This window comes from Lactuca saligna, chromosome 9 (assembly GCF_052625555.1).
Source record: "Lactuca saligna cultivar CGN05327 chromosome 9, ASM5262555v1, whole genome shotgun sequence".
In the NCBI taxonomy this organism is placed as follows: Eukaryota; Viridiplantae; Streptophyta; class Magnoliopsida; order Asterales; family Asteraceae; genus Lactuca; species Lactuca saligna.
The window spans coordinates 96,120,443-96,192,531 of record NC_136425.1 but is presented as its reverse complement, the minus strand read 5'-3'; positions in this window follow the sequence as shown (position 1 = coordinate 96,192,531).

The following is a 72,089-nucleotide window of genomic DNA, read 5'->3' as shown; positions in this document are numbered from 1 at the left end:
TCGGCCACACACAAGCTCACACACACTAGTTCACTAGTTACATTTAGGCTCCATTTTATGCTCCATAAGCATGCTTATATAGTGTGCATGGTTAGGGTGAAACCCTAATAACCCATGACCTTTCCTTTCCAAGGATCCATGGGTTAAAAGCTCCATGGATCATCCATGGACTTCCATACAAGCCTAACCCATTAACAAATGAGTACTAGCCCACACTATATAAAACCAATAGCCCATAATCTAATTAGTCTTCCTTTTAATCTCTAAATTAATTCATAATTAATTTAAGACTAAAACTAATTAAATAACATAATCTCATATTAATATATTATACCTTATAATATATTAATAATCATATGTGTATAACTCTCATAAAATTATCCATATATAGTTTGGATGAGATGCAACCCAAATGGACCATGTTGGGTCGGGTCAAGTATATACCAAATAAGTTATGGACATAGACACCTTATCCAACACTGCCACCATCAGAGCTACCGAGAGTAGGCCAGTGAAGGCCGAGGCATCGAGAGCACGAGGGAGAGCCTTTCAGTTGACTGCGGGGGAGGTCCGCACAGTGCCCGATGTCTTGGCTGGTATGTATTCTTTCGTGCATTTATTTTGATGATTGAGATATTATGCGTATATTATGTTATGCGTAGATACTTTTCTTGTGAATTCTGTACCTGCCTTGGTGTTATTTGACTCGGGTGCGAGTCAGTCTTTTGTATCTTTGGCTTTTAGTCAGCATATTAGTGTAACTTTGGCTTTTAGTCAGCATATTTGTATCTTTGGCTGAGTCGGCCTCTGAGAGTTTCCAAAGCTGACGAGAGGGTGATATATGCCACAGAGGTGATTCGCGGGTTCATACTCGAGATTTTCGGTGTTGAGTTCCCGATTCATTTGGTTCCTATTGCGATGGGTGATGTCTGTGTCATTGTGGGCATGGACTAGTTGAGCAGATTCGATGTGGTTATCGACTGCGAGCGACAGCTGGTGACCATACGAGACCCTAGTGGGGGAGTTCTTATGGTGTACGGAGAGGGTACCCGTTCTGAATCGGCGTTTTGTTCGGCAACTAGGGTGAGGTAGTGTTTACAGCAGCGTTGTAAGGGTTTTGTGGCGTACGTAATGGATACGCGGGTTGATTCCGAGAAGCCAAGGTCAGTGGAGGAGGTTCCGATAGTGCTTGAGTTCCTAGATTTCTTTCCTGAGGAGTTATCGGGTGTGCCTCCCGAGAAGCAAGTGGAGTTCAGTATCGATTTGGTTCCGGGAGCCGCGCCTATTGCCAAGGTGCCTTATCGCCTTTCACCTTCAGAGATGCAAGAGTTGTCCTCACAGCTTCAGGAGCTTTTGGGAAAGGGGTTTATTCGGCCGAGTAGCTCGCCGTGGGGAGCACATATCCTTTTTGTCAAGAAAAAGGATGTTTCACACCGGATGTGCATTGATTACCGGGAGTCTAACAAGCTGACGGTCAAGAATCGTTATCCGTTGCCGAGGATTGACGATTTGTTCGGTCAGTTACAGGGAGCATCTTGGTTCTCCAAAATCGATATGAGGTTTGGATACCATCAGGTGAGGGTGCGAGATGAGGACATCCAGAAGACAGCATTCAGGACACGTTATGGGCAATACAAGTTTGTAGTGATGCCTTTCGGGTTCACAAATGCCCCGATAGTGTTCATGGATCTCATGAACCGAGTGAGCAGGCCGATGCAGGATCGGTCAGTGATTGTATTCATTGATGACATCTTGGTATAATCGAGATCTAGGGAGCAGCATGAGGAGCATTTGAGGGAGATCCTCAGAGTTCTGAGATCGGAGAGGCTTTATGCTAAATTCTCCAAGTGTGATTTTTGGTTGCGAGAGGTCCAGTTCCTGGGACATCTCGTTAACCAGAAAGGGATATTGGTTGCGAGAGGTCCAGTTCCTGGGACATCTTGGTATAATCGAGATCTAGGGAGCAGCATGAGGAGCATGTGAGGGAGATCCTCGGAGTTCTGAGATCGGAGCGGCTTTATGCTAAATTCTCCAGCTGAAGCCGCATGAGACGAGGTATCCCAACCATGACCTAGAGTTGGGGGCAGTGGTGTTTGCTCTCAAGATTTGGCATCACTATCTGTATTGGGTTTGATGTACAATACACACGGACCATAAGAGCCTGAAGTATTTGATGGATCAGCCCAACCTAAATATGCAGCAGAGGAGGTGGTTGGATGTGGTTAAGGTTTATGATTGTGAGATCCTGTACCATCCAGGCAAGGCTAATGTGGTAGTCGACGCCCTGAGTTGCAGGGCCGAGACCACCCCGTTGTGAGGTATCTATTTGTGTTTGACCGTTATCGCTCCGGTGTTGGACACCATTCGTGGAGCATAGGCTAAGGCAGCGAGATCAAAGAACCAGAAGAAAGAGCGAGTTGTAGGATTAGTATCGGAGTTTGTTACCGATGGTCGGGGACTTATGACATTTCTGGGGCGGATTTGGGTACCGTTAGTGGGAGGGACGCGTACCATCTTGATAGAAGAGGCTCATCGGTCGATATTCTCGATCCATCCTGGGGCCACTAAGATGTATTTGGATCTGAGGAAGGAGTATTGGTGGCCCTGTATGAAGAGGGATGTTGTGTGGTTTATTGAAAGGTGCTTAACCTGTCGTAGGGTTAAGGCTGAGCACTAGAGACCGCATGGTAGGTTGCAGCTGTTGGAAGTTCCCTAATGGAAGTGGGAATAGATTGCCATGAATTTTATCACCACGTTGCCAAGGACTGCGAGGGGAGTCGATGCAATCTGGGTGATTGTGGACAGATTGATGAAGAGCGCTCACTTCCTTGCTATTAGTGAGAGCTCCTACGCAGAGAAGTTAGCAGAGATGTATGTGAGGGAAGTGGTATCTCGGCATGGGGTTCCGATCTCGATTATCTCAGACCGGGATGTACGTTTCACTTCTAGATTCTGGAAGAAGTTTCACGAGGATCTGGGTACTAGGTTGCATTTTAGTACCACATATCACCACAGACAGACGGACAGAGTGAGCGGATGATTCAGACACTCGAGGACATGCTCTAGGCATGTGTATTGAATTTCGAGGGAAGTTGGGATACGTACTTGCCCTTGGAAGAGTTTTCTTACAACAACAACCATCATTAGAGCATTGGTATGCCACCCTTTGAGCTATTGTATGGGAGGAGGTGTCGGACCCCCATTTGCTGGGGAGAAGTCGAACAACGTGTTATGGGCAACACTAAGATTGTACTTCAGATGACAGAGCAGATCCAGCAGGTCAGACAGAGGTTATTGACCGCTCAGAGTCGACAGAAGAGCTATGTGGACAGATGCCAGTCCGAGCTTGAGTTTCATCTCGGCGACTTTGTGCTCCTGAAGGTCTCTCCTTGGAAAGGAGTGATTCGATTCAGGAAGAGGGGCAAGTTGGGGCCCCGATATATTGGTCCATTTCAGGTGATCGCGAGGATAGGCAGGGTATCCTATCAATTGGAATTCCCAGTAGAGTTGGGGCAGATTCACGACACTTTCCATGTGTCGCAATTGCGGAACTGTATAGCCGATGAGTTGGCACTGGTTCCATTAGAGACCAAGAGGTACCCTGGCAATTAGAGATCAGAAAATCAAGGCTCTGAGGAACAAGGAGGTACCCTTGGTTTTGGTTCAGTGGTAGCATCGGAAGGGATCCGGTATGACTTGGGAGCCCGAGCATGAGATGCGTGAGCAGGATCCGGAGCTATTTGCAAAGCGAGACTTCGAGGGAGAAGTCTAGTTCTAGTAGGAGAGAATTGTAACAGCCCGAATTCCCAGGTATTATTCATTCTTATATTTTTTTGTATTTTGTGAGGAGGCTCGGTGAGTTGGATCTCAAACTCGCCGAGTAGGATCGTGATTTGGGCAAGGATTCGCATCTGGACTCGGCGAGTCCAAGGAGTGGACTCAACGAGTCCACGCTGTTTAATGAAACCCTAATTCCCCGGGTTTGGAGCCTATTTAAAGGCACTTATTGCCTCCCATTTGCGGCTACTAGTCCTTTGAGAGAACCCTAGGAGAGCTAATTCATTTTGGGAGAGAGGAAGTCACTTTTGGGCCTTTGTATTCCTTGTTTAGAAAGAGGAAGGTGGCAAGAGCAAGGAGGAGGTGAGATTACAGTTGATCCACAATCTAGAGGCTTCATTTTGAGGTAAGGGTTCGAATCTCCTTCAGTTATATGGATGATCTTTAAAGTTAAAGTTTCATACCCCTTTTGGAGAGTGATTATGTGAAGCCAATAGTCCCTCTTCGAGTTTGTGCCTTGGATCTGGACTCAAAGAGGTCCATAGACATTAACCATTGGAGCTTTTTCGCTGATTATGGAGTCTTTGGACCTAGGTGGTTATTTTTGGTACAAAATATACTTTTGATGCCTTGTGGGGGTTAAACAAGCATCAAGCTTCGAACTTTACGTGACATTCATGCTTGGGAAGGATAGATCTAGGGTTTGGGAAAGCAGATCTGACCTCAGAAGGTCAATAAAAGTGTGTGCATGGCTTGAACTCGCCGAGTTGTTCTTGGGAGTCGGCGAGTAGGGTTGGGGTTTCACGTAATATGTTCAGTGAGTGGACTCGCCGGGTTGGGGGATAACCCAATGAGTCAGGAAGAGTTAATATGGGGTTGAATCAAGCCAGAACTTGCCAAGTTGTTCTTGAGACTTGGCGAGTTGAGTCGTGGTTGCCTTGCGATTCAAGCCAAGTGGAAACTCGTCGAGTTAGGGGAGTGCTTGACGTGCCAAGAAAGATCTGAGGGAGTCAGTGAACACGTTAGACTCGTCGAGTTGCTTTGGTGCACTCGCCGAGTCCGGTCAAATTTAACCGTTGACCAGAGTTGACCAATGTTGACTTGATAGGACTAGTCAACCTTTTGTTGTAAAAGTGTTAATTAGAGATATATTTTATTATAGGAAGATTATAGTGCGGAGGATCGAGCACGAGTGATTCCATGGATTTGCGAGTTATCGAGATACACGAGGTGAGTCTTCTCACTATACTTTACCTTGAGTAGGTAACTAGAGTTATGTGATATAGTGCTTGTATAATATATATGTGTTATGTGTTGCGCTGCATTATTCTATGTGATTTATGCTGTGCATGTTTACAGAGTTAGAACCTGAGGGTTCACAGAGTTTTGGTGCACGGACCCATAGAGTTATAGCCTCGAGTGGCTAATATGTGTTATATGTGGTATTTTACGGAACTCACTAAGCTTTGTGCTTACAGTGTTTGGTGTTATTTGTTTCAGGTACTAGTGACGACCGTGGGAAGACACCGACTAGATCAGTACACACACACACACGGGATTTTATGTTATGAGATCTTGGGATTTTTGTATGACATGAATTGTATTTCAAACATGGGTGTTTTTATGAATATTAAATGAATTATGTTTTTATAAAAATTCGAATTTTTTTTTTGAAATTTACGGTGTTAGAAGTTGGTATCAGAGCCTTGGTTTGAGGGATTCAGGTACACCTTCGGGGGTATTTGAACTCAAACTGAGAATTTGGAAAATATTTTCAAAAGAGAACCAAATTTTCTAAAAGAAGTAAAAGATTTTAGAGAAACCCATAGTAGAAACGTGTGTACGATCAGTCAGCGCCCGAATGGTGAATTCCCAAAATACCCTTATATTATATGTTTATGAGATTGATATGATGTATTCTCTTACTAGGTAAGGGTAGGTATTCCTATTATGACTAGAGTGCCCTGATTTGTGATGCCTTAGCCTAGGGAGTGGTGAGCTGCTATGAGATGCTTGAGAGTGAATAGGTAGCAGCGAGGAGCTTATGAGAGATTTGTTAGAGAGTCATAGAGTACTTGGAATTTGGGATCCGAAGAGGAGGATTTGGGTGTATACTGAAACGGTGTGGATAATAGTATTGGGCCCGTACTACTGAAAGCACCGGGGCGGTGTACAGTTCAAGTAAGAACCTTCAGAATGCCAAGGGTCAAGGAGGGAAGAGTTATCGAGTGTGAGTATGCTCGAATGGATTCTAATTTATCGTATGTTGTATTTCAGAGGTAGATCATAGTGAGGACACGTCTTATGCAGAGAGCAGTGGGGCTAGTGATGAGGAGATCCGCCGGATCATCCACGAGGAGGTGGCTGCGGCCATCAGGGCAGAGATACTAGAGATGTTCGGGTCTATTAAGACCACGCTGATTGAGACTTTCGACGAGCGTTATGCTGCTCTTTCTGAGGTTGTTGTTGCGGCGACCACTGCAGCTGCTGCTGCTACGAGGCCACAGGGTGGTGATGCGTTGCTATTCCGGGAGTTTAGCTACACGAAACTGCCAGAGTTTGATGGGACCCAGGACCCGGTGGCGGCTATGAGGTGGATTTCAGACGTGGAGGGGTGTTTCTTCACTTGCTCGTCTCATGAGCATTTGAGAGTTCGGTTCGCGCTGAACCAGCTTAGCTTGGAGCGAAGGACTGGTGGAAGTTTGTGACAACGCACTTTTCACCTGCTGAGCTTGCGGCAGTGACCTGGTAGAGGTTCACTGCCATGTTCCGAGATGAGTACGTTCCCTAGGTGGAGAGGGAGCGTTTAGCCTAGAAGTTTCTGACCCTCAAGCAAGGTACTGAGTCTATTACAGTGATTACCAGGATGTTCCACGAGAGGGCGATGTTCTGCCCTGAGCACGTGTCCACTGAGAAGGCATGCATGAGCCGATATTTGAGTATTTTGAGGCGAGACATTCGGGAGTTCATGGCGAACTCCTTGTACCGGAAATTTGCCGATGTGACATCCCCAAAATCACGGCCAGAAAAGACGGATTTTTTTTATACTTTATTTCAAAATCAGAGTTATCTTTTAATAAAAGGGTTGCGGAATTTGTCCCAAAACAATAATATGATAATGATTTATCAAAATCATTTCCATAGAAATGTATTTCATTAAAAGACTTGGGATGTCATGTTCGTACAGATCAAAAGCATAAACAGTACAATATAAGCCTTACTACATTATTTCATATCTACAGGCCAATATCCGTAATCCCTCAACCAAAACATCACACCTATGCTCATGCGCCACTACCTGTAATACATAAAACTGAGTGGGTCAGGCTTAGGAGCTTGGTGACCACATAGGGTTGTCAACCCACAATAAATAAGTTTATTAATTTCATCAATCAGCAATAACCCGATTACCCATTCCCGTTATCCTCACATTACGTCCCCAAACACCTATTATAAGGGACCTATCGTAAGGATCATCATCGGGATGGACACTATTGCTAAGGGGGTTCCTCAGCAATAAATGTCCTAATGGCAACCACGTAGGGGATGGAGTACACCAGTGAACACATCGTTCACAACACCTACAGGTTGCGAGCCTGCTAGTGATCCACTGGACTGTCTGGAAGAGTCTGTGGTCGTCATCTATACTCCGCTAGATGACTGGATCAACAACAACAACATTGAGGACTCTCATCATTTTATCGCACGTCATGTTATTACATCTACCCATGTTTTACCCCAACATTTTTGTAGATATAAAATACATATATACAGTTTAAATCATTTAAAACTTGTATAAAAACATTCATCCAACATAGATAACAAGTATACAGATCATATGCACACATAGCACGTAATATATAAAATACTTCATATCTATGTGTCAGATGAAAGTAACTATGCACTCACCTGAAAGGTGGTGACTCAGCACTCGGACAGCGCTTCAATACTCTCACAATGATTTTCCTTCGATAAAACCTAGTATCGATGCCAATAGGGTTTAGTCTAATGATAACCGCAATAAATTAATTGTCTGACTATTATTATTATTATATAAGCATTAATAACACTCAATATAACTGATAATAATAGCCCAAATAATTGTTTTAAGGACCTAAAAACATTCCTATATTAAAACATAAGCTAAACTAAAGATAGGTCAGGCGTAGCTCACCTACAGCGGGTTTTCTCGAAAACCGAGCTTCGCTGGAGCAGCGTTCCCGAGCCAAAACTCTTTTCTCCGGACTCCGGGAGCCTCGGGGCTTCCTTCAGGTGCTAGGGGGTTTACCAAGGCTTTTAGGGGGATTAGGGAGCTTAGAGAGAGAGAGAGAGTTTAGAGAGAGAAAGAAGAGGGTTGAGGGGTGAGGAAATGAGGGAAACCGACACCTCTATTTATAGGGGAGAAACCTGATGGACTCGCTGAGTCTGAGTCATGGCTCGCTGAGTTGGTTCATGTGGCAACCTTCTAGTGGTGCCACGTGTCCAATTTTGGTGGTGCCATGTCACCCCCTATCGCGTATCAGCCTTCAAACTTAGAAAACTCATAACTTTCGCATACGAGCTCCGTTTTCGATGTTCTTTATATCCACACGTAGGTAAAATCAAGATCTACAACTTTCATTTAGACTCCGTCGGCTAATTCTTGACTGATCTCAAATTTAACACTAGGAGGCGTTTAGACTGTTAAATGACCGCGAAGAATTCATAACTCCTTCATACGGACTCCGTTTTCGTCTGTCTTGTTATCGTTGAGTTCCTATTAATGAGATCTTCAACTGTCATTTAGGTCGCGTAAGCCAAAAACCTCTCGAACTAAAATTCGAGTTTCGGGTCGTGCACTGCTAAGCCGAATCTTAGAAAAATCATAACTTCCTCATACGAAGTCAGATTTGGGCGTTCTTTTTATGGATTTTTTCGGTTTCCATCGGACTAGCACCAAGTTGACCATCTTGCGTCATAACTTCTTCATCTTAAGGTCAACAATTGCCTCGTGCTCTTGGATTAGCCTCTTATTCTCATCCATTCTTAACTCTGAGATTGGAATTATGTCAGGAACTTCTCCCGTGAACTTCCTTAAATAACGCACATGGAAGGTGTTGTGAATACCATCGAGTTCTTCGGCAATTCCAGCTTGTAAGCTTGGTTCCCAATCTTCTGAAGAACTTTGAACGGTCCAATAAACCTTGGACTCAATTTTTCTCGTTTCCCAAATAGTATAAGTCCCTTCCACGATGAGACTTTAAGCAAAACGGAATCCCCAACTTCGAAGGTTATCGGTCGTCTTTTCTTGTCAGCATAGCTCTTCTGACGATCCTGAGTTGCTAACATTCTTTCTCTAATGCCCTTTAATTTCTCAGCAGTCTCATGGACTATATCGGGGCCCATAAACTGCATCTCTCCGGCTTCAAGCCAACAAGACGGCGTACGACACTTCTGTCCTTACAAGGCTTGATAAGGTGCCATCTTGATGCTCGAGTGAAAACTATTGTTGTAGGAAAATTATACTAGAGGTAAGTGCTCGTCCCAATTCCCTTGGAATTCGAGGGTACATGCTCTCAGCATATCTTCCAACGTCTGAATCGTTCTTTCGCTCTGACGATCAGTTTGTAGATGGTAAGCAGTACTGAAACACAACTTTGTACCCAACTCCTCTTGTAGACTCCTCCAAAACCTCGACGTGAAACGACTATCACGATCTGACATAATCATAAGAGGGACACCGTGAAGTCTTACAATTTCCTTCACGTAAGCATTTGCGAGCTTATCCATAGACCACTTCTCGTTGGCTGCTATGAAGTGTGCACTCTTGGTGAAATAATCCACGACTACTCAAATAATGTCCTGTCCGTTCTTCGTTCTGGGCAGTTTAGTCACAAAATCCATCGTGATGTCTTCCCATTTACCCATGGGTACAGGTAAAGGTTCTAAACTCCCATATGGTTTCTGATGTTGTGCCTTCACCCTCGCACATGTTACGCACTCGGCCACGTACTTCGCAACATCGAGCTTCACCATCGGCCACCAGTAGTAGTGTTTTAGGTCGCTATACATTTTAGTGTTATAGGGATGAATTGAGTACATGGTCTTATGTGATTCTTCCATTAGAAGATCTCTTATTCCTCCCATTTTAGGTACCCAAATTCGATCTTGGAATACCTTCAATCCTCGACTGTTTGTACCGAACACTAACATTTTTCCCAAACGCTCTTCCTTTCGGTCATTCTTCTCTAAGGCTTCTTCTTGAGCTTTCCTGATACTTTCCACAATCGACGAGACGAATTCAATTCTTAATGCTTTCGGCCTTTTCCTTTCAAGATTGACTTTCCGACTGAGAGCATCAGCAACAATATTTGCTTTACCTGGGTGATAAAGTAGCTCATAGTCGTATTCCTTGAAGAGTTCTAGCCAGCGTCGTTGCCTCATGTTCAACTCCTTCTGATTAAAGAGGTACTGGAGACTCTTATGATCAGTGAAGAGCTTGCACTTCGTGCCGTAGAGGTAATGCCTCCATATTTTTAAGGCAAATACTACCGCTGCCAACTCCAGATCATGAGTGGGGTAGTTCTTTTCATGCTCTTTCAATTGTCGAGATGCGTATTCTATCACCTTTTCTCTTTGGGTCAGAACACAACCCAACCCGACTCCAGATGCATCACTATAAACCGAGAAATCTTCGACTCCATCGGGTAGAGAAAGTATTGGTGCTTCACATAACTTCTTCTTCAGCTTCTTGAATGCCTCATTGTGTTTCTCACTCCATGTATACGTAGCTCCTTTATGGGTCAAAGTTGTTAATGGAGCAGCTATCGAAGAAAAGCCTTGGATAAATCGTCGGTAATATCCAGCTAATCGTAGAAAGCTTCGAATCTCCATGGGACACTTTGGACGTTCCCACTTCATTACAGCCTCGATCTTGGTGGGGTCAACCATTATTCCCTCTTGGTTAACAACATGACCCAATAATTGGACTTCCCGTATCCAAAAGTCGCATTTGGAGAACTTTGCAAAAAGCTTCTCCTTCTTTAACACCTCCAACACTTGTCGTAGATGCTTGCCATGCTCCTCCTGGCTTTTCGAGTAGATGAGAATGTCGTCGATGAACACTATCACAGATTTATCGAGGAATGGTTTACAAACCCTATTCATCAAATCCATGAATGTTGCGGGAGCATTGGTTAGTCCGAATGACATAACCAAGAACTCGTAGTGTCCATATCTTGTTCTGAATGTAGTCTTCTCAATATCCTGCTCTCTCAACTTCAGCTGATGATATCCTGACCTAAGATCGATCTTTGAGAAGTAGCTCGAACCTTGCAACTGATCGAATAGGTCATCAATCCTCGGAAATGGATACTTGTTCTTCACCGTTGCCTTATTCAGCACTCGGTAGTCTATGCACATCCTCATGCTTCCATCCTTCTTCTTCACAGATAACACTGGAGCTCCCCAGGGTGATGAACTAGGTCGAATGAATCCGCTGTCCAACAGCTCCTGAAGTTGCGTCATGAGCTCCTTCATCTCCATCGGTGCTAATCGGTAAGGTGCCTTTGCTATCGGTGTTGTTCCTGGTAACAAGTCTATACGAAACTCCACTTGCGTGTCAGGTGGTAATCCGGGAAGATCTTTAGGAAAGACATCCGGATAATCAAACACAACCGGTATATTCTGCACCTCTTTCTTCTCCTTCTTAGCATCAATTATGAATGCCAAGTATGATGCACATCCTTTAGTCAAACATTTCATGGCTTTCATCAGGGAGATGATTCCAGAATTCACTATGCGTTTGTTCCCGTACACCATAAATGATTCCTTTCCGGGTGAGTTTATCCTAACTATCTTCTTTCGGCATAATATCTCGGCGTTGTTGGTGCTAAGCGAATCCATACCCAAAACAATGTCGAAACCGTTTAACTCTATGGGTAATAGTTATTCATGGAATTTGTTTCCGTTTAGGTCAATGACGATGTTCCTAATACGATTACTAACAGGTACGAATTTGCCACTGGCAACTTCTACAATCAGGGCATTATTCTAGTTTTTCTACAGGCAATGCTAATTTCCCACCAAATTTATGCGACACAAAGGAGTAGTTGGCTCCGGAATCAAATAGTATATTTGCAGGCAAACCATTTACAAGAAAGGTACCTGAAGCGACATCTGCTGCCTCCTTTGCAGCCTCGAGCGTCATCTGGAAGGCTCTCGCCTTCGGCTTTGGTGGTATGTTGGGTCTTCCTGCCTCCTTCTTCTTCGGACAGTCCTTCAAAATGTGCCCTTCTTCATTACACCCATAACAGGCCTTCTGGTTGAGGGTGCATTCATTGGCATAGTGCCTAGGCTTTCCGCATTTGTAACAAGTGACCCCTCCGTCACACTTCCCAGAGTGCTTCTTCTTGCACTTGTCACACCACTTTGCTTCTGATCCTCCTCCTCTCGAACCAGACTTTGAGAATCTACTCTTCTTGTTGGACTTCGAGGATCCATCGAACTTCCGTTTCTCACCAACCTCAGCCCTTTCCAGACCTCTTTCCTTCTGTTGGGTCTCCACGTTCTTAGCTGCTCGAACAGCTGATTTCAGAGTGGTTGCCATCTTGACTGTTGGGCCAAAGTCAGCCGACAGTCCGTTTGCGAATTTCTCAATTTTAGAAAGTTTGGTTGGCACTAGGTATGGAAACAACTTCATCTTTTCTATAAATGCAGCAGCATAGTCATCGATGCTCATTCTCCCCTTCTTCAAATTTTGGAACTCATTGTTCAGATCAATCAGGTCTATCTCTGAACAGTACTGCGCCTTCAGTAGTTCCAAGGACTCATCCCATGACATTTTCAGGGCTTCTCCTCGTGGCATTGTATCTGCCAATAGCTTCCACCAACTCAAGACTCCAGTTTTCAATTATGTCACAGTGAAGGCAATCTTCTGCTTCTCGCTGCAGTCGCAACTCTCAAACACCATTTCCATCTCAGATATCCAGTCCATAATCTCAACAGGCTTTGGGCTTCATGAGAGACTTGGTGGTTTCGCACCCAAGAAATTTTTGTACATCTGCCCATCCTTGTTGTTTCTCCCTTCTGGGCCATTCCTTTGCTCACCTTGAGTCCTTACTTGACTCACTTGGCGGCTATAGTTCCCTTCCTCGGATGGCTCGGGAACTGGCTCCGTCGGTTCAACATGTATGGTAGGTTCCTCCCTACTCTCGTGGAGCATCCGTCTCATTTCTTCCCTTTGTTCAGCTAGCATAGCTTGAATCATGGCTTGAACTCTAGCCATGGTAACTGGCTCAGGTGCAACTTCTTCAACAATAGGATATCATGCATAAAGCATTTAGCACATAAAAGCATTTTAGGCACAATTCCTAAAATAAGCTAGTGCTCACACCTCACAATCATCGCTTAGCATTCTAAGTTTAAGTGTAGAAATCCTACAAATTCCTAGTTCGCTTAAACTAATGCTCTGATACCAACTGTGACATCCCCAAAATCACGGCCAAAAAAGACCGGTTTTGTTTATACTTTATTTCAAAATCAGAGTTATCTTTTAATAAAAGGGTTGCGGAATTTGTCCCAAAATAATAATATAATAAAGATTTATCAAAATCATTTCCATAGAAATGTATTTCATTAAAAGACTTGGGATGTCATGTTCGTACAGATCAAAAGCATAAATAGTACAATATAAGCCTTACAACATTATTTCATATCTACAGGCCTATATCCGTAATCCCTCATCCAAAACATCACACCTATGCTCATGCGCCACTACCTGTAATACATAAAACTGAGTGGGTCAAACTTGGGAGCCTGGTGAGCACATAGGGTTTTCAACCCACAGTAAATAAGTTTATTAATTCCATCAATCAACAATAACCCGATTACCCATTCCCGTTATCCTCACATTACGTCCCTAAACACCTATTATAACGGACCTATCCTAAGGATCATCATCGGGATGGATAGTACTGCTAAGGGGGTTCCTCAGTAATGAATGTCCTAAAGGCAACCATGTGGGGGATGGAGTACACCGGTGAACACATCGTTCACAACACCTACAGGTTGCGAGCCTGCTAGTCTTCCATTGGATTGTCTAAAAGAGTCCGTGGTCGTCATCTATACTCCGCTAGATGATTGGATCAACAACAACAACATTGAGGCCTCTCATCATTTTATCACACGTCGTCTTATTATATCTACCCATGTTTTACCCCAACATTTTTGTAGATATAAAATACATATATATAGTTTAAATCATTTAAAACTTGTATAAAAACATTCATCCAACATAGATAACAAGTATACAGATAATATGCACACATAGCATGTAATATATAAAACCCTTCATATCTATGTGTCAGATGAAAGTAACTATGCACTCACCTGAAAGGTGGTGACTCAACACTCAGACAGCACTTCAATACTCTCACAACGATTTTCCTTCGATAAATCCTAGTATCGATGCCACTAGGGTTTAGTCTAATGATAACTGCAACAAATTAATTGTCTGACTATTATTATTATTATTATATAAGCATTAATAACACTCAATATAACTCATAATAATAGCCCAAATAATTATTTTAAGGTCCTAATAACATTCCTATATTAAAAGATAAGCTAAACTAAAGATAGGTTAGGCGTAGCTCACTTACAGCGGGTTTGCTCGAAAATCGGGCTTTGCTGGAGCAGCGTTCCTGAGCCGAAATGCTCTTTTCTCCAGACTCCGAGAGCCTCGGGGCTTCCTTCGGGTGCTAGGGGGTTTACCTAGGCTTTTATGAAGGTTAGGGAGCTTAAAGAGAGAGTTTAGAGAGAGAAAGGAGAGGGTTGAGGGGTGAGGAAACGAGGGAACTCGACACCTTTATTTATAGGGGATAAATCTGATGGACTCGCCGAGTTTGAGTCATGACTCGCCGAGTTGGTGCATGTGGCAACCTTCTGGTGGTGCCACGTGTCCAATTCTGGTGGTGCCACGTCACCCCTATCGCGTATCAGCCTTCAAACTTAGAAAAATCATAACATTCACATACGAGCTCCATTTTCAATGTTCTTTATATCCACGCGTAGGTAAAATTAAGATCTACAACTTTCGTTTAGACTCCGTCGGCTAATTCTAGACCGATCTCAAATTTGACAGTAGGGGCGTTTAGACTGTTAAATGACCGCGAAGAATTCATAACTCCTTCATACGGACTCCGTTTTCGTCTGTCTTTTTACCATTGAGTTCCTATTAATGAGATCTTCAACTCTCATTTAGGTTGCGTAAGCAAAAACCACTCGAACTAAAATTCGACTTTCGGGTCGTGTACAGCTAAGCCGAATCTTAGAAAAATCATAACTTCCTCATACGAAGTCAGATTTGGGCGTTCTTTTTATGAATTTTATCGGTTTAACATATTCTACGACTTTCATTAAGATTGCTAAGGCTAAAAAGTCCTCTATCGTAAATTCACTATTTACGTCTCCCGGTGCCATGTCGGTTTTGCCGTAAAACTTCGGCGAGCCATAACTTCTTCGTTATAACTCGGATTTCGGCATTCTTTATTTGTACGGAAACCTTGAGACATATTTTACAACTTTATGTAGAGATATCGGGATTATCTCACACTTTAATTTTGACGCTCATTTTTATTCTTTATTAATTATACCTTTATAATTAAATAATAAACACATAAACACACATAATTCACATAATACTCAATATTTCATCTTTATTACTTCAATAAGAGTTACAAGAGCTGACCTAGACTATTATATTGACAAAAATGCTCAGCCCTAAAACCCGGGCGTTACAGCCGAGCTTCAGGAAAATGCCCGGAAGAGGGAGATTAAGCTAGAGACTCAGTCCAGCGAGGAGGCAGAGTCTCAGGGGAGGGATGGGCGACCAGTACAGTCCGAGCTGGCAGCCAAGCCGGCCAAACCCGCTGATCCCAAATCTGGGAGCCAGAAGGGCCGCACTTGCTACAAATGTGGTAAGGAGGGGCATATGGCCAAGGACCGCCCCAAGGGGTTTCCAATATGTTTTCACTACAACCAGAATGGACACTGGAAGGCAGAGTGTCCGCAGTTGCGGGGAGCACCTCAGCGATCTGCCCCTGCCGCCATCACAGCTACCGAGAGTAGGCCAGCGAAGGCCGAGGCACCGAGGGCACGAGGGAGAGCCCTTCAGTTGACCGCGGAGGAGGTCCGCGCAGCGCCCGATGTCGTGGCTGGTATGTATTCTTTCGTGCATTTATTTTGATTATTGAGATATTATGCATATATGATGTTATGCGTAGGTACTTTTCTTGTGACTTCTGTACCTGCCTTGGTGTTACTTGACTCGGGTGCAAGTCGGTCTTTTGTATTTTTGGTTTTTAGTCGGCATATTAGTGTTTGTCGCGAGAAGCAGAGTCGGCCTCTAAGAGTTTCCATAGCTGACGAGAGGGTGATATATGCCACAGAGGTGATCCGTGGGTGTATACTCGAGATTTTCAGTGTTGAGTTCCCGATTGATTTGGTTCCTATTGCGATGGATGATGTCTGTGTCATTGTGGGAATGGACTAGTTGAGCAGATTCGGTGCGGTTATCGACTGCGAGCGAGAGCTGGTGACCATACGAGACCCTAGTGGGGGACTTCTTATGGTGTACGGCGAGGGTACCCATTCTTGATCGGCGTTTTGTTCGGCAGCTAGGGTGAGGAAGTGTGTACAGTAGGGCTGTAAGGGTTTGGTGGCGTACGTGATGGATACGTGGGTTGATTCCGAGAGGCTGAGGTCAGTGGAGGAGGTTCCGATAGTGCGTGAGTTCCTAGATGTCTTTCCTGAGGAGTTGTCGGGTGTGCCTCCTGAGAGGCAAGTGGAGTTCAGTATCGATTTTTTTCCGGGAGTCGCGCCTATTGCCAAGGTGCCTTATCACCTTGCACCTTCAGAGATGCAAGAGTTGTCCTCACAGCTTCAATAGCTGTTGGGAAATGGGTTTATTCGACCGAGTAGCTCGCCGTGGGAGCGCCTATCCTTTTTGTCAAGAAGAAGGATGGTTCACACCATATGTGCATTGATTATCGGGAGTTGAACAAGATGACGGTCAAGAACTGTTACCCGTTGCCGAGGATCGACAATTTTTTCGGTCAGTTACAGGGAGCATCTGTTGGATTAATGTCTAAGTCAATAACTATAACTGGTAAGACTTGACCCGACTCGGCATGGTCCATTTGGGTTGCATACCATCATGCACTTGGATATACTATAATGAGAGAAATAAGACACTTATGGTTATTAATATATTATAAGTTCTAGTATATTAATAATAAGAATAATAAGATTATTGAATTAGTATTGATCAAGAATTAATCTAGGATTAATTAAGTGATCAAAAGAAGACTAATTAAATATATGGGTTGATTGTGTAAATCATCCATACGTATATAGTGGGCTAATGCTCCATGGATAATCAAGTTGGGCTAAAACCTATAGGATGGTCCATGGATGCTCCATGGTGTATTTGAACCCATGGATCCAAGGAAATGGAAAGCCATGACAATTAAGGATTTACCCTAATTGTAACACTATATAAAGATCTTATTATTGGCAAAAATCGGCCACTAGTATTATTCTAGAAAAGGGCTAGCCGATTTCATGAAGTGTAGAACTCTCTCAAGTTATTCTAAGTGTTTTGATGATTGTGATTCCATTTGAGGCTTCCACACTATTGGGGCTAGGCAGTCAAGCTTCATGAAGACTTTCTACATCAAAGAGGTATGTATTCTATCTTGTTATACTCATTGTTTTGTATGCTAGATTAGGATAATACCTTGGATGTTCTTATTTGCATGTATGATAGAGAAAACATAGATCCAAGGTATTTAGGGTTGCATGTACACTTAGGAGTTTTAGAATGCTAAAAACCCAACAGTCGTATCAGAGCCTAGGCTTGTTTTCTTGTTATACCTGCAAAACTGCTTAAAAAATCGAAAGTGTTGCTGTTTGATCATCAGACTCGGCGAGTCCATCAAGGGACTCGGCGAGTCCATGCCTAAAATTTGATCAAAACGATCCAACTCGCCGAGTTGGTTCATGCACTCGACGAGTTGGACCCTAGACAACATATTTTCGATGTTTTTGGCTAGAAATGGACTAGGAACATTACCCTAAGTTGTTTTTGAACTTATAAACTTGTTTTTAATGTGGTAATGTTCATGCTAATCCATTTTCAAAGTTAATTGTCAATAGATTCATGTTTTGTATTAGTTTAAGGTTTAGACTAATTACATGAGAAATTTTGATTTGAATTATCTTGTTCTTATGAGTTGCTTAGATTAATAGAAAAGTTAATTGAAATAGTTGTTTTCAATCCATTTTAATCTAAGAGTTGTGTATAAAATGTGTTTGTGTAACTTGTCCTCAAGTTACATGAAAAGTTACATTAAAGACTCATAAAACTCATAAAAGTTGGTAATGGTTACAAAATGAAGAGTCTTGAGTCATTGAATTTTGTTTTTATGACTCCATAACTTGTCCTCAAGTTATGGAAGTTCAAGAGTCACTTCATTAAATAGTAAAAGTGTAACCTTAATTAATTCTATAAGTTATAAAAATAAAGAAAAGTTAATTCTCTTATTAGTTTAAAGTCTTCCATAAGTTATGGAACTTGAATATTTTTTTCTTTTTTGGGATTAAAACTACTTTAAACACATAAGTTATGGAATTAATTAGTTTTAAATAGTTTCAAAACTTGCCCTCAAGTTTTGGAATTTGAAAAGTTTTCACTTATGAATACTTTAACTCCAAGTTAGCTCTTAGAATTTTTAAAGAGTTAAAATTCAACACTTATACTATTTATAACATTAATGGTTAATTATATATATATATATATATATATATATATATATATATATATATATATAATTGGGAGGGATTCGTGAATGAGGCCTACTAACGGTAAAACGACTTGTTCTTATACATATATATATATATATATATATATATATATATATATGTATGTATAAGAACAAGTCGTTTTACCGTTAGTAGGCCTCATTCACGAAGCCGGTCTATAAGGTGGGTATAAGGTTGTTGCCTATAAAATGGCGACTTAATGGGTGTATACTCTTACCCACCGCTTGCTTGATTGGTGGACGGTCGTTAGCCGAACGGGTAGGACAATGACTTTAAATTCTCCCTTCATTAAAAGTATTAATGATAAATACTAAGTAACAAAAATCTTAATAATTCCCAATCTTAGTTACTTTAGGAAAAATGTGAATTTGGTGCTAGCCCATGGAATTCACACTTTGTACCTTACCAAGTCGTTGGTGGAGCGTGTGTGGTGAACTGGTACACTAACTTGGACAAGTAAGGACCACGAAGGGTGACTTAATGTTTGTCATAGATCAACGGAGCGTGTGTGGTTAACCGACACATTGATTAGGTGATAATATTAAGGGTACCAAATGAATTGGTATGGTTATTCACACCTTGTTTTGTGATCCTTGGCATCCCAATCACAAAATTTGAGAGGGCACACTCGAGATTGAAACATGCCATTGATAAGTTGAATGAATCTCAAAAGATCTAGGAATTTCAAATCCAATTAAAACCTAATAAATCATTTCGTTTTTCATGGTGGAAATTGGTGAATCGTCATTCGCCTACCTTCAAATATTTTATAGCTTGGATTACGGCATCCCTCTTCCAAATTATAAAATATTGTGTTGGGTCCTAGCCTTAATATTTCATATTGGGTGAATATCTCCCAAAACATGTCTGGTTTAGACATTTATGATCTTCCCAAATCTATTGAAGATGATGTTCCTCAACATCATGCTTCACTTCCACTATCTCCTCCAATTATTCTCCCTCACCCACAAGTTCTTGAAAAGTTTAAGGTCACTTGAGCCCTATTGGCAAGTAATGGTCTTGGTGTGGTCACATCTTGGAGATGTAGTCACATATTGACAAGCTGGGAGAGTTGGGTGTCAAAGTCTTGAGAAAGTTGGTGGTTCAATCACTTTCTAAGTCACATAGTGAGTTCTTTTGGAACACCTATAAAAAGGACTATGACAAGACCCTTAATGATTTTATCTATTTGTTAAGATCAACTTCCTCAAAACTTGATGGACATTGACAATAGTGACACAGGAAATCCAGAAAAGCATTCTCTTCCCAATGGAAAGGGACCGGCTATAGTCAACTCGGTTGACCAAATGGTAAAGAGAAAAACTAAGTCTGTGATAGTCCCGCGTACCATTATTAAAGGGTCCATTTGTTTATATTGCCAAAGAAAGGGGCATCGGTTGCAAAGCTGCCATAATTTACCTAAGGATGTTAAAGTCAATAAGTTTGACTCTACTTCAGGTAAAGTCCACTATCTAACTCTGCTAAGTTTCTATTCTGAGATTCTTGATACATGATGTGACTGGGTCACATGGTGATGTTTTAAGAATCAAAGAAAAGGTAAAGAAACTTAAAGAAAGAATATGCTGAATCTGATCGCGTAGATGGATTTCTATCGCGTAGTTAGAAGATCGGATTCTTGAGCTACTCCTTAGGAGTTATAATATATTGCTTGTGAATAGATAACAACAAGGTTTTCATATGGATTGTAAGGATAAGTTTTTCCGCAAAGTTTTAAAATAAAAGAAAAAAAAGGGTTTTAATTTTATTTATTTAAAAAAAAAAAATCCTTACAACGGCATCTGTGGAAAATTGTTGCTTATATGTTTCCAGTAATAGCAATATTGGAAAGTGGATTTGATTCTTTCATTTGTGGTAGTGTCTAAACTTACCAAATGAAGAAAGTTTTTCAGCACCCAAGTTTCAATTGGACAGAAACTTGGAATCATACAAGTTGTATTGTATGATGAATGAGAATTTTTATCTTTGAAAAATTAAGACTAATTCTTTGATCACATGTATATGTGAGTCAATTGAAGGACTAAGGAATTAAGTACACTGGGTGTGCACTGGTCAAGGTCCACCACAAAGATTGATTTGTCATTATTTACTAAAGATTAGTAAATATGATTATACTTATAAGGTTAAGTATAATTCTGTAACATTGAAAAGGTTCCAATGTATGGCAGAGCGAATAAGAAGAATCAAATTAGGCAGAAGGATAAAAGTTTCTCAAATCTGAAAAGATGGGATAGTACTTTAGTATCAGTTTTATGATCATCTTAATGATTTAGAAACCATATCACAAATTCATACTCTAAGGACGTCTTAGTGCATTGTTATGGCTAAGAAGAGAGTCATACTCCAAGATTGTAACATTGAGTGACATAAAGTAAGGCTTAAAACACTTATCAAATGTAGTGTAAAATGTTTTCTACTCTTGTACATTTGAGATTGGTAAGTTGTGATGTCTTGGATGAGACAAAGACCAACTAAGACCAATTGTGTGAAGTGTTAGTCTTGATAAGAATCCGAAGTATCCCTTGAATATTTGTTTTGTCAAGGAATGGTTCTTGACTGGGGAAACTTATATGTCAAGGGGATAGTGGGAGCCTTAAAGATCCTGAAAGAGTTTCAAGATTTGATCAAGAGTAAAACCTGTAATTTATCACTAGCACACAACTTAAGGTTCGCAACCTATCGTGTTGACATAATTCTTATTTCTGTACCTACTTCAAATAAGTTGAATTTGCATGTGAGTTATCATAGTTCAACTTGGAAGCATTGGTGGGCCTCGTGCTACCAAGGTGACAAGAAATTAAGATTGAACAAGTTCAATCAATGAGTTTGAATTTGTCACTATCCTTATCTTATGATTATGGTTTTGACAGATTCACATGGATAGGAACTCATACACTATAAAATCTAAGTGTCATAAGGTTTCTCTCTGATTCATGAAAATGATGGTGAGGAAACGCTTTCACTAAGTAGATTTTACGTAGATAACAATTGTGTTATTTGCTTTTTCAAAAGTCGTTAGTGGAGCGCGTGTGGTTAACTGGCACACTAACTTGGACCTGTGAGAAATGGCAAATGCCTAAGAAATTGAGACTATGATTACGGCATCCCTTTTCATAGTTCTGAAAATGGTTTAGACACACATGTGAGCTATCTAAGAAAGGGTGTATGAATCTAAATTTCAGAAGTCCAGCAGATTTCTGGAAATATGTCAGAGCTAGTGGGAGCATAAGTGTTATGCTGATAATCATCATGTTAGTGGGAGCATGATTATTATGATTAGTATTGCAAGCTAGCAATGTTAATTATAGAAAACAAAGTTTCAATCCGTGAAGTTGTAGGGGTTGAAAAGTTGTTTTGCTATAATTAAGGGAGAGGAAATTATACTTCATTTCAATTCTAAAGCTTAAATTGAGATTTTAATCATCTTTAGTCAAGAATATATATGAATTTTGTGTTGGAATGGTTCAACTTGAAGAAATTCTATATATATTGCGTTTTCAAATTCGATTATGATTACGGCATCCCTCTTCATAGTTAAATTTTGAAAAACATGGCAAATAAAAATATTGTAGCAAAAGACTGGTCTAGTATCATGCCTTTATGTGAGACATCATGAATCGTGTCCCATATGCTTCGGATATAGGATGGATTGCATGTGCTATAATATTCATCTTTTCCAAATGCTTAAGGCATTGAGAAGGGAAAAGTCTAGAACTGCATATGACTAAATTGATTAAGCAATTGTCGAGGACAATCTGGGGTTTGCCAAAGATTGGTTGCTCAAGGACATTTGGAAGTATAGTGTTAATTTTAGCAGGACCATATTGACATTTTCTGAAAAGAGGTAACTCTTGTTCGGAAGTGATAGTCAAAATGGGACTATGGAAATGTCTCCATAGGTGGAAGTTATTCAATCTATGTAAGATTAGAAAACCTTAATGCAAGAAGGATGTTCAAAGGAATGTACTTTGAATATGAGACTTCCGTTCTATAGAAGTTAACCTTCTTTGGAATACTCTGTAATGACTGGTGACAAGGTTTTGGTGACTTTGTGAATGATCATTACAAAAGGAGCATTGCATAAAAGTTTAAAATCTAACAGCTTTTTGGTAAATGATAGGAATCGTGGATTCTCACATTTACAATAAGGATTTGGGATTGTGAAATGAGTATCATTGGAATCATGTTCAATTGATCTACATCACAATGTAAGGATCATAGACAAACATAGTGTGCATACTTGGGGTATGGCATAACTATTGTTTAGAAAAACAAAGTGTACATGCTAGGAGAATAGGACGACTGTTGTTTTTGTTCAAGTCTTAAGTTGATTATTTGAAACATTGAATAATGTGTAATCAATATGGTGATAAATAAAAGGTGGTTTTATTTATATTCAAAAGGGTTCTGAGACCATATTAGATTCGATTATTATTGTGTTTCACTTTGCATGTTTTGACTTCCAAAATAGCTAGGTTATTCTTTCCGAATGACTAAGTTATTTAAACACTCCACAGTCGTTCATATGTTGGAAGTAGGTATGAATAAAGAATGTCATGAATCGGGTTTGTAAGTGGCTAAATAGGTTTAGTCATAGCAATGGTTGCTACAACATTCATGAGTGCTCATAAGTTATGAGTATTGGAATAAACCCACGCTCACTTGTATCACTTCATGGAATTTATCTCGAGTGATCGTGAGATGGTAATATCATATAAATATTCAAACCTAGAGATATGAGTTGTTACCTATGAGTTGGTTGTGCATTGATTGCACGTAAACACATCAGTAACTTGATGTTATAAAACGTGCCTTTGTGTACAATTCAACAACTAGTAGAACAAGCATATGAGTCGAAGTTTATCTGTTCCTTCTAGAAATAGAAGCGATATCTAGGCCCCTCGATGATTTTGTTGTGACCTATGTACCGGCAAGTCAGAACTGAATTGATGTGTTCGATTAAGTTCTTTGTCAAACAAATCGAAAATCGGGAAACAAATAGCTGGACAATAAGTATGACGTTGTTCCATGTATTTGTCCGGCTGATATCATGAGAACAGAGGATTATATGATCCCTTATCTAATGGACAAGTCATTGACAAGGTCAGAGTTCATCTACAAGGTCAGAGTTCGACAGAAGCTTTTGAGAGCTACGATTGCCAGTTGGTTCCTGAAGTCATACGCAATAATAGTTTTAGACTTATCCAAGTGGGAGACTGTTGGATTAATGTCTAAGTCCATAACTATAATTGGTAAGACTTGACCCGACCCGGCATGGTTCATTTGGGTTGCATACCATCATGCACTTGGATAGACTATAATGAGAGAAATAAGAGACTTATGGTTATTAATATATTATAAGTTCTAGTATATTAATAATAAGAATAATAAGATTATTTAATTAGTATTAATCAAGAATTAATCTAGGATTAATTAAGTGATCAAAAGAAGACTAATTAAATATATGGGTTGATTGTATAAATCATCCATACTTATATAGTGGGCTAATGCTCCATGGATAATCAAGTTGGGCTAAAACCCATAGGATGGTCCATGGATGCTCCATGGTGTATTTGAACCCATGGATCCAAGGAAATGGAAAGCCATGACAATTAAGGATTTACCCTAATTGTAACACTATATAAAGATCTTATTCTTGACAAAAATCGGCCACTAGTATTATTCTAGAAAAGGGCTAGCCGATTTCATGAAGTGTAGAACTCTCTCAAGTTATTCTAAGTGTTTTCATGATTGTGATTCCATTTGAGGCTTCCACACTATTGGGGCTAGGCACTCAAGCTTCATGAAGACTTTCTACATCAAAGAGGTATGTATTCTATCTTGTTACACTCATTGTTTTGTATGCTAGATTAGGATAATACCTTGGATGTTCTTTTTGGCATGTATGTTAGAGAAAACATAGATCCAAGGTATTTAGGGTTGCATGTACACTTAGGAGTGTTAGAATGCTCAATACCCAACAGCATCTTGGTTCTCCCAGATCGATTTGAGGTCTGGATACCATCAGGTGAGGGTGAGAGATGAGGACATCCAGAAGACAACATTCAGGACGCGTTATGGGCATTACGAGTTTGTGGTGATGCCTTTCAGGCTCACCAATGCCCCGACAGTGTTCATGGATCTCATGAACCGAGTGTATAGGCCGATGCTGGATTGGTCAGTGATTGTAATCATCAATGACATCTTGGTATATTCGAGATCTAGGGAGCATCATGAGGAGCATTTGAGGGAGATCCTTGGAGTTCTGAGATCGGAGAGGCTTTATGCTAAATTCTCCAAGTGTGATTTCTGGTTGCGAGAGGTCCAGTTCCTAGGACATCTCGTTAACCAGAAAGGGATATTGGTCGACCCGGCCAAAGTTGAGGCAGTGATGAGATGGGAGGGGAGGTGCCGAGGTCACCCTCCGTGATCAAGAGTTTTCTAGGGTTGACCGGTTATTATCGGAGATTTGTCAAGGATTTCTCTAAGATCGCGGTGCCACTCACCTGATTGACCCGGAAGGGTGTCGCTTATTCATGGGGCGCTGAGCAGCAGGCCTCCTTTGAGACGCATCGCCAAAGGTTATGCGAGGCCCCGGTGTTAGCCCTCTCGGAGGGAATGGAGGACTTTGTGGTGTACTGTGATGCATCGATCCTGGGGATGGGAGCGGTGCTGATGCAGAGAGGGCATGTGATAGCATACACATCAAGGCAGCTGAAGCCACATGAGACGACGTATCCCACCCATGAGCTAGAGTTGGGGGTAGTGGTGTTTGCTCTAAAGATTTGGTGTCACTATCTGTATGGGGTTCGATGTACGATATACACGAACCATAAGAGCCTGAAGTATTTGATGGATCAGCCCAACCTAAATATACGGAAGAGGAGGTGGTTGGATGTGGTTTAGGATTATGATTGTGAGATACTGTACCATCCAGGCAAGGCTAATGTGGTAGCCGATGCCCTGAGTCGCAGGGCGAAGAGCACCCCGTTGCAAGGTGTCTGTTTGCGTTTGACCGTGATGGCTCCGGTGTTGGACACCATTCGTGGAGCACAGGCTGAGGCAGCGAGATCGGAGAACCAGAAGAAAGAGCGAGTTGTAGGATTAGTATCAGAGTTTTTTACCGATGGTCGGGGACATATGACATTTTAGGGGCGGATTTGGGTACCGTTTATGGGAGGGACGTGTACCATCTTGATGGAAGAGGCTCATCGGTCGAAATTCTCGATCCATCCTGGGGCCATTAAGATGTATTTGGATCCGAGGAAGAAGTATTGGTGGCCCTGTATGAAGAGGGATGTTGCGTGGTTTGTTGAGAGGTGTTTAACCTGTCGTAGGATTAAGGTCGAGCACCAGAGACCGCATGGTAGGTTGCAGCCGTTGGAGGTTCCCGAATGGAAGTGGGAACAAATTACGATGAATTTTATCACCAAGTTGCCAAGGACTGCGAGGGGAGTCGATGCAATCTGGGTGATTGTGGACAGATTGATGAAGAGCGCTCACTTCCTAGCTATTAGTGAGAGCTCCACCACAGAGAAGTTAGCAGAGATGTACATGAGGGAAGTGGTATCTCGGCATGGGGTGCCGATCTCGATTATCTCAGACCGGGATGTACGTTTCACTTCCAGATTCTGGAAGAAGTTTCACGAGTATCTGGGTACTAGGCTGCATTTTAGTACCGCATATCACCCTAGACAGACGGACAAAGTGAGCGGACGATTCAGACACTCGAGGACATGCTCAGGGAATGTGTATTGGATTTCGGGGGAAGTTGGGATACGTACTTTCCCTTGACAGAGTTTTCTTACAACAACAACCATCATTCGAGCATTGTGTGACAACCCGATATTTCAACTCTTTGTAGTGACCTAAAAAGTCAAGTATTGTAACCACTTTTGAGTTAATAAAATGAACGTCGATATTAAAAAGTCCAAAAAGATCCTATTTAAATTTCTTCTATGTTTAAATGTCATCATACCATGATCGTACGTAAAAAGAACGCCCAAATCCGAATTCGTATATCGAAGTTATGATTTTTCCAACTTTAGCTTAGCAACAGACAGCTAAAGACTCGAATCAGAGATCGAGCGAGTGTTGGCCGGAATGATCTAAACGAGAATCGAAGGTCTCGTCAATGATATTTTCAGCGGTAAAAAGTCTGGCCAAAACCGATGCCACATAAAGAAGTTATGAATTTTTAAAGAAATTCCTTAATCACGTCATTTTATAAATAAATAATAAAAATAATTTCGGAATTTGCCAACGAAAGTTGTAGAGTGTAGTCTCACCTACGCGTGGATATAAAGACCATCGAAACAGAGTTCGTATGAAAAAGATATGATTTTTTTGAAGTTTATTAAATAAATTATATATATATATATATATATATATATATATATATATATATATATATATATATATATATATATATATATATATATATTTAATTCAAAAATCCGGTAATATCCGAAGGAAGAGTCAACGTCCTCATCCGAGGTACGCGCCGCGTAACCCCGTACGCTCTGCGTACTCGAGGGCCTTAGTCTCGGTCCGTACACGTCACCCCTATGCGAAGGTATCCGACCTGCCCTCCCATCCGATGTACGTAAGCGATGACGCCCCAGTACGCGTTGCGTACCCTCATACGCCCAGCGTACCGAGGCGGTTTAGCACCCCTATAAAAGGGATGCGAGGCTTTCCGGAAATTTTGCTCATTCTCTCTCTTTCTCTCACGATCTTGCCATGATTTCCGTGCCCATTCAAACCTGAAGCTCTAGTCTTTTTACTCAAATCCCGAGGGTCGATTTACTCCCGAGAATCCCGAGAATCCCGAGAAAAAAATCCGTTTCCAAAGATGAAACTCTGCCCGGTTTTCCATCTCGCTATCTTAAAACATTCAAGTGAGTTCATACCCCTTAAATCAACCTTTGAAATGATTTTAAATGTTAAAATACTTTATGGGGGGGATACAAGTTAAATACTTATAGTTATTGCTTCAATCACATGTGAATGCATTAATCACATGTGATTAATAACTAGGAAACCAATGATTTTATCACTGTTCAAACTGTTTTACTTCGAAATGTTTTACAAACTCTTTTACTTATCAAATTATTTTATTTAAACTTTGTTTTACTACTTATAAATTGCATGCCCATATATGTATAGATGTATAAATAATGTTTAAAGGGCTGAGGAAAGCCACCTGCCCTATTTCCTTTTCCTCGATTTGGATGTGGTCTGGTGGAATTTCGGGTGACCATCCGAAGGTCGTTTCCATATTAATTATATATCAAATATACATATATAGACATAAAAGTACTTCCATTTTCATACGTACTAGACACACCATTAGTAAGTTACCATCGGGGTAACACAGGATCATACTATTATAACTGCTAGATCAATGAGTCAGTTCATTCATGAGTCTATACTAGGAAGAGAACATATACAACTATACTATGAGAACATATACAACTATACTAGGAAGAGAACATATACAACTATACTATGAGAACATATACAACTATACTAGAACGAGAAACATTTCATTACATATACAAGAATACGATAACAATTCTGATCCACTGTATCGGAGCATGCCTTAAATGTCATGGCCCGAGTTGTAGCCAGAATTCTCTTGGATGGAGAGCGTGATTTTGCGTATAGATCTATACTGGATTGACTATCTTACACCTTGCTGCTAGCTACAGCCGGACCTGCAGGTCTGCGGGTGCCAAACGTCATTCCGTTATTACGACCGTTCATGATGTCATTGTTATCAGTCGATAGTATGGTGCAATTATCACCTTATACCTTAATATAAATTTGGTTTAAGGTAGTTAGTATAGCAGTAGTTCCTATAATACAAAACTACAGTACTACAATGATTTACCGATTACATTTTTAGTGATAACCTCACTTAAACTTTAATTTACAAACTATATTTTGTTAAAAGATAGTTACACTTGGGAAATTACACACTTTTACATCAAACGAGCATACAAAACAGTTAAGCCTTGGTAGAAGGCTACTTTAATAGAAAATATAGGTTTTTCTGAGAGATTCAAACTTTTACAAACACTTACATACATTTTACAACTTATACTTGCGATAGGTTCAAACGTTTTTAATAACAAACACCGACACTAAAACACTTATGAACTCACCAGCTTAATGCTGATAAACTCTTTCAAAATAACTTGTATTCTCAGGTCATCAGTAGACAGGTACCGATGCCAGCTTTTGAGAAGATGGAGCGCATTCAAGACTCCTCATATTATTTTGATTCACATTATATTTTTGGTGTCTAAAACTGTACAGAACACGCTTGTATTAAAATTATATATTCAATGCAATGGATGATGTTGTTTGCTTATTTACATTTACTGTGTTGTGATACTTTACATAACGTCCTCCGCCCCAGAACATTTCCGCCGTTCTTGGTTTTGGGGTGTGACAGAGTGGTATCAGAGCATTGTTTATAGTGAATCAAGTATATCAACCCATAAGAGATATACTAAACTATAAACCCATTAGGGATTAAACTCTGACCAAGAGTCTATACTTTAAACATTAAAATAATTAATTAAGTATACTAGTCTGCATTCATTCTAAAATTAGTGTCACAATGACAAGAACAAAAGTATTACGATTGTTAAATATCACAAGTGAGCTCGGGGATGTATGGTCAATCCTGGGAATGGCATAGCCTGATCAACTATGCTGGTCCTAAAAGTGATTAGCATATGCCCTAGAATGGTTGTGATAGGTTAACAAGTCTAAAAACTTACCAACAATACCACAAGAAGATCATTAGAACTTAAACTTTAAATACTATAGGTGTATTTTGTACTACTAGTTACACATATACTATATTCTTATACCTCTCTTCTTGTGTAGATCTAAATGGCTGGATTCCATCACGGCGACCCGTACTTTCCAAATGAAGGCAATGCCGGGTGGATCGATGAAGAGCCCAAAGATGAGCATCCAATCCCTTTGGATGATCACCTCGCAGAAGGCTTTTCTAATGGATCCGACTCCGAGCCTGAAGTCAACAACATACCGCTCGTAGGTCAAGCCCCGAACAACAACCCTCGGCCAGCTTTTCCAGATCCTACTCCCTTGTGGGCAAACAACTTGAATCGCTGGAGTCATGAACAGGGTCAACCCTTACCATACTTTGGGGACCGAAGCTTTTACAACTTCAGCAATGGTGGCTCTGCTGACCGAGCTCTGCCTGTCATTATCCGCAGAATAGCTCGTAATGTCGAGCAAGGTCAAGCAGCCATCGACTGGGTCATGGAGATTGATGCCAACTCAGGTGTCAACACAGTCCGCATCCGCCGTCTTGAAGAAGACATGGAACGGACCCGGAGAACCAATGAATCCCTGCAGCAGCAGCTGGCTGCCTCACGAACTGAAATCTTTTGAACTTCGAGCTCGTCAGAGGGCTCAGGATCGACACCTTCAAGAGGTGTTTTGTCAAGTGTCTGACCTTAGGGCTCGCCCGAGGAATTCCCATCGCCGTTAGATGATGTCTAGTACATCTCTGTTTTTTGATTAAAGAATAGCCTTTAACATCTGTGCTCTAAGTAGCACTTGTCTGTAAAATATTCCTAACTTTCAGTACTCTAATTAGGAATCTAAGAACTGTCAAACTTTTCTATATGGTATGATGTAAGACCTACTGTTAGGTCGATTTTCCCTGAACTTATTACATCAGTAATACCAGTATTATTGAAATATATCTAATATGTGAAAAAAATCTATGCACTTGTGCTTGCCTACTAATATTTCTTATTGTCATTTCAAACACTCATTCAACTGTTGGGGTATGGTTAGTTAGTCCATGTGTCACTCTCACGTTGCTTACAAATTGTTTCATACCATTTTTCTTATCTTTATAAGCTTATAGCTGAAAGATGCCTCATCGTAAATCTCCCAGGAATAATCCTGCACCACCACCTCCTCCGCCTTCGGTCATCGATACTGTAGCCCTGAATGTTGCCGTAGCTGCAGCAGTGGCAACTACCATGGCTCAGTATCACTCTTCTGATGCCAGCAGAGGTGGAACCCTTGTGGAATCAACCCCGGTTGAAACCCCTGTGCGCTCGAGAGAGTGCTCATACAAGGATTTCACAAATTGCAAACCGAAGCCTTTTTACGGAACCGATGGAGCCATTGCCCTCTCGCAATGGCTCGAGAAGACTGAATCAGTCTTCGGAATCTATTCATGCCCTGCGGCGAGTAAAGTCAAGTACGCCGCATGCACCTTTGAAGGAAAGGCCCTGAGATGGTGGAACGGCCATGTTAAGGCACTAACTCTCGTTGTAGCCAATGACTTAGGCTGGGAAACAATGAAAGACCTCATGACTGAGGAATACTGCCCGAGGGGCGAGATCCAGAAACTGGAGCAGGAACTCTGGAACCTGACGATGAAGGGCACCAACGTGGTCGGTTATACTGCCCGATTCAGCGAGCTGGTGGCCCTCTCCCCCAATATGGTTCCCACCAAGGGGAAGAAGATCGAGAGGTACATATGGGGGCTAGTGCCTCCGTATCAGGGGAATGTTCTAGCATCAAACCTTGCTACCTTCGATAGTGCCAAACAATTGGCACAACGACTCATTGGCCATGGAGTCAAAACCCCTGCAACCACAACCACCCTAGCCATCCCGGAACCCTCGAAACCCACTGATAATAAGCGGAAATTATGGGATGAAAAGAAGAAGCAACAGGCTGCCAAAAAGCAGCAAATTGTGGCAATACATCCCGCAATAACCCCTGCTGCTGCTACTACTGCTCCGGTGGGTCGGTATGCTGGAAGTTCGCCCAAGTGCAACAAATGCAACTACCACCACAACGGCCCCTGCCGTGAAATGCAGTGCTCTATCTGCAACAGGAAAGGACACACCGTCTGTTTCTGTAAGTTCCCGGCACGACCTATCAACCAAGTCCCTGGCTCTGGCGCGAGCCCGACCTGCTATGGATGTGGCGAAGCAGGCCACTATAAGAGGGACTGCCCCAAAGTAAAGAATGCTGGTGGAGCAGGAAGGGTACTAGCTATAGGCCACGGGGAAGCAGTTGCTGACCCGACAGTGGTGATTGGTACGTTCCTCCTTGATAACTCCTATGCATGCATTCTATTCAATAGTGGAGCGGAGCGAAGCTTCGTAAACCATAAATTTGCTCGCATGCTTAATCAACCACCGCATGCACTCAAAGAACTATTCATAGTAGAAATGGTTAATGGAAAAACTGAAACTAAAAGTAGCATACACTTTGGTTGTACCCTAACTCTAGATAACCATGTTGGATTAATGTCTAAGTCCATAACTATAATTGGTAAAACTTGACCCGACCCAGCATGGTCCATTTGGGTTGCAAACCTTCATGCACTTGGATAGACTATAATGAGAGAAATAAGACACTTATGGTTATTAATATATTATAAGTTATAGTATATTAATAATAAGAATAATAAGATTGTTTAATTAGTATTGATCAAGAATTAATCTAGGATTAATTAAGTGATCAAAAGAAGACTAATTAAATATATGGGTTGATTGTGTAAATCATCCATACTTATATAGTGGGCTAATGCTCCATGGACAATCAAGTTGGGCTAAAACCCATAGGATGGTCCATGGATGCTCCATGGTGTATTTGAACCCATGGATCCATGGAAATGAAAAGCCATGACAATTAAGGATTTACCCTAATTGCAACACTATATAAAGATCTTATTCTTGACAAAAATCGGCCACTAGGATTATTCTAGAGAGGGCTAGCCGATTTCATGAAGTGTAGAACTCTCTCAAGTTATTCTAAGTGTTTTGATAACTGTGATTCCATTTGAGGCTTCCACACTATTGGGGCTAGGCACTCAAGCTTCATGAAGACTTTCTACATCAAAGAGGTATGTATTCTATCTTGTTATATTCATGTTTTGTATGATAGATTAGGATAATACCTTGGATATTCTTATTTGCATGTATAATAGAGAAAACATAGATCCAAGGTATTTAGGGTTGCATGTACACTTAGGAGTGTTAGAATGCTCAAAACCCAACAGTGGTATCAGAGCCTAGGCTTGTTTTCTTGTTATACTTGCAAATGGAGCTGAAAAATCGAGTTTTGATGCTGTCAGCCCAGCAGACTCGCCGAGTCCATGAAGGGACTCGACGAGTCCAAGGCAAAATTCATCCAACTCGCCGAGTTTTGTTCATGCACTCGACGAGTTGGACCCCAGACAGCATATTTTCGAGGTTTTTGGCTAGAAATGGACTAGGAACATTACCCTAAGTTGTTTTTGAACTTATAAACTTGTTTTTTAATGTGGTAATGTTCATGCTAATCCATTTTCAAAGATAATTGTCAATAGATTCATGTTTTGTATTAGTTTAAGGTTTAGACTAATTACATGAAGAAGTTTGATATGAATTATCTTGTTCTTATGAGTTGCTTAGATTAATAGAAAAGTTAATTGAAATAGTTTTTTTCAATCCATTTTAATCTAAGAGTTGAGTATAAAATGTGTTTGTGTAACTTGTCCTCAAGTTACATGAAGAGTCACATTAAAGACTCATAAAACTCATAAAAGTTGGTAATGGTTACAAAATGAAGAGTCTTGTGTCATTTAATTTTTTTTTTATGACTCCATAACTTGTCCTCAAGTTATGGAAATTCAAGAATCACTTCATTAATAAATAAATAAATAAAGTGTAACCTTAATTAATTCCATAAGTTATAAAAATAAAGAAAAGTTAATTATTTTATTTGTTTAAAGTCTTCCATAAGTTATGGAATTTGAAGAGTTTTTTTTTTTTTTTTTTGGATTAAAACTACTTTAAACAAATAAGTTATGGAATTAATTAGTTTTGAATAGTTTCAAAACTTGCCCTCAAGTTTTGGAATTTGTAAAGTTTTCTCTTATGAATACTTTAATTCCAAGTTAGCCCTTAGAATTCTAAAGAGTTAAAATTCAACACTTATACTATTTATAACATTAATGGTTAATTATTATATATATGTATAAGAACAAGTCGTTTTACCGTTAGTAGGCCTCATTCACGAAACCGGTCTATAAGGTGGGTATAAGGTTGTTGCCTATAAAATGGCGACTTAATGGGTGTCTACTCTCACCCACCGCTTGCTTGACTGGTGGAGGGTCGTTAGCCGAACGGGTAGGACAATGACTTTAAATTCTCCCTTCATTAAAAGTATTAATGATAAATACTAAGTAATAATTCCCAATCTTAGTTACTTTAGGAAAAATGTGAATTTGGTGCTAGCCCATGGAATTCACACTTTGTACCTTACCAAGTCGTTGGTGGAGCGTGTGTGGTTAACCGGCACACTAACTTGGACTAGTAACGACCACGAAGGGTGACTTAATGTTTGTCATAGATCAATGGAGCGTGTGTGGTTAACCGGCACATTGATTAGGTGATAATATTAAGGGTACCAAGTGAATTGGTATGGTTATTCACACCTTGTTTTGTGATCCTCGGCATCCCAGTCACAAAATTTGAGAGGGCACACTCGAGATTGAAACATGCCATTGAAAAGTTCAATGAATCTCAAAAGATCTAGGAATTTCAAATCCAATTAAAACCTAATAAATCATTTCGTTTGTCATGGTGGAAATTGGTGAATCGTCATTCGCCTACCTTCAAATATTTTATAGCTTGGATTACGGCATCCCTCTTCTAAGTTATAAAATAGTTTGTTGGGTCCTAGCCTTAATATTTCATATTGGGTGTCATATTAAGGACTTTAAGTCAAATATCTTGAATATCTCCCAAAACATGTCTGGTTTAGACATTTATGATCTTCCCAAATCTCTTGAAGATGATGTTCCTCAACATCATGCTTCACTTCCTTTATCTCCTCCAATTATTCTCCCTCACCCACAAGTTCTTGAAAAGTTTAAAGTCACTCGAGCCCTATTGGCAAGTTAAGGTCTTGGTGTGGTCACATCTTGGAGATGTAGTCACATATTGACAAGACGGGAGAGTTGGGTATCAAAGTCTCGTGAAAGTTGGATGTTCAATCACTTTCTTAGTAACATAGCGGGTCACTTTGGGACTACTATGAGACAGACTATGATACGAGCCTTAATGATCTTATCTATTTGCTTTGTGCTGTGGAATCAGCAATGATTTGGAACACTAGTAAAGCAAATTTTGTTAGAAGATCAACTTCCCAAACCTTAAATGGACATTGGCAATGGTAGCATTGGATATCTAGAAAAGCATTTCTCTTCCCAATGGAAAGGGATCGGCCATAGTCAACTCGGTTGACCAAATGGTAATGAGAAAGGCTAAGTCTGAGATAGTCTCATGTGCCATTATCAAAGGGTCTACATGTGTTTTGTTGCCAAAGGAAGGGGCATTGGTTGCAAAGCTGCCATAATTTACCTAAGGATGTTAAAGTTGATAAGATTGACTCTACTTCAGGTAAAATCCACTGTCTAACTCTATTAAGTTTCTATTATGAGATTCTTGATACATGATGTGACTGGGTCACATGGTGATGTTTTAAGAATCAAAAAAAAGGTAAATAAACTTAAAGAAAGAATATGCTGAATCTGATCGCGTAGATGGATTTCTATCGCGTAGTTTGAAGATCGGATTCTTGACCTACTTCTTAGGAGTTATAATATATTGCTTGTGAATAGATAACAACAAGGTTTTCATGTGGATTGTAAGGATAAGTTTTTCCGCAAAGTTTTAAAATAAAAGAAAAAAAAGGTTTTAATTTTATTTATTTTAAAAATATCCTTACAATGGCATCGGTGGAAAATTGTTGCTTATATGTTTCCAGTAATAGCAATATTGGAAAGTGGATTTGATTCTTCATTTGTGGTAGTGTCTGAATTCACCAAATGAAGAAAGTTTTTAATCACCCAAGTTTCAATTGGACAGAAACTTGGAATCATACAAGTTGTATTGTATGATGAATGAGAATTTTCATCTTTGAAAAATTAAGACTAATTCTTTGATCACATGTATATGTGAGTCAATTGAAGGACTAAGGAATTAGGTACACTGGGTGTGCGCTGGTCAAGGTCCACCACAAAGATTGATTTGTCATGATTTACTAAAGATTAGTAAATATGATTATACTTATAAGGTTAAGTATAATTTTGTAACATTGGAAAGGATACAATGTATGACAAAACGAATAAGAAGAATTAAATTAGGCAGAAAGATAAAAGTATCTCAAATCTGAAAAGATGGGAGAGTACTTTAGTATCAGTTTTATGATCATCTTAAATGATTTAGAAACCATATCACAAATTCATACTCTATGAACGTCTTAGTGCATTGTTATGGCTAAGAAGAGAGGTCATGAATTGTTGGATTGGTTAAAATCAAGAAGATGAGTCATACTTCGTTCCAAAACAATTCTTAGAGTCTTACTCCAAGATTGTAACATTGAGTGACATAAAGTAAGGTTTAAAACACTTGTCAAATGTAGTGTAAAATGTTTCTACTCTTGTACATTTGAGATTGGTAAGTTGTGATGTCTTGGATGAGACAAAGACCAACTAAGACCAATTGTGTGAAGTGTTAGTCTTGATAAGAATCCGCACTATCCCTTGAATATTTGTTTTGTCAAGGAATGGTTCTTGACTAGAAAAACTTATATGTCAAGAGGACAGTGGGAGCCTTATAGATCCTGAAAGAGTTTCAAGAACTAATCAAGAGTGAAACCTGTAATTTATCACTAGCACATTCTTATTTCTGTACCTACTTCAAATAAGTTGAATTTATATGTGAGTTATCAGAGTTCAACTTGGAAGCATTGGTGGGCCTTGTGCTACCAAGGTGACAAGAAACTAAGATTGAATAAGTTTAATCCATGTAGGGCTGAATTTGTCACTAACCTTATCTTGTGATTATGGTTTTGGCAAATTCGCATGGATAGGAACTCATACACTATAAAATCTAAGTGTCATAAGGTTTCTCTCCGATTCATGAAAATGATGGTGAGGAAACGCTTTCACTAAATAGATTTTAAGTAGATATCAATTGTGTCATTTGCATTTTCAAAAGTCATTAGTGGAGCGCGTGTGGTTAACCGGCACACTAACATGGACTTGTGAGAAATAGCAAATGCCTAAGCAATTGAGACTATGATTACGGCATCCCTTTTCATAGTTCTGAAAATTGTTTAGACACACATGTGAGCTATCTAAGAAAGGGTGTATGAATCTAAATTTCAGAAGTCCAGCAGATTTCTGAAAATATGTCAGAGCTAGTGGGAGCATAAGTGTTATGCTGATAATCATCATGTTAGTGGGAGCATAATTATTACGTTTAGTGTTGCAGGTTAGCAATGTTAATTATAGAAAACAAAGTTTCAATTCGTGAAGTTGCAGGGGTTGAAAAGTTGTTTTGCTATAATTAAGGGAGAGGAATGGTTCAACTTGAAGAAATTCTATATATATTGTGTTTTCAAAATTCGATTATGATTACGGCATCCCTCTTCATAGTTAAATTTTGAAAACATGGCAAATGAAAAATATTGTAGCAAAAGACTGGTCTAGTGTCATGTCTTTATGTCAAACATCATGAATAGTATCCCATATGCTTCGGATATAGGATCGATTTCATGTGCTATAATATTCATCCTTTCTAAATTTTCCAAATGCTTAAGGCATTTAGAAGGGAAAAGTCTAGAACTGGATATGACTAAAGTGATTAAGCAATTGTCGAGGACAATCTGAGGTTCGCCAAAGATTGGTTGCTCAGGGACATTTGGAAGTCTAGTGTTAATTTTTGTAGGACCATATTGACATTTTCTGAAAAGAGGTAACTCTTGTTCGGAAGTGATAGTCAAATGGGACTATGGAAATGTCTCCATAGGTGGAAGTTATTCAATCTATGTAAGATTAGGAAACTTAATGCAAGAAGGATGTTCCCAAGGAGCTAATCTCCTTTGGAATGCTCTGTAATGGTTGTTGTCAAGTCTTTCTGACTTCATGCGTAATCATTACAAGAGGATCAATGCATATAAGTTTAGAATCTAATAGATTTCAGTAAATGACATGAAGTTGGAATTCTTGCATTTACAATAAGGATTTGGGATTGTGAAATGAGTATCATTGGAATCATGTTCAATTGATCTACATCACAATGTAAGGATCATAGACAAACATAGTGTGCATACTTGGGGTATGGCATAACTATTGTTTAGAAGAACAAAGTGTACATGCTAGGAGCATGGGACGACTGTTGTTTTATTCGAGTCTTAAGTTGATTATTTGAAACATTGAATAATGTGTAATCAATATGGTGATAAATAAAAGGTGGTTTTATTTATATTCAAAAGGGTTCTGAGACCATATTAGATTCGATTATTATTGTGTTTCACTTTGCATGTTTTGACTTCCAAAATAGCTAGGTTATTCTTTCCGAATGACTAAGTTATTTAAACACTCCACAGTCGTTCATATGTTGGAAGTAGGTATGAATCAAGACTGTCATGAATCGGGTTTGTAGATGGCTAAATGGGTTTAGTCATGGCAATGGTTGCTACAACATTCATGAGTGCTCATAAGTTATGAGTATTGGAATAAACCCACGCTCACTTGTATCACTTCATGGAATTTCTCTCGAGTGATCGTGAGACGGTAATATCATATAAATCTTCAAACCTAGAGATATGAGTTGTTCCCTATGAGTTGGTTGTGCATTGATTGCACGTAAACGCATCAGTAACTTGATGTTATAAAACGTGCCTTTATGTACAATTCAACAAGTAGTAGAACAAGCATATGAGTCGAAGTTTATGTGTTCCTTCTAGAAATAGAAGCGATATCTGGGCCCCTCGATGATTTTGTTGTGACCTATGTACCGGCCGGTCAGAACTGAATTGATGTGTTCGATTAAGTTCTTTGTCAAACAAATCGAAAATCGGGAAACAAACTGCTGGACAATAAGTACGACGTTGTTCCATGTATTTGTCCGGCTGATATCATGAGAACAGAGGATTATATGATCACTTATCTAAAATGGACAAGTCATTGACAAGATCAGAGTTCATCTACAAGGTCAGAGTTCGACAGAAGCTTTTGAGAGCTACGATTGCTGGTTGGTTCCTGAAGTCATACGCAATAATAGTTTTAGACTTATCCAAGTGGGAGACTGTTGGATTAATGTCTAAGTCCATAACTATAATTGGTAAAACTTGACCCGACCCGGCATGGTCCATTTGGGTTGCAAACCTTCATGCACTTGGATAGACTATAATGAGAGAAATAAGACACTTATGGTTATTAATATATTATAAGTTCTAGTATATTAATAATAAGAATAATAAGATTGTTTAATTAGTATTGATCAAGAATTAATCTAGGATTAATTAAGTGATCAAAAGAAGACTAATTAAATATATGGGTTGATTGTGTAAATCATCCATACTTATATAGTGGGCTAATGCTCCATGGATAATCAAGTTGGGCTAAAACCCATAGGATGGTCCATGGATGCTCCATGGTGTATTTGAACCCATGGATCCATGGAAATGAAAAGCCATGACAATTAAGGATTTACCCTAATTGCAACACTATATAAAGATCTTATTCTTGACAAAAATCGGCCACTAGGATTATTCTAGAGAGCGCTAGCCGATTTCATGAAGTGTAGAACTCTCTCAAGTTATTCTAAGTGTTTTGATAACTGTGATTCCATTTGAGGCTTCCACACTATTGGGGCTAGGCACTCAAGCTTCATGAAGACTTTCTACATCAAAGAGGTATGTATTCTATCTTGTTATATTCATGTTTTGTTTGATAGATTAGGATAATACCTTGGATATTCTTATTTGCATGTATAATAGAGAAAACATAGATCCAAGGTATTTAGGGTTGCATGTACACTTAGGAGTGTTAGAATGCTCAAAACCCAACAAACCATTCATTCCCAATCGACCTCATGCCAGTCTCAATAAAAAGTTTCGACATTATCATTGGCATGGATTAGTTAAGCCTTCATCGCGCCGACATCATGTGCTACGAGAAAGCAGTCCGTCTGAACCTTCCATCTAACGAAACTCTTGTAGTCTACGGAGACAAACCCGGTGCAAGTCTTCGCATCATATCAAGTATGCAAGAACAGAAGTATCTGCGTAAGGAATACCATGCATTCCTTGCTCACGTCGTCGACACGAGCCTCGAAATGAAAGAACTAAAGAACATCCCTGTAGTGAGCGAATTCCCCGACATTTTCCCAGAAGAACTACCCGGGTTAGCTCCGCAACGACAGGTCGAGTTCAGAATCGACTTAGTCCCAGGAGCTACCCTACTTGCCAAGTCGCCCTACCGCTTAGCACCAGCTGAGATGCAGGAACTCTCTGGTCAACTTAACGAACTGCTCAGCAAGGGCTTTATAAGACCGAGTTTATCACCTTGGGGAGAACCGGTCTTGTTCGTTAAGAAGAAAGACAAATCATTCCGTATGTGTATTGACTACAAAGAACTCAACAATCTGACGGTCAAGAATTGTTACCCTCTGCCTCGCATTGATGATCTATTCGACCAACTGAAAGGGGCGAACTATTTTTCTAAGATTGATATGAGATCCGGATATCACCAGTTACGAGTGCTAGAGGAGGATGTGCCGAAGACAGCCTTCCGAACTCGTTACGGACATTACGAGTTCGTCGTGATGCCATTCGGATTGACCAATGCGCCCGCATTCTTCATGGATCTGATGAATAGAGTTTGCCGACCCTACATGGATCAGTTCGTCATCGTTTTCATTGACGACATCCTGATCTACTCCCGAAGTAAGAAAGAGCATGGCGATCACCTGCGACAAGTTCTAGAGACATTACGAAAAGAGAAGCTTTGTGCGAAGTTCTCGAAATGTGAATTTTGGATCCGGAGAGTCGAATTCTTAGGACACGTGGTAAGTGAAAAGGGAATCCACATGGACCCATCCAAAGTTAAAGCCATTGAGAACTGGTCAGCACCTAAGAAGCCTACAGAAATTCGTCAATTTCTAGGTCTCGCTGGCTACTACCGCAGATTCATTCAGAACTTCTCTCGAATAGCGAAACCTCTTACAACCCTAACCCAGAAAAGCGTGGCCTTTGACTGGGAAGAGAAACAAGAAAGAGCGTTCCAAACGCTCAAACGAGCCTTGTGCACAGCTCCAATACTATCCCTTCCCGAAGGAATAGAAGACTTCGTAGTCTATTGCAATGCATCGAATCAAGGGCTCGGATGTGTCCTGATGCAGCGAGGTAAGGTCATCGCCTACACCTCGAGACAGTTGAAGACACACGAGGTTAACTACACGACCTACGATCTTGAACTAGGAGTAGTGGTGTTTGCTCTGAAGATCTGGAGACATTACTTGTATGGAACGAAGAGCACTATCTTTACCGACCACAAGAGTTTACAACACATTTTCGATCAAAAGGAGCTCAACATGAGACAACGACGGTGGGTCGAGCTACTCAATGATTACGAATGCGATATTCGTTATCATCCGGGTAAAGCCAACGTAGTAGCAGACGCCCTAAGCTGAAAGGAATATCCTGGTCGCGGAGTCAAGTCATTGTCAATGACCATCCAGTCACACCTGTCTAACCAAATTCAGGCGGCCCAACTTGAAGCCATAAAACCTGAAAATGTGACGAGTGAATCCCTCAGAGGAATGGACAAGAATTTAGAAGCCAAGGGTGACGGAGCCTTATATTTCATGGACCGGATCTAGACACCGAAAAACGGTGGTTTCCGAGACTTGGTCATGACCGAGGCGCACAACACTCAGTATTCCGTCCACCCAGGTTCAGATAAGATGTATCTGGATCTTAAAAAGCTATACTGGTGGCCTAATATGAAAGCATATATTGCTACCTTTGTGAGTAAATGCCTTACTTGCGCAAAGTTTATGGTCGAGTACCAGAAGCCCTCTGGTTTATTGCAACAACCAAAGATCCCGGAATGGAAGTGGGAGCGGATCACTATGGATTTCATAACCAAGTTGCCCAAGATAACGGGTGGACTTGACACCATATGGGTCATCGTTAATAGATTAACCAAGTCTACACACTTCCTGCCTATCAAAGAAACCGACAAGATGGAGAAACTTACGAAAACATACATTAGGGAAATCGTACGGGTACATGGTGTACCTATGTCCATTATCTCTGATAGAGATAGTAGGTTCACCTCAAGATTTTGGCAATCACTACAACATTCCATAAGAACAAGGCTGGACATGAGCACAGCCTACCATCCTCAGACCGATGGATAGAGTGAGAGGACCATCCAAACACTGGAAGATATGTTGCGAGCCTGTGTGATTGACTTTGGGAAGGCATGGGATACTCATTTACCCCTTGTCGAGTTTTCCTATAACAACAGGTATCACACGAGCATCAAGGCTGCTCCATTTGAAGCTCTCTACGGCCGAATGTGCAGATCCCCTCTGTGTTGGGCTGAGATGGGTGATACCCAATTAGCCAGGGGGCAAGCTTCCGACAGTACTCTTACCGGTCTGGAGATCATTCGGGAAACGACAGAAGAGATATGCTGATAAACGAAGGAAACCTTTGGAATTTCAGGTGGGAGACCGAGTCCTTCTCAAAGTCTCACCCTGGAAGGGCTTGATACGCTTCGGCAAGCGTGGGAAGCTTAATCCGAGGTACATAGGGACTTTCGAGATTCTTGCAAGAGTCAGCCCCGTAGCTTACAAACTCGACCCACCAGGGGCACTTCGTAACGTACATTCTACATTCCACGTATCTAACTTGAAAAAGTGTCTATCCGACGAGACTCTTGTAATCCCACTTGACGAGATCGAGATCAACGAGAGCCTCAACTTCGTGGAGGAACCAGTAGAAATCATGGAACAAGAGGTCAAGCAAACCAAGCAATGTCGCATCCCTATCGTGAAGGTCCGCTGGAATGCAAAGGGAGGACCTGAATTCACCTGGGAACACGAAGATCAGATGCAACACAAGTACCCACATCTGTTTCCCTAATCCACAAGTGTTTTCTTACTTTAAATTTCGGGACGAAATTCCCTCTAACGGGGGGATGATGTGACAACCCGATATTTCAACTCTTTGTAGTGTCCTAAAAAGTCAAGTATTGTAACCACTTTTGAGTTAATAAAATTAACTTCGATATTAAAAAGTCCAAAAAGTTCCTATTTAAATTTCTTCTATGTTTAAATGTCATCAAACCATGATCGTACGAAAAAAGAACGCCCAAATCCGACTTCGTATATTGAAGATATGATTTTTCCAAGTTCAGCTTAGCAACAGACAGCTAAAAACTCGAATCGGAGATTGAGCGACTGTTGGCCGGAATGACCTAAACGAGAATCGAAGGTCTCGTCAATGGTATTTCAGCGGTAAAAAGTCTGGAAAAAACCGACGACAGATAAAGAAGTTATGAATTTTTTAAGAAATTCCTTAATCACGTCATTTTATAAATAAATAATAAAAATAATTTCGGATTTGCCAACGGAGTATAAACAAAAGTTGTAGAGTGTAGTCTCACCTACGCGTGTATATAAAGACCATCGAAAACGGAGTTCGTACGAAGAAGATATGATTTTTTGAAGTTTATTAAATAAATTCTATATATATTTAATTCAAAAATCCGGTAATATCCGAAGGAAGAGTCAGCGTCCTCATCCGAGGTACGCGCCGCGTAACCCCGTACGCCCTGCGTACCCGAGGGCCTTGGTCTCGGTCCATCCACGTTGCCCCTATGCGAAGCTATCCGACCCGCCCTCCCATCCGAAGTACGTAAGTGATGACGCCCCAGTACGTGCTGCGTACCCTCGTACGCCCAACGTACCGAGGCGGTTCAGCACCCCTATAAAAGGGATGCGAGGCATTCCGGAAATTTTGCTCATTCTCTCTCTTTCTCTCACGATCTTGCCTTGATTTCCGTGCGCGTTCAAACCCGAAGCTCTGGTCTTTTTGCTCAAGTCCCGAGGGTCGATTTTACTCCCGAGATTCCCGAGAATCCCGAGAAAAAAAATTCGTTTCCCAAGATGAAACTCTGCCCCGGTTTTCCGTCTCGCTATCTTAAAACATTCAAGTGAGTTCATACCCCTTAAATCAACCTTTGAAATGATTTTAAATGTTTAAATACTTTATGGGGGGATACAAGTTAAATACTTATAGTTATTGCTTCAATCACATGTGATGCATTAATCACATGTGATTAATAACTAGGAAACCAATGATTTTATCATTGTTCAAACTGTTTTACTTCAAAATGTTTTACAAACTCTTTTACTTATCAAATGCTTTTATTTAGACTTTTTATTACTACTTATAAATTGCATGCCCATATATGTATAGATGTATAAATAATGTTTAAAGGGCTTAGGAAAGCCAGCTGCCCTATTTCCTTTTCCTCGATTTGGATGTGGTCTGGTGGAATTTCGGGTGACCATCCGAAGGTCGTTTCCATATTAATTATATATCAAATATACATATATAGACATAAAAGTACTTCCATATTCATACGTACTAGACACACCATTAGTAAGTTACCATCGGGGTAACATAGGATCATACTATTACAACTGCTAGATCAATGAGTCAGTTCATTCATGAGTCTATACTAGGAAGAGAACATATACAAATATACTATGAGAACATATACAACTATACTAGGAAGAGAACATATACAACTATACTATGAGAACATATACAACTATACTAGAACGAGAAACATTTCATTACATATACAAGAATACGATAAAAATTCTTATCCAGTGTATCGGAGCATGCCTTAAATGTCATGGCCCGAGTTGTAGCTAGAATTCTCTTGGAGGGAGAGTGTGAGTTTGCGTATAGATCTATACTGGATTGACTATCCTACACCTTGCTGCTAGCTACAGCCGGACCTGCAGGTCTGCGGGTGCCAAACGTCATTCCGTTATTACGACCGTTCATTATGTCGTTGTTATCAGTCGATAGTATGGTGCAATTATCACCTTATACCTTAATATAAATCCGGTTTAAGGTAGTTAGTACAGAAGTAGTTCCTACAATACAAAACTACAATACTACAATGATTTACCCATTACATTGTTAGTGATAACCTCACTTAAACTTTAATGTACAAACTATATTTTGTTAAAAGATAGTTACACTTGGGAAATTACACACTTTTACATCAAACGAGCATACAAAACAGTTAAGCATTGGTAGAATGCTACTTTAATAGAAAATATAGGTTTTTCTGAGAGATTCAAACTTTTACAAACACTTACATACATTTTACAACTTATACTTGCGACAGGTTCAAACGTTTTCAATAACAAACACCGACACTAAAACACTTATGAACTCACCAGCTTAATGCTGATAAAATCTTTCAAAATAACTTGTATTCTCAGGTCATCAGTAGACAGGTATCGATGCCAGCTTTTGAGAAGATGGAGCGCATTCAAGACTCCTCATATTATTTTGATTCACATTATATTTTTGGTGTCTAAAACTGTACAGAACACGCTTGTATTAAAATTATATATTTAATGCAATGGATGATGTTGTTTGCTTATTTACATTTACTGTGTTGTGATACTTTACATGACGTCCTCCGCCCGAGAACGTTTCCACCATTATTGGTTTTGCGGTGTGACACATTGGTATGCTATCCTTTGAGCTGTTGTATGGGAGGAGGTATCGGACCCCCATTTACTGAGGAGAAGTCGGACAGTGTATTATGGGCAACACTAAGATCGTACTTCAGACGACATAGCAGATCCAACAGGTCAGACAGAGGTTATTGACCGCTCAGAGTCGACAGAAGAGCTATGTGGATAGATGCCGGTCCGAGCTTGAGTTTCAGCTCGGCGACTTTGTGCTCCTGAAGGTCTCTCCTTGGAAAGGAGTGATTCGATTCAGGAAGAGGGGCAATTTGGGGCCCCAATATATTGGTCCATTTTGGGAGATCACGAGGATAGGCAGGGTAGCCTATCGATTGGAATTACCAGCAGAGTTGGTGTAGATTCAGGACATTTTCCATGTGTCGCAGTTGCGGAAGTGTATAACCGATGAGTCGGCAGTGGTTCCATTAGAGGATATTTAGGTGGATGCGAGCCTGAATTATGCTGAGAGACCAGTGGAAATCAAAGAGTGGAAAATCAAGGTTCTGAGGAACAAGGAGGTACCCTTGGTTTTGGTTTAGTTGCAGCATTGGAAGGGATCCGATATGACTTGGGAGCCGGAGCGTGAGATGCGCAAGCAGCATCCGGAGCTATTTGTAGAGCGAGACTTTGAGGGCGAAGTCTAGTTCTAGTGGGGGAGAATTGTAACAGCCTGGATTCCCAGGTATTATGCATTCTTATATTTTTACTATTTTGTGAGGAGGCTCGGTGAGCTGGAGCTCAAACTCGCCGAGTAGGATCGCGGTTTGAGCAAGGATTCACGTCTGGACTCGGCCAGTCCAAGGAGTGGACTCGGCGAGTCCATGCTGTTTAATGAAACCCTAATTCCCTGAGTTTGGAGCCTATTTAAAGTCACTTATAGCCTCCCATTTGCGGCTACTAGTCCCTTGAGTGAACCCTAAGAGAGCTAATTCGTTTTGGGAGACAGGAAGTCACTTTTGGGCCTTTGTATTCCTTGTTTAGAAAGAGGAAGGTGGCAAGAGCAAGGAGGAGGTGAGATTAAAGCAGATCCACAATCCAGAGGCTTCATTTTGAGGTAAGGGTTCAAATCTCCTTCAGTTATAGGGATGATCTTTAGAGTTAGGGTTTTATACCCCTTCTGGAGAGTGATTATGTGAAGCAAATAGTCCCTTTTCGAGTTTGTGCCTTAGATCTGGACTCAAAGTGGTCCAGAGAACTTAACCATTGGAGGTTTTTCGGTGATTATGGAGTCTTTGGACCTAGGTGGTTATTTTTGGGACAAAATATCCTTTTGATGCCTTGTGGGGGTTAAACAAGCATCAAGCTTCGAACTTTACGTGACATTTATGCTTGGGAAGGATAGATCTAGGGTTTGGGAAAGCAGATGTGACCTCAGAAGGTCAATAAAAATGTGTGCATGGCATGAACTCGCTGAGTTGTTATTGGGACTCGACGAGTAGGGTTGGGGTTTCACGTAATATGTTCAGTGAGTGGACTCCCCGGGTTGGGGGATAACCTAGTGAGTCAGGAAGAGTTATTATGGGGTTGAGTCAAGCCGGAACTCGTCGAGTTGTTCTTGAGACTCGGCGAGTTGATTCGTGGTTGCCATGCGATTCAAGCCAGGTGGAAACTCGTCGAGTTAGGGGAGTGCTTGACGTGCCAAGAAAGATCCGAGGGAGTCAGTGAACGCGTTAGACTCACCGATTTGCTTTGGTGCACTCGCCGAGTCTGGTCAAAGTTGACTGTTGACCAGAGTTGACTAATGTTGACTTGATAGGACTAGTCAACCTTTTGTTGTAAAAGTGTTAATTAGAGATATATTGTATTATAGGAAGATTATAGTGCGGAGGATCGAGCACGAGTGATTCCAGGGATTTCCGAGTTATTGAGATACACGAGGTGAGTCTTCTCACTATACTTTACCTTGAGTAGGTAACTAGAGTTATGTAATACAGTGCTTGTATGCTATGGATGTGTTATGTGTTGCGCTGCATTATTCTATGTGATTTATGTTGTGCATCTCTATAGAGTTAGAACCTGAGGGTTCACAGAGTTTGGGTGCACGGACCCATAGAGTTATAGCCTCGAGTGTCTAATATGTGTTATATGTGGTATTTTGGGGAACTCACTAAGCTTTATTCTTACAGTGTTTGGTGTTATTTATTTCAGGTACTAGTGACGACCGTTGGAAGGCGCCTTCTTGAACAGTACACACACACGGGATTTTATGTTATGAGATCTTGGGATTTTTGTATGACATGAATTGTATTTCAAACATAGGTATTTTTATGAATATTAAATGAATTATGTTTTTATAAAAATGCGAAAAGTTATTTTGAAATTTACGGTGTTACACTCTCACCCACCGCTTCCAGGACTGGTGGAGGGTGATTAGCCAAACGGGTAGGATAATGAGTTTAGATCCACATTAAAAGTTTAATGATACTAAAGTAACTAAATGTTTTTTTAAATTCCCAGTCTTATTTTCTTTAGGAAAATGCGAATAAGGTGCTAACCCATGAAATTACACTTTGCACCTTGATTATGTCGTTATGGAGCGTGTGTTGCTAACCGACACACTAACTTGGACTTAACAAGGTAGGAAAAGGGTGACATAAGGTTTTTCATAGGTCGGTGGAGCTCGTGTGGCTAACCAGCATATCGATTGAGTAAAACACGTTAAGGGTACCAAGTAATTTGCATTGTTAATTCACACCTTCTTTTGTAATCCTCGGCATCACAATCACAAAACCTGAAGGGCACACTCGAGATTGAAACATGCCATTGAAAAGTTTAATGAATTTGAAAAGAATCTATGAGTTTCTGAAAACCAATAAAAACCTAATAATTTATATTTGATTTTCATGGTGAAAATTGTTGAATCGTTATTCACCTACCTTTCAAATATGTTATAGCTTAGATTACGACATCCGTCTTCTAACTTATAATATATTGTGATTGGGTCCTAGCCTTAATATTACATTTGGGAGTTTTATTAAGGACTATATTTATATCTAATCTAAACTAGTTTTTCTTCTTTTACCAGATGTCTACCAACAATGCTGCTTCTGGCTCAAACCCTATCGGCTCCTTCTCTCTAATGAACCTTTGTGGTAGAGTCATCTTTGATGGTTCCAACTTTATGGATTGGATCCGGAACATCAGGATGGTCACTCGCTACAAGGACAAGGAATATGTCCTTTATAAGGAGCTGAAGGAAATTGATGAGTTCACTGCTACACCTCAGGAAATCGCTGACTTCTGGGCTCATGAAAGAGATGCCACCAAAGTGGCATGTATAATGATGGCTACTATGACAGCTTAACTCCGACAGTCCTATGAGCACTTTTACCCTTTTGAGATGCACCAGGACTTGATTGACCACTACCATCTGAGTGCTCAACAAGAGAGGTATGACATCATCTGCTCCATGATAACAACCCGAATGAAGGATGGTAAACCCATCACCGGCCACTTGCAGAAAATGCAAAGGTGTGTGCACCGGTTGCTGAAAGTTAATGTAAACTTCCCCGAGGAGTTGGCAATAGATATCATTTTGAACTCCTTACCCTCGTGTTATGATCAATTCCGCATGACATACCACATGAACAAGGAGGATGTTACCCTCAGCAAACTTCAAGGACTCCTAAAGACCGCTGAAAATGGTCTTAAAGGTAAGTCAGTTGTTAAAACTCATACTCCAACTCTAAACTCCACCCTATCCTAGCAATCGGGAAAATTAGAGGGAAAAAGAGGAAGAACCCTTCAAAGGGTACCAAGGGTAAGACCCTTGATGGCTCCTCTTCAAGTGGAATCAAGAAAGGTTTTGTCACTCCTTTTTCTGACCTAAAAGAAACTGAATGATTCAATTGCCATGAAAAGTTGCATTGGAAGCGGAACTGCCTAAAGTACTTGCAAGATATAAAGGATGGGATAGTGAAACCCACCCATGAAGGTATTTACACAATATTTTATAATAACTCACCCTATTCTGACTCTTGGGTCGTTGATGGAGGTTGTGGAATTCACATAAGTTTTGATTTGTAGTGACTAAGAAGAAGTGAGAATGTGGAGCATGGAATGATAAACTTGATCATGGGGAATACGAAAGCTTCATTTGTCACCAAGATTGGAGTTTATTCTTTGTTGCTATGTAGTGGGTTTACATTAGATTTGAATAAATATTGTTACTCGCCTGAAATGGCAAGAAATATTATTTCCTTTCATGCTCTGTACAAACCAGGGTTTACCTTTTCTTTTTATAATGAAGTTGGTAGAATAAATGCGTTCTTTAGTAATGTTCTTTATTTTGAAGCATTACCTTGTGATGGTGTGTATGAAGATATGTCTGTTGTAGATAACCTAGTAAATAATGTGTTGTGTATTGATTCTTCTAATAATAATAACTTGGATAAAGCATCATTATGGCATTGATGTCTTGGACATCTAAGCAACAAACGCTTAGGCCAACTCCAAAAGGATGGATTCTTGGAGTCAGTTGACCTAAAGTCAGATGATACTTGTGAATTATGCTTACTTGGAAAAATAACAAAGTCACCCATTACTGGTTGTTGTGCAAGGGGTGAATGTTTGTTGGATCTAGTGCACATAGATGTGTGTGGACCCATCAAAACTGCCACAAGGGATGCTAATCACTATTATGTGACTTTTACAGATGATTACAATAGATATGGTTATGTCTACATAATGAAGCATAAGTCAGAGACATTTCAAAGGTTTAAAGAGTTTGAGCAAGAAGTCTAGAATCTGTTGGGCAAGAACATTTAGATGCTTCGATCCGATCGAGGTGGTGAGTATCTTAGTATAGAATTCCTTGACTATCATAAGGAATGTGGGATTGTCTCACAATTGACACCTCCCAGGACACCACAGTTGAATGGTATGGCTAAGAGGCGTAATCGAACCTTGTTGGACATGGTTTGCTACCACAGTTGACTGCCACCCATATCCTTAATGTAGTCCTTACAAAGAATGTTGCCAAAAGTCCTCATGAGATGTGGACTACAAAAGTTCCTAATCTATACCACATCAAGATTTGGGGTTTCAAGGCTTTCATGAGGCGTGAGACTCATGATAAACTCGAACCTTGAAGTGAGAGGTGTATTTGCATCGGCTACCCACAAAAATCCTTGAGGTATTGTACCCGGAAGGGTTTGACTGTGTGACCGGAAGGTCGGATATGATATGTGTTATAAGTGCTATAAATGGAAAGGTAATTGCTATGCGTGCTATGTACGTTATGTGGGCCGGAAGGCAGTATGTTATATGACCGAAAGGTCGGATATGATATATAATATATGTGCTATATGTGTTAGGATAAATGTATTATGTGTTGTGTATGTTTATGGGCCGGAAGGCAATATATTATGGGCCGGAAGGCAATATGTTACGTGCCGGAAGGCAAATATGTTATGGGCCGAAAGGCGATTATCTCATGGGCCGGAAGGCATTGTGCAGTGGACCAGAAGGTCAGGGCCTGGAAAGGCGTATGTGCGTAAGGTGTATATTGGGGAACTCACTAAGCTTCGTGCTTACGGTGTTTTATGTTATGTTGTTTCAGGTTCTTTCAGTCACGCGGGATGGCACCGGCTCGATTATACACACCAAAGAAAGAGTTGTATTTTGGAGGATCCTGGTTTTCTATTCAAGTGAAAATGGAACTATGTTTTGTAATTCAAATATGAATAAGATTTTAAACAAGTGTTTTAATTTTAAATTAATTATTTAAATGAAAATTTTGTCTTGAAAATCACGGTGTTACAAATTGGTATCAGAGCCTTGGTTTGAGGGATTCGGATACGTCTTCGGGTAAATCTGGACTCAAACTGAGGAAGTAAGAAAAAGTTTTCAAATAAATAGTTTTCTAAAAGTGAATAAGAGTTCAAAGAGAAAGCAAGAAAGAGCAGTGTGTACAATCAGCCAGAGCCAAACGGTGATTTCCCAAAATACCCTTACTTTTTGTGTTATGAAATATCTATGATGCACTTTATGAGATATTATTGCATGTTAGAGACAGGCTAGGTATTTCATATCTTAGGACTAGAGTGGCCTGATTTGTGATGCCTTAGCCTAGGGTTTGTTGTTATATGTGCGTTATGCTTTTGTGTGTATGTGATGAGTGAGGGTATCTAGTTAGAACGCACGAGGGGTAGAGCTACAGAGTTCAGTGGTACTTCCGAGGATGAGCAGAGAAGGTGGAGCTATCACGGATAGGGAGTCCTATGTATTCTTCGATGCTCGAATGCTGCTTGCTTTGTGCTTTGTTGAATTCTCGATGATGGGAGTCAGCTACTAAGTGAGTATGACGGTATTCAGGAGGTAGATGGCTAGCAATATTTGGAGCTCTTCAGCAGCTGATAGCAAAGAAGTGGGAGGACGGCGGAAGGGACTAAGGAGTAAACCTAGCCATATGAGTGCGCTAGTAGAGTAGAGGATTTCGCTGGGGAGCGAGCACGCGCGATGGGATTGGTGAAAGAGCAGGTCGATCAGCTACTTAGGAACTCTGGGATGATCCGTGTGGAAAGTATGGGTAGATGTGGCAGGTAGTATGGGCCCGTACTACTGAAAGCATAGGACCCATACTTGATATACAGGGAGCATTCTGAAGGTCCTAAGGAACGGGATGAGGAGTGATGTTATGGTCCGGGTACCATACATCGGAATAGATTAAGGATAGATACTGTGGTTCGAGTACCATACATCGGAGCGGATTGCGGAGTGATGTTATGGTCCGGGTACCATAAATCAGAACAGATTGAGGATAGATGTTGTGGTTCGAGTACCATACATCGGAGCAGATTGAGGAGTGATGTTATGGATCGGGTACCATACACTGGAGCAGATTGAGAAGGGACGCTATGGTTCGTAGTGGATGATGCTTGTGACTATCTTGTTATCCGGTCATGATCGATGAGGTAGAGATCGGATGCTATGGGTTTTAGGCCTGTAGACCATGATTGAGTATGGAGAGGCGTTCCTCGAGGGGAAAGGCGAGTGCCTATCAGAGTATTTTGGTAAGGAGTTAAAGACAGTGGAAAATTTCGGTTGAGTCGAGCAATCAGTCGATAGAGGAGAGGTCACCTTCTAGGTGGGTGGTGCCATTATGTTCGTGTGCAAGACACGAGAGGCCTGATGTTTCAGTTTTGGATTGGGAATACACCCTGCAGGTTGTTATCGATAATGATTTCCCTCAGAGTATCAGGTAGCAGGTGTGCCGCGAGGCAGTGACTTATCGTGAGCAGACAGTCAGTTGGGACTGAGGTAGTCGAGGACCACACCACACCTAATTGGGAATAGTAGGTTGTGTTATAGTGGTAGCAGTGGGGAGTTCAGTCGAGTTTTGCAGTGCAGAGGGTTTTCGTCTATGTTGGGAGTGGGTCCCTGTCCTTGGGACAATTCCGGGTTGGATCATTGGTTGATGAGTTGAGGTGAGAGGAACGATGATTTTGCGGTGCAGTCTATGAGCCAGAGATGTTATCGAGCAGTTCAGATGCTTAGTGTTAGATTGGTATGGGATTTGGAACGATTAGAGGCAGTCGTGATGAGAAGTTCTTGGAGAGTTAATCAGGTTCAGGGTATAGAGGGTTGATTGACTTCCTTAAGGGGGGAATTATCGGGCGTTGCATAGCACTTCCTCGGAGCAGGTGCGATTTCGCTGGTGAAAAATAGTCGTGGGTTGGTTGAGTGCTAATTGGTGATGGTTCGAACTCTAAGTGGGGGAGAACCGGGTGCAGTATGTAAGAAAGTAAAGATTAGTCAAGAGTGGTTATAAGTGAAGTATAGAGATATGCTGCAAGAAATCATGAGACCAGAGGTGTCGGTGATCGAGAAAAAGGGTCAGAGTGAGTTAATGCGGGAAGTACTCGAGGAGGAGAACGAATGTATCCATGATAGGTGTCTGGTGTCGTTGCAAGTAGATAGAGAATGATTGGGTCGGTATGCGCATCCTTGTTTGGATTTTGAGTGTCGGGGAAAAAGGGATTCGGAGGATTATCAGCATATTTCGTAACGTCGGCGTTATCTCGTATTCCAATCGAGAAATTAGATGCACCAAAGTTGTAAGGTGGGAAAAATATAGATTTAATTATGGGTTCAGAAGGAATGTATTTTGTGTTTACATGATGTTTGGGGCAGGAGACTAGTAGTTGTGGCAGTATTCTGGAATATCCGGGTATGATATCTTTATTTCGGAGTTACTCGTGAATCTTGAATTGAATCGACTTGTGGTATATCAAGTATCTATGAATCCAGTAGGAGCCCTCGAGTATGGAAATTCAGGGAGATTATTTGAAAGAGTGGATTTTCGCAAAGGTGGGCATTTGTTATGTTGATTGCCTCCAGGGTCTGTGATGGATATTTGAGTCGCAGTACTCACTAGTCAGAGGGTGTTGTGATACTGCGTGGAGTTGCAGTACTCACTAGATGGCAAGAGAATTTCGACGTTGGAATATTTTCGAGCAGTGTATGAGGTGGAAGAGTTTCGATTTTGGGTAGCCCTAGTATTGAGTTTTTGGAGCTTGGATGTTGAGTCAGGGGCGAGACGGGGGTCTCCGTCTCTGTCGGGAGATGCGGTGAGATACGCAAGGAATACGCGCAGCAATAATCACAGATTTGAGTCGAGATGATCCTCAGTTGGATCATATTTTTCTCGCACGAGGAAAAGAGGATTTGGTGACTTGCGTGTCACTGGGTCGGGATAGTGGTCACGGGGAGAAAAGTTAGTGGGATATTTGGATCACGATATGGGTGACCGTTGGGGGCTCAGATGTGGAGCCAAAAGTTGATCTGGTACTCAGTCTTGAAGAGGAACATGGGAAATGAGCTTATCATGATGACATCTGAGGACACTTTAGAGAGGGTGAACGATTCAGACGCTTGAAGACATGCTTCGGGCATGTGTATTAGATTTCGGAGAAAGTCGCGGTACGTATTTATCATTGGTTGAGTTGTCCCATATCAACAGCCATCATTAGTGCATTGGTATGCCGCCCTTTGAGCTGTTGCATGGAAGGTGATGTCGGACTCTCATTCGCTGAGGAAAGGTAATGCATGGACCCGAGAGTCCTTGCGAGCAGATCCAGAGCATGTGTAATACATGGAGTAGTGGCAAGGTTGTCAAGCGGATTTCCCTAGGTAAGGGAAGAGAAAGGTATGTTGGGGCTAGTGCAGCATGTGTATGTGTTTGCAAGAGGAGAACTCGTGAGAGTTTCTCTGAGAGTGAGAATGGATCTCGTAGTCGTTCCGAAATGGATAAAGTGGGCTTTGGATCGGGGATCCGGTGATTCATGGTTTCCTAACCCTTATGAGTCGAGTGATCGTGGAGATTTGGAGCAGAGTTGCATTGTGGGTAATTCTCGGTTACAGGGAGTGGTGGGCAGTACTGAGATCGTGCTTTAGTCGACAGAGCAGATTCAGTGGGTTAAACAGAGGTTATTGATCGCCTAGAGTTGACAGGAAAGTTATGCAGACAGACACCGTTACGAGCATGTATTTCAGGTCGGCGACTTCGTACTTCTGACGGTCTCTCCTTGGAAAGGGGTGATTCGATTCAGGAAGAGGGGCAAGTTGGGGCCCCGGTATGTTGGGTCTTTTCGTGAAAATGCGAGGGTAGGACGGGTGGCCTACTGTTTGGAGTTGCCAACGGAATTGGGATGGATCCATGACACTTTTCATGTGTCGCAATTGAAGAAGTGTATAGCCGATGAGTCAGCAGTGGTTCCACTAGAGAACAATTAGGCGGATGCGAGCCTGAGTTACGCTGAGAGGCCAGTGGCCATCAGGGATCGGAAGATCAAGGTTCTGAGGAACAAGGAGGTACCTCTGGTATTGGTTTAGTGGCAACCTCGGAAGGGATCGGAAGTGACTGGGGAGCCGGAACGTGAGATGCGGGAGCAGCATCCGGGACTATTTTCAGAGTGACACTTCGAGGGCGAAGTCTGATTCTAGTGGGGGAGAATTGTAACAGCCCGAAATCTCAAGTATTGTTAAAATTACATTTTGGGGTGTTTTAAAGGGGGGACTCGGCGAGTTGGAGCCAGACTCGCCGAGTAGGATTGCAGACCTGGTCGCGGGTTCGCGACTGGACTCGACGAGTCAGATAGGGACTCGGCGAGTCTGCGCTGTTTAGCGAAAACGCTAGCCGTTTAGGTTTGGGACGTATAAAGGGGACTTATAGGCCGTCATTGTCCGTCTTTAGCCTACTGAGAAGAACCCTAATTGGTTGTGTGCATCTGGAGCAAGGATTGAAGGCCATTGGTGATCTTGAAGAAGTTATTGTGCAAGGAAGAGAAGAGTTTGACTAAAGGAACAGCAAGGGAATCACATTCTGAGGATTTGAGACACAGAGAGCACATTATCCAGGTAAGGATTTGTGTATACTCTGCTATGGTGATGTATTTAGAGAATTAGGGTTTATGGAACCCTTTTATGGATAGATTGAATGTTACCCTTGTTCCCCAAACGATTGTAACCCTGTATTAGGACCCTTGGAGGTCCAGAATATCCCATGTCTGTGCATTTCGGGAATTGGTGAAGGTTTTGGATTGAAATCCTTATGCCTTACGTCAACATGTAAAGTATAAGTTTTGGGGTGTAGCATGAGCACCTAAATGAAGACCTTATGTAATGGACCAGTCGAGGAAGGCCAGACCTGTGAATGGTCAGAGCAGTTATGACCTTAGGAAGCAGTTTGCGCGACTGCATGGCATGGACTCGCTAGTCAGGTGAGCAGACTCGGCGAGTAGCTTGAAGAATAACTGGGACTCGTCGAGTTGTTCATCAGACTCGGCGAGTGGAGTCGGGGTGGCCCCGCGATTCTTCCAGGAGTAACTCATCGGGTCAAGGAGGATACTCGACGAGTAGAAGGGAAAACTTAGAGGATTGGAGGACGACTAGACTCGCCGAGTCGCCTGAGTACTCGCCGAGTCCGGTCGAGTTGACCGTGGACTGTTGACCAGAGTTGACCTATGTGTGATTTCTTAGGGTCAGTTGTCTTGAAAGATAAAAGCATTAATAAGAGAATACATTATCCAGGGAGTTTGAAGCTCGGCGGATCAAGTGCAAGTGATTTCAGGAGTTGCTAATTTCCAGTATCCACGAGGTGAGTCTTCTCACTATACTGTACCCGGAAGGGTTTGACTGTGTGACCGGAAGGTCGGATATGATATGTGTTATAAGTGCTATAAATGGAAAGGTAATTGTTATGCGTGCTATGTACGTTATGTGGGCCGGAAGGCAGTATGTTATGTGACCGAAAGGTCGGATATGATATATAATATATGTGCTATATGTGTTAGGATAAATGTATTATGTGTTGTGTATGTTTATGGGCCGGAAGGCAATATATTATGGGCCGGAAGGCAATATGTTACGGGCCGGAAGGCAAATATGTTACGGGCCGGAAGGCAAATATGTTATGGGCCGGAAGGCGATTATCTCATGGGCCAGAAGGCATTGTGCAGTGGACCGGAAGGTCAGGGCCTAGAAAGGCGTATGTGCGTAAGGTGTATATTGGGGAACTCACTAAGCTTCGTGCTTACGGTGTTTTATGTTATGTTGTTTCAGGTTCTTTCAGTCACGCGGGATGGCACCGGCTCGATTGTACACACCAAAGAAAGAGTTGTATTTTGGAGGATCCTGGTTTTCTATTCAAGTGAAAATGGAACTATGTTTTGTAATTCAAATATGAATAAGATTTTAAACAAGTGTTTTAATTTTAAATTGATTATTTAAATGAAAATTTTGTCTTGAAAATCATGGTGTTACAAGAGATCTTGGAGTAGTACCAGCTATAAAGGAGCGTATGGAAATTTTCTATGATAGTGAAAATGTAGTTGCCTTAGTGAAAGAACCAAGGGATCATGGGACATCCAGACACATCGATATAAAATACCATTTCATCAGACATCGAATAGAAGAAGGACTCCTCGTGGAAAAGAGGGTATCATCGGATGAGAACCCAACATATCCCCTAACAAAGGGACCGGGTAGGGTTAAGCATCTCCAGGATTTGAGGCGCATATGGATTAAGGATGATATTAGTTTCAGTCGTTAGATAGCTCTGAAATTTGTAAAGTGTAATTGACATTTGATGATGAATCAAAGTTGTGTTTATTTATGAGTAAAGTGTTGTTATCTTTTGTCAATCATTTACTATTATTTCTTTTGCATGTTTTGACTTCGAGAATATTTATGTTATGTATTACATATTATTCAAATTCTCCACAGTCGGTCATATATCGGAAGTTGATATAAATCAAGATTGTCATGAGGTTGGCTTGTATATGTCTAAGTTGTTGGACATTGCAATGTGGTGCTACAACACTTCATGAGTGCTCATAAGTTCTGAGTATTGGACAAAACCCATGCTCACTAATATATCACTTCATAGAATTTATTTCGAGTGATCGTGAGAAGGTAGTATCATATAAGTCTTCAAACCTTGAGATATGTTTTGTTGCCTATGAGTTGGTTATACATTGGTTATACGAAAACGCATTGGTAACTCGATGTTACAAAACGCGCCTTTGTGTATGATTCAACAAGTAGTAGAACAAGAATATGAGTCAAAGTTTATCTGTTCCTTGTTAGGTTAGAGGCGATATCTGGGCCCCTCGATGTTTCTGTTTTGACCTATGTACTGGGCCCGGTCAGAACTAAATTGATGCGTTCGATTAAGTTCATTGTCAAACAAATCGGAAATCCAGTAACTAATTGATGGATAATAAGTATGACGTTGTTCCATGTATTTGATGGCTGATATCTAGAGTAGAGGATTATAGGATCACTTATCCTAAATGGCGTATCATCATTATCTTAGTTCCGAGAGACCTTGAAAGAGCTATGGTTGCTTATATGTTCCTGAAGTCATACTTGCAGTTATAGTTATTAGGTGTATCCAAGTGGGAGATTGTTGAATAATGTGTCTAAGTCCATAACTATTTATGGTATATACTTGACACAGTCTGGCATGGTCCATTTGTGTTGCATGGCATCATGCATTTGGATAGACTAAAATGAGAGAAATAACACTTATGGTTTATTAATATATTATAACTTCTAACACATTAATAATCTTATTTAATTAGTGTTGATTAAGAATTAATTTAGAATTAATGAAGTGATCAAAAGGATACTAATTAAATATATGGGTTGAGTGTGTAAATCATCCATACTTATATAGTTGGTTAATGGTTCATGGATTATCAAGTTTGGCTAAACCCCATAGGATGCTCCATGTATGATGAATGGTGTTTGTTAAAACCATGGGTCATAGAAATGAAAATTCTTGACAATTAGGCTTTACATGGTGTAACCCTAACTGTAACACACTATATAAGGATCCTTATGTTCACCAAAATCGACACTTATTAATAAAGAAGAGAGGTAACTGATTTCAAGTAGTATGACATTTCTCTCAAGTTTATTCCAATTGAATTTGGCATTGTGTGACACATTTGAGACATCACACTTGGGGTTCTAAGCTCACAAGGTTTTCAAGGAATCCAAAGTAATACAAGGTCAGTTTTCTTACTAACTTTTATGTTTAAAAGTTCCCAATGTATGCTAGATAGGATTATGAACCTTGGAAAAATCATTTTCCATGTATCTTAGTCAAACATAGATCCAAGCTTTGTAGCGTTGCATATGCACCTTAGGAGTGTTAGAATACAAGATTTCTAGCGTTGCATATGCACCTTAAGAGTGTTAGAATGCTCAAAACCCTTCACTAAGATGTCATGAACACGGCGTTCTATAAGCGTCACAATCGGTATGTGACAACTCGAAATTTCCATTCGTACGAACATTATCTATTCAATAAACGCTAGTCCAGTTTCAGAGATTTTCAGACTTGTTCGAACAAGTTTGTGTACATTAGGGTTTACATTTCTGGATATATCAGGAGAGTGGATGCTCCTGTATTTGTGAAACTTGAACATTTCAAGTTTCATAATGTTATAGTCCAACTTCCGGAATAAAAATTTTTTCTGTCAAAATATTTCAGGACTATAAATAGATTTCTGAATTTAATTAATTCATTATTCACCATTCCAACAAGAGAAAAGCCATTCTCTCTCTGATGGATCTTCGGGTTTTCATCCCGGATTGTGAGTCTACTTTCCTAAATGTGTTTTAGTGTTTGTTATATGCTTTATAACATTGTTTACATGTGTAAAATACAAGATCCGGGAGCTTACGGCCCAAGAACGTTCTTGGGGTGTAAACTCCAAAACGAAGCCTAAAGGCTTCCTAGTCCCGATTCCTTGGTAGACAACTTGTTTGGGGCTTAATGTATAAACATTTGAGACTAGAAATCAACAAAGAAACCCTAGTTATAGGAGTTTACGGCCAAGGAACTCTCTTGGGCCGTAAACCCCTTTTTGAGGGTTATAAGAGCCCTAAATCACCCCCTAAAGCTTAAGGACTTTACCCTCTAATACTTGTAGTTAATTTGGACATCAAAACACTTCAAAATCATAAGGTTTTAGGAGTTTACGGCCAAGGAAAGATCTTGGGCCGTAAACCCCTTTTTCAAGTGTTAAAGATGCCCTAAACACCCTTAAAGCCTTAAGACAATTGATCTTGTTTACTTGGGACTTGAATGGGGAACAAATTTCATCAAAATCATCCATTAAAGGGAGTTTACAGCCAAGGAACATATCTTGGGCCGTAAACTCCAAGTAAAAGCACAAATGCGTGCCTAATGTCCCCTTTAGCCTTAGATAAAAACATGGAAGTTATCCTACATGTGTGAGGGCCTTAAATGAATTAAAACCAACACCCCATAGGAGTTTACGGCCGTAAACAATAGGGGATATGGACGTTTGGCCGTAAACTCCCCAAATGAGCATTCCAAGGCCTTAAACTACTTCAAGCATTACTCCAACAAGGCTAGGCTTATTCTAGGATCAAGATTTGACTTCAAAACACCCAAAACCACCAAATGAGGAGTTCACGGCCATAAACTCATGGGTTCACAGCCGTAAACTCCAAAGGGTGGGGTTTGTTGGGTGGTGAACTCATATACAAGGTCATTGGTGCATTAAACCCCTTTTGCCTTGTCCCGTATCAAATTAGATGCAACCATTAGGAGCTATAACACTTATATAAAGTGTATACATGTTCCTAAGTGTCTTAACTTACTTTGTTAAGTTATTATTTGGCTAATTAGTTATATATATGCTCATCATATGATAAATAGGCTCGAACGTGTGAACAAGTCTCCGTTTGCCACCTAGCACGGTACCCGATACATCAATCCAATCTACTCACCACAAGTGAGTTCATACCCCTTTAATCAACCTTTGAAATACTTTTAAATTTTTTAAATACTTTATGGGGGGGATACAAGTTAAATACTTATAGTTATTACATCAATCACATGTGATTGCATTAATCACATGTGATTAATAACTGGAAAAACAATGATTTTATCACTGTTCAAACTGTTTATCAAACTGCTTTAATAGAAAATATAGGTTTTCTGAGAGATACATTTTACAAACAGTTGCAAACCTTTACAAACATTTTACAAACTTATACTTGATACATGTTCAAACATTTTTGGATAACAAATACCGACACTAAAATACTTATGAACTCACCAACTTAATGTTGATAAACTCTTTCAAAATAACTTGTATTCTCAGGTCATCAGTAGACAGGTATCAAGGCCAGCTTTTGAGAAGATGGAGCGCATCCAAGACTCATCTTATTATTTTGATATACATTATTTTTGGTGTCTATACTGTACAGAACACGCTTGTATTAAAATTATATATTTAATGCAATGGATGATGTTGTTTGCTTATTTACATTTACTGTGTTGTGATACATTACATGACGTTCTCTGCCCCATAACGTTTCCGCCGTTCTTGGTTTTGGGGTGTGACAGATTGATATCAGAGCATTGTTTATAGTGAATCAAGTATGTCAACCCATAAAAGATATACTAAACTATAAACCCATTTGGGATTAAAACACTCTGACCAAGAGTCTATACTTTAAATATTAAAAATATCGAATTAAGTATACCAGTCTACATTCATACTAAAACCAGTGTCACAACGACAAGAACAAAAGTATTACGATTGTTAAATATCACAGGTAAGCTCGAGGATATATGGTCAGTCCTGGGAATGGCATAGCCTGATCAACTATGCTGGTCCAAGGAGTGATTAGCATATGCCCTAGAATAGTTGTGATGTGTTAACAAGTCTAAAAACTTACCAACAATACCACAAGAAGATCAGTAGAACCTAAACTTAAAATACTATAGGTGTATTTTGTACTACTAAGTACATATATACTATATCTTTATACCTCTCTTCTCGCTTAAATTTAAATGGCTGGATTCCATCACGGCGACCCGTACTTTCCAAATGAAGGCAACGCATGATGGCTCGAAGCAGAGTCTGACGATGAACACCAAATCCCGTTGGATGATCATCAAGCTGAAGGCTTCTCGGATGGATCAGACTCTGAGCCCGAAGCCAACAACCTACCTCCAGTAGGTCAATCCCTGAACAACAACCCTCGACTAGCTTTTCCAGGTCCCACTCCCTTGTGGGTAGATAACTTGAATCGCTGGAGTGACGAACAGGATCAACCCTAACCATACTTTGGGGACCGAACCTTTTACAACGTCAGCGATGGTGGCTCTTCTAACCGAGCTCTACCTGTCATTATCCGGAGAATAGCTCGTAATGTCGAGCAAGGTCGAGCAGCCATCGGCCGAGTCGTGGAGATTGATGCCAACTCTGGTGTCAACACAGTCCGCATTCGCCGTCTCGAAGAAGACATGGAACAGACCCAGAGAATCAATGAAACCCTACAGCAACATCTGGTTGCCTCTCAAGCAGAAGTCATGGAACTTCGAGCTCGCCAAAGGGCTCATGAGCGGCACCTTCAAGAGGTGGTACGTCAAATGAGAGACCTCAGGGTTCTCCCGAGGAATACTCATCGCCGTTGGATGATGTCTAGTACATCATTATCTTTTGGGTTAAGGATTAGCCTTTAACATCTGTGCTCTAAGTAGCACTTATCTGTAAAATATTCCTAACTTTCAGTACTCTAATTAGGAATATAAGAACTATCAAACTTTTCGTATGGTATGATGTAAGACCTACTGTTAGGTCAATTTTCATTGAACTCGTTACATCAGTAATACCAGTATTATAGACAACTACCTACTCTGTGGGAAGAATCTTTACATTTGGGTTTTCCTACACATCTTTCTGGTCATGATCTCAAACACTCATTCAATTGTTGGGCTATGGTTAGTTAGTCCATGTGTCATTCGCACATTACTTACAAACTGATTCTTACCACTTTTCTCATCTTTATAAACTTATAGCTGAAGGATGCCTCCTCGCAAATCTTCCCGAAATAACCCTACACCTACACCACCTCCACCACCTCCGGTCATCGATACAGCAGCCCTAAATGCTGCCGTAGCTGCAGCAGCGGCAATTGCCATGGCACAGTACCACTCTACTGATACCAGCAGAGGTGGAACCCCTGTGAACTCTATTCCGGTTGAAATTCCTGTGCGCTCGAGAGAGTGCTCTTACAAGGATTTCACCAACTGCAAGCCGAAGTCCTTTCATGGGACCGACAGAGTCATTGCTCTTTCGAAGACTGAATCAGTGTTCGAAATTTGTTCTTGCCCTGTTGTGAGCAAGGTCAAATATGCTGCATGCACCTTCGAAGGGAAGGCACTGACGTGGTGGAACGGCCACGTTAAATCTCTAACGCTTGTCATGGCCAACGACATAGGTTGGGATACGATGAAAGACCTCATGATTGAGGAATACTGCCCGAGGGGCGAGATCCAGAAACTAGAGCAGGAGCTTTGGAGCCTGACCATGTAGGGCACCAACATTGTTGATTACACTACCTGATTTAGCGAACTGGTGGCCCTCTGCCCTAATATGGTTCCCACTGAAGGGAAGAAAATTGAAAGGTACATATGGGGGCTAGTGCCTCCGTATCAGGGGAATGTCCTATCATCAAACCCCGCTACCTTCGATAGTGCCAAGCAACTGGCACAACGACTCATTGACCATGGTGTGAAAACCCCTGCAACCACAACAACCCTAGCCATCTCAGAACCATCCAAACCCACTGACACCAAGCGGAAGTTCTGGGATGACAAGAAGAGGTAGCGAGCTGCCAAGAAGCAACAAATTGTGGCAGTACATGCCGCGGTAACCCCTGCTGCTACTACTGCTCCGATGAAGCAGTATGCTGGAAGTTTGCCGAAGTGCAACAAAAGCAACTTCCACCACAACGGCCCCTACCATGAAATGCAGTGCTCTAAGTGCAACAGGAAAGGACACACCGTCCATTTCTGTAAATTCCTGGCACAACCGATCACACAAGTCCCCGGCTCCGGCATGAGCCCAACTTGCTATGGATGTGGTGAAACAAGCCACTATAAGAGGGACTGCCACAAAGTGAGAAATTCTGGAGGAGCAGGGAGGGTACTGGCTATAGGCCACGGGGAAGCAGTTGCTGACCCGACAGTGGTGACTGGTACGTTCCTCCTCGATAACTCCTATGCATGCATTCTGTTCGATAGTGGAGCGGAGCGAAGCTTCGTGAACCACAAATTTGCTCGTATGCTTAAACAACAACCACACGCACTTAAAGAACAATTCACAGTAGAAATGGCTAATGGAAAAACAGAAAACACCAGTAGCATATACATAGGATGTATCCTAACCCTAGATAACCATTCATTCCTAATCGACCTCATTCCGGTCTCAATAAAAAGCTTCGACGTTATCATCGGCATGGATTGGTTGAGTCTTCATCGCGCCGACATCATGTGCCTCGAGAAAGCAGTCCGACTAAACCTTCCGTCTAATGAAACTCTTATAGTCTACGACGACAAACCTGGTGCGAGTCTTCGCATTATATCAAGTATTCAAGCACATAAATATCTGCGCAAAGAATACTACGCATTCCTTGCTCACGTCGTCGACACGAACCTCGAAACGAAAGAACTAAAGAACATTCCAGTAGTGAGCGACTTCCCCGACATTTTCCCAGAAGAACTACCTGGATTACCTCCGCAACAACAGGTCGAGTTCAGAATCGACTTAGTCCCAGGAGCTACCCCAGTAGCCAAGTCGCCCTACCGTTTAGCACCAGCAGAGATGCAGGAATTATCTGGTCAAGTTAACAAGCTGCTCAGCAAGGGCTTCATAAGACCAAGCTTCTCACCTTGGGGAGCACCAGTCTTGTTCGTTAAGAAGAAAGACGGATCATTCTGTATGTGTATCGACTACAGAGAACTCAACAAACTGACGGTCAAAAATCGTTACCCTCTGCCTCGCATAGACGATCTATTTGACCAACTGCAAGGGGTGAACTATTTTTCCAAAATTGATCTAAGATCCGGATATCACCAGTTACGAGTGCTAGAGGAGGATGTTCCAAAGACAGCCTTCCGAACTCGTTACGGACACTACGAGTTCGTGGTGATGCCATTCGGATTGACCAATGCGCCAGCAGTCTTCATGGACCTGATGAACAGAGTATGCTGACCTTACTTGGATCAGTTAGTCATCGTTTTCATTGACGACATCCTGATCTACTCCCGAAGTAAGGAAGAGCATGGAGATCACCTACGACTAATTTTAGGAACTTTATGAACGGAGAAAATTTATGCGAAGTTCTCGAAATGTGAATTTTGGATCCGAAGAGTCGAATTTTTAGGACACGTGGTAAGCGAAGAGGGAATCCACGTGGACCCATCCAAAATTAAAGCCATTGAGAACTGGTCAGCACCCAAGACACCAACAGAAATTCGTCAATTTCTAGGTCTCACTGGCTACTCGCAGATTCATTCAGAACTTCTCCCGAATAGCGAAACCTCTTACAACCCTGACCCAGAAAGGCGTGGCCTTTGACTGGGAAGAGAAACAAGAGAGAGCATTCCAAACGCTCAAACGAGCCTTGTGCACCACACCAATACTATCTCTGCCTGAAGGGATAGAAGACTTCGTAGTCTATTGCGATGCATCGAACCAAGGGCTCGGGTGTGTTCTGATGCAGCGAGGTAAGGTCATCGCCTACGCCTCCAGACCGTTGAGGACACACGAAGTTAACTATACGACCCACGATCTTGAACTGGGAGCAGTGGTGTTTGCCCTGAAGATCTGGAGACATTACTTGTATGGAACAAAAAGCACTATCTTTACCGACCACAAGAGTTTACAACACATATTCGATCAGAAGGAGCTCAACATGAGACAACGACGGTGGGTCGAGCTACTCAATGATTACGAATGCAATATTCGTTATCATCCAGGTAAAGCCAACGTAGTAGCAGACGCCCTAAGCCGAAAGGAATATTCTGGTCGCGAAGTCAAGTCATTGTCAATGACCATCCAGTCACACTTGTCTAACCAAATTCAGGCGGCCCAACTTGAAGCCATAAAACCTGAAAATGTGACGAGTGAATCCCTCAGAGGAATGGACAAGAATTTAGAAGCCAAGGGTGACAGAGCCTTATATTTCATGGACCGGATCTAGACACCGAAACACGGTGGTTTCCGAGACTTGGTCATGACCGAGGCGCACAACACTCGGTATTCCGTCCACCCAGGTTCAGATAAGATGTATCTGGATCATAAAAAGCTATATTGGTGGCCTAATATGAAAGCAGAGATTGCTACCTTCGTAAGTAAATGCCTTACTTGCGCAAAGGTAAAGGTCGAGTACCAGAATCCCTCCGGTTTACTGCAATAACCAGAGATTCCAGAATGGAAGTGGGGGCGGATCACTATGGATTTCATAACCAAGTTGCCCAAGACAACGGGTGGACTTGATACCATATGGGTCATCGTTGATAGATTGACCAAGTCTGCACACTTCCTGCCTATCAAAGAAACGGAGAAGATGGAGAAACTTACGAGAACATACATTAGGCAAATTGTACGACTACATGGTGTGCCTATATCCATTATCTCCGATAGAGATAGTAGGTTCACCTCAAGATTCTGGCAATCACTACAACATTCCTTGGGAACAAGACTAGACATGAGCACAGCCTACCATCCACAGACCAACGGACATAGTGAGAGGACGATCCAGACTTTAGAAGATATGTTGCGTGCTTGTGTAATAGAATTTGGAAAAGCGTGGGATACCCATTTACCCCTCGTCGAATTTTCCTACAACAACAGTTATCACACGAGCATAAAGGTAGCACCATTTGAAGCCCTCTACGACCAAAAGTGCAGATCCCCTCTGTGCTGGGCTGAGGTGGGTGATACCCAATTAGCTAGGGGGCAAGCTTCTGACAGCACTCTCACCGGTCCAGAAATCATTCGAGAAACGACAGAGAAGATCGTTCAGATCCGTGAATGATTGAAGGCCTCTAGAGACCGACAAAAGAGCTACGCTGATAAACGAAGAAAACCTTTGGAATTTCAGGTGGGAGAGCGAGTCCTTCTCAAAGTCTCACCCTGGAAGGGCTTGATACGCTTCGGTAAGCGTGGGAAGCTAAATCCTAGGTACATAGGGCCTTTTGAGATTCTCGCAAGAGTCGGCCCCGTAGCTTACAAACTCGATCTACCTGACACACTTCGTAACGTACATTCTACATTCCATGTATTTAACTTGAAAAAGTGTCTGTCCGACGAGAGTCTCGTAATCCTACTCGACGAGATCGAGATCAACGAGAACCTCAACTTCGTGGAAGAACCTGTAGAGATCATGGACCGTGAGGTCAAGCAGACGAACCAAAGTCGTATCCCTATCGTGAAGGTTCGTTGGAACGCCAAGCGAGGACCAGAATTCACTTGGGAACTCGAGGATCAGATGAAACTGAAATACCCTCATCTTTTCGCTTAGTTATTTGTAACTTCTTATTTGCTTAAATTCAAATTTCGGGACGAAATTCCTTGTAACGGGGGGATGATGTGACAACCCGACATTTCCATTTGTATGAACATTATCTATTCAATAAAAGCTAGTCCAGTGTCAGTGATTTTTAGACTTGTCCGAACAAGTTTGTGTACATTAGGGTTTACGTTTCTGGATATATCAGGAGAGTGGATGCTCCTGTATTTGTGAAACTTGAACATTTCAAGTTTCATAATGTTATAGTCCAACTTCCAGAATAAAAATATTTTCTGTCAAAATATTTCAGGACTATAAATAGATTCCTGAATTTAATTAATTCATTATTCACAATTCCAACTAGAGAAAAGCCATTCTCTCTCTGACGGATCTTCGGGTTTTCATCCCGGATTGTGAGTCTACTTTCCTAAATGTGTTTTAGTGTTTGTTATATGCTTTATAATGTTGTTTACATGTCTAAAATACATGATCCGGGAGCTTACGGCCCAAGAACGTTCTTGGGGTGTAAACTCCAAAACGAAGCCTAAAGGCTTCCTAGTCCCGATTCCTTGGTAGAGAACTTGTTTAGGGCTTAATGTATAAACATTTGAGACTAGAAATGAACAAAGAAACCCTAGTTATAGGAGTTTACGGCCAAGGAACTCTCTTGGGCCATAAACCCCTTTTTAAGGGTTATAAGTGCCCTAAATCACCCCTAAAGCTTAAGGACTTTACCCTCTAATATTTGTAGTTAATTTGGACATCAAAACACATCAAAATCATAAGGTTTTAGGAGTTTACGGCCAAGGAAAGATCTTGGGTCGTAAACCCCTTTTTCAAGTGTTAAAGATGCCCTAAACACCCTTAAAGCCTTAAGACAATTGACCTTGACTACTTGGGACTTGAATGGGGAACAAATTTCATCAAAATCATCCCTTAAAGGGAGTTTACGGCCAAGGAACATATCTTGGGCCGTAAACTCCAAGTAAAAGCACAAATGTGTGCCTAATGTCCCCTTTAGCCTTAGATAAAAACATGGAAGTTATCCTACATGTGCAAGGGCCTTAAATGAATTAAAACCAACACCCCATAGGATTTTACGACCATAAACTCTAGGGGATATGGACCTTTGGCCGTAAACTCCCCAAAGGAGCATTCCAAGGCATTAAACTACTTCAAGTATTATTCCGACAAGGGTAGGCTTATTCTAGGATCAAGATTTCACTTCAAAACACCCAAAACCACCAAATGAGGAGTTCACGGCCGTAAACTCATGCGTTCACGGCCGTAAACTCATGGGTTCACGGCCGTAAACTCAAAAGGGTGGGGTTTGTTGGGTGGTGAACTCATATACAAGGTCATTGGTGCATTAAACCCCTTTTGCCTTGTCCCGTATCAACTTAGATGCAACCAGATGCAACCATTAGGACCTATAACACTTATATAAAGTGTATACATGGTCGTAAGTGCTTAACTTACTTTGTTAAGTTTTTATTTGGCTAATTAGTTATATATGTACTCATCATATGATAACTAGGCTCGAACGTGTGAACAAGTCTCCGTTTGCCACCTAGCACGATACCCGATACATCAATCCAATCTACTCACCACAAGTGAGTTCATACCCCTTTAATCAACCTTTGAAATACTTTTAAATGTTTTAAATACTTTATGAGGGGATATAAGTTAAATACTTATAGTTATTACATCAATCACATGTGATTGCATTAACAACATGTGTTTAATAACTAGAAAACCAATGATTTTATCACTGTTCAAACTGTTTATCAAACTGCATTACTTCAAAATGTTTTACAAACTCTTTTACTTATCAAATGCTTTTATTAAACTTTGTTTTACTTCTTATAAATTGCATGCCCATATACATATAGATATATAAGTAATGTTTAAAGGGCTTAGGAAGGCCATCCGCCCGATTTCCTTTTCGCGCACTGAGATGTGGTCTAGTGGGATTTCGGGTGACCATCTGAGGCTTGTTTCCATATTAGTTATATATCATATATACATGTATAGACATAAAAGTACTTCCATATTCATATTTATCAGTACATCAATAGCTAGTTACCATCGGGGTAATACAATACATATACAACTATACTAGAAACAATACATATACAACTATACTAGAAACGATACATATACAACTATACTAGAAACGATACATATACAACTATACTAGAAACAATACATATACAACTATGCTAGAAACAATACATATACAACTACACTAGAATGAGAAACATTACATATACATGAATACGTTAATTATTGTGATTTAAATCGGAGCATGACTTAAATGTCATGGCTCGAGTTGTAGCCAGAATTCTCTTGGAGGGAGAGCGTGAGTTTGCATATAGATCTATACTGGATTGACTATCCTACACCTTGTTGCTAGCTACAGCCGGACCTGCAGGTCTGCGGGTGCCAAACATCATTCCGTTATTACGACCATTCATTATGTTGTCGTTACCAATCGATAGCATGGTGCAATTTATCACATTATACCTTAATATAAATACGGTTTAAGGTAGTTAGTACAACAGTAGTTCTTACAATACAAGACTACAGTACTACAATGATTTACCCATTACATATTTTGGTGATAACCTCACTTAAACGTTAATGTACAAACTATATTTTTTTAAATGACAGTTACACTTGGGAAATTACACACTTTTACATCAAACGAGCATACAGAACAGTTATGCCTTGGTAGAAGGCTACTTTAATAGAAAATATAGGTTTTTCTAAGAGATTCAAACTTTTACAAACAATTGCAAACCTTTACATACATTTTACAAACTTATACTTGATACATGTTCAAACATTTTTGGATAACAAATACCGACACTAAAATACTTATGAACTCACCAGCTTAATGCTGATAAACTCTTTCAACATAACTTGTATTCTTAGGTCATCAGTAGATAGGTACCGAGGCCAACTTTTGAGAAGATGGAGCGCATCCAAGACTCATCCTATTATTTTGATATACATTATTTTTGGTGTCTATACTGTACAGAACACGCTTGTATTAAAATTATATATTTAATGCAATAGATGATGATGGTTGCTTATTTACATTTACTGTGTTGTGATACATTACATGACGTCCTCCACCACAGAACGTTTCTGCCGTTCTTGGTTTTGGGGTGTGACAGATTGGTATCAGAGCATTGTTTATAGTGAATCAAGTATATCAACCCATAAAAGATATACTGAACTATAAACCCATTTGGGATTAAAACACTCTAACCAAGAGTCTATACTTTAAATATTAAAAATATCGAATTAAGTATACTAGTCTACATTCATACTAAAACCAGTGTCACAACGACAAGAACAAAAGTATTACGATTGTTAAATATCACAGGTAAGCTCGGGGATATTTGGTCAGTCCTGGGAATGACATACCCTGATCAACTATGCTAGTCCAAGGAATATTAGCATATGCCCAGGAATAGTTGTGATGTGTTAACAAGTCTAAAAACTTACCAATAATACCACAAGAAGATCAGTAGAACCTAAACTTAAAATACTATAGGTGTATTTTGTACTAGTAACTACATATATACTATATATTTATACCTCTCTTCTCGCGAAGATTTAAATGGCTGGATTCCATCACGGCGACCTGTACTTTCCAAATGAAGGCAACACAGGATGGCTCGAAGCAGAGTCTGACGATTAACACCAAATCCCGTTGGATGATCATCAAGCTGAAGGCTTCTCGGATGGATCAGACTCTGAGCCCGAAGTCAACAACCTACCTCCAGTAGGTCAAGCCCCGAACAACAACCCTCTACCATCTTTTCCAGGTCCCACTGTAACGACCCGTTCTCGGTATGTTAATTTATTAGTAATTGTTTTAAAGATTTGCAAGAGGGACTCGGCGAGTTCATAGCCTGACTCGCCGAGTAGGGTCGCGACTTCGAGCATGTGTTAGCTGGAGACTCGGCGAGTCCATATCCCGGACTCGGCGAGTCCATCCGTCTGGGTGAAACCCTAAATCCCCGGGTTGCCCACTATTTAAGTCACCTTATAGCCCCATTCTTGCCTCCTTCACCCTGAGAACACTGTGAGAAAAACCCTAGTTCATCCTTGAGAGTTTATAAGTGATTTTGTGTGATTTGTGAAGGCTTGAAGAAGGAGAAGAAGAAAGGAGCAAGGAGAAGAAGAGTTGTGCAAGATCCAAGGGCAAATCTGAGTTATTTGGAGGTATTTTCGGATTCCCCTCTTGTTTTATGCTTTAAACCTCCATTAGAACTCTTCTAAGAACGAGTTGATGCTTGTTCCAAGCCTTGTGCTTTCATGAACGCCCTAATAAGCCGAGATAACCTTGGATCTATTCATTGAGAAGTCCCATAGTCCAGATCTATTGCCTTTATGAGGATACTTTGCATATTAACCCTAGATCTATCCCTTTTATGCATCTTTTAGCCTTATTTTCCCTTATTCATGTGTTGTACACGTAAAGTTGGAAACTTTACGTGGTAAACCAGCTTATTGGACTCAGATCTATCATTTGTATGTGCTGGATTCAAGCAAAATCGGGTGAAAAACAGTTGCATGGCGGCAACTCGGCGAGTCGGGAAGAACAACTCGGCGAGTTGAGTCGCGAGTCCCCGATTCCTTCATTTTTAGTAGTGTTGAGTGGAACCAGTGAGTTAGAGAGTGGACTCTGCGAGTTGAAGGTAGACTCAGTAATGGAGGGACTCGGCGAGTTGTTCATACAACTCGGCGAGTCCAAGGCAATCTTCTTAAGATCAAGAACAACTCGTCGAGTATGTTCATACGGCTCGGCGAGTCGGATGAAGATTGTCTGAGTTCTTGGATGAAGAGGGTACTCGTCGAGTTGATTCCATACTCGACGAGTAGCAGCGAGTAGGATTGAAAAGTGAGAGTAGG